The 72,089-nt window shown below is 40.0% G+C and overlaps 1 protein-coding gene across 1 annotated transcript; it reads left to right on the forward strand.

Moving 5' to 3' along the window:
• The first annotated feature begins 383 nt into the window (after window positions 1-383).
• LOC126427915 (60S ribosome subunit biogenesis protein NIP7 homolog) lies at window positions 384-27,211 on the forward strand. The gene is made up of 4 exons (XM_050089810.1): window positions 384-530; window positions 779-1,004; window positions 1,146-1,286; window positions 27,016-27,211. The coding sequence occupies exons 1-4, from the start codon at window positions 475-477 to the stop codon at window positions 27,133-27,135; spliced, it is 543 nt and encodes a 180-aa protein (XP_049945767.1). The 5' UTR covers window positions 384-474; the 3' UTR covers window positions 27,136-27,211.
• The last annotated feature ends 44,878 nt before the right edge of the window (window positions 27,212-72,089 follow it).

The following is a 72,089-nucleotide window of genomic DNA, read 5'->3' on the forward strand; positions in this document are numbered from 1 at the left end:
AGATTTGTTGCTGTCTATAGACTTATTAAAATCGGGAACTGAGGACCCAAATTTTTACTCGTTGGCGCTTCTCACCACCGTGGAAATAGCGGCCCAGTTAACGTTGGCCTCGTAAGGAATGCTGTAACTCGTGTTAGCCATTCTATGAAATTTTCGCTTCTCACCACCGTGGAAATAGCGGCCCAGCTAACGTTGGCCTCGTAAGGAATGCTGTAACTCGTGTTAGCCATTCTATGAAATTTTAAATCTTTGCCTAAAATGAAATAAATACAAATCCTTTCGTAGAAACACGGATGTTTGTTCATTATAAAAACACATACTTTCCGTTATCACCGATCAAGTATCTTGACCTAATGTGATATCTTTAGCGATTTGTGCTTTGGTCCGGCAGTGTTGTTATGCCATGTACACACCACACGAGATAAATGTAAACAGATTCACGTGGTGTGATTTGTTTGTTGTAAACCTGAAGAAATGAAGCATTTAAGTGACGATCGAATGAAACTGGTTTTCGAAAAATTAGCAAAATAGTGAGTATTGGCTAAATAGCACTTCATTTCCTTTAGATGTTAGCTGCCATTTGTTTCGAGCATGTTGAACTACAAATATGTACAGGAACTTAGAGTCTGTGTTTGGATCACGACTAGCAAGCATTTGTTTCTTTTACATACTTAGATTGTGACGTAATACTTCTCCTACAGTTAACGTATCAGTGACAGCTTGACAACCCAGCACTTTTGAAGAATGTGATCTAATAACACTTTTCTTTCCGCCGCAGTATCGGTGCTAATGTGAAACTCCTGATAGACAGGCCAGATGGAACATATGTGTTCAGGGAGCAGAAAGACCGAGTGTACTACGTTTCGGAGAGAGTTTTAAGTTTGGCGTCGAATGTCGCTCCTGACCATCTAATCAGTGTTGGAACGTGTTTCGGTAAATTCACGAAATCTGGGAAGTTTCGTCTCCATATTACAGCACTACAGTACCTCGCACCATACGCACAGGTAACGAATTACTACTACACTACAATTTGAGTTAAAGTTTTCGTTTTAGGCGAATTACTTTATTTTAAAGTGGATGCGGTCCTGGGGATTGAGTGACTTTTTGTGTCATGTGCATATTGAAAAAATTTTTAACTGTTTCAGTACAAGATCTGGGTGAAACCGTCAGGAGAGCAACAGTTTCTGTATGGACATAATGTCCTGAAATCTGGATTGGGGAGAATTACAGAAAATACTCCGAAGTACCAAGGAGTTATTGTACTTTCGATGAACGACATGCCACTTGTGAGTATCTCCAGCTTTTTATTATTATTATTATTATTATTATTGTAATATACATAATATCTTATAAGAAAAACTGTTTCGTACCCAGCTAGTGTGTGGGGGTCTTGATATATTGTTTGATAAAAGTGAGATAATGAGAAACTTTAATTGATGAATCTGCATAACAGTTTTAAGTTGTGGAACACTATTTGCCTGTGTCACACACAGTAGGCTCTGTGAGAAAGCTACTGTGAAAGGAAATGATCTAGGAAGATCATCTGTGGTGCTTCTGAATGCCTCCTGGGTGTTCCCAATACTCGCGTTCTTCTTTGGCCATAGACATTTCTGTTGTCACTCCTTTTTTAAATGATGATTTTAGTCACAGTCTGTTTTGTAGTCTAGACAAAGGTCTAGATTAAATTGGAAGGTCATAGCCTGGCTGTGAGTTCATGAAGCCAGTGAGTGTCTCCTGACATTATTATTAGCCCATTATTATTTTTGTGACATTTTAATATTAAGACCGTACTGAAAACCCATATTTTTCCCACAGTGGTCTTTTATTTTCCAGATTTTAATATGTCTGAAGTTCTTCATGGTAATATCCCTCTCCAAAACTCCCACATTCTCCACTGGAGTCACAATAATTTGGTAGTTAAAATACATGCGATTGTATGACACCATAATTGCCTTTGTGGTTACACAGTAAAGGTGAATGCTTGCATTGTTTATGGCAATACTATTCAGAGCTGACGAGTGGTACTGTAGTCTGTGCTACTTTCATGGCTATAAATTGATCCAGGTGTACCAACAGTAGAGCCATATTTAAACACTAGGTTCAACAAAAACTGCCAAACCACAAAATTCAATTTGGTTTAGGAAAACATTGTATTGGAAATAATTGCTCTGTTGCCCAAAGATATTACGTAGAAACTCAATGGATTCATCTACGATGTATAGTAGTGCCCAGGAGGGAGCCACCAAAACTGATGTGTATCAAGATTGACCAGGTGCTGTAAAGACTACTGGCACTTTCTCATCATTATGGTGGCTATGATGATGCAGTATTGGTTTGGGCATAGAAAAGACATGTGGCTCTGCCCTTGCTCTGTTACTGTTTTCCTGCAACTTGACAGTCTTTTAGTTAGCAATCCAGTGAAATTATTATGTTTAGTAAGAAGAGGTTATAGCATAACTGTCTGATTACCATCAGTTGTTCCACAAGATCCACTGTGGGACAGGGACCTTTGGATGGATTTATGGATGAGGCTGAGAGTTCTTAATTGCACACAACTTTTGCTGAGTGGAAGGCAGTTGGGACTTCTCCAGTAACAAAGAACATTATAGGTGTCCCTCCTCCACACTTTAGCATGTTATTCGACATCAGGTACTCATTTCTTTTTGTGTCACTGCATAAGAAATTTTTGTTGTTATGTCCAATGTACCTAATGGGGGTGGTTGTATTTAAAGTGCAGCTATTCACAGAAGTCAAGTTTGGGCAGTAACTAATGTATGTCAGTGATACTTGGTAGGTGTTCTAGTGTGTCAATGCGGAACCAGTTTATGCTGGAAAGAAATTAGTTCCTATTTGTGTTACCAAGTATAAATATGGCGCTGTGAATGCAAGGAAGATGTATAGAAATGTTTCCATATGTAATAGTTTCGAAACGGGACATGAGCAGAAAAGTCAAACGAGTGAGAAAGGTGTAATGTTCATTTTATTATTAACTGCTGTTTATTGAGCTTTTTCAGTATGAGTACTGGAAGTGTGGACAAGATCCTGCATTTATAAAATGACATGATCAGCAGCTGCTCGCAGCAGTTCTGGTGGAATTTGAGCACTGTGTTTCAGATCAGGTAGATATCCCAAGAGCTAAAAGTTACATGGATTCAGATACAGAGATCTTGCAAGTCATTTATCTAGAGAACCTCTGGAGATATCATGTTTGCAGCAAATTGCATTCAGCATATCTTCCACTGGGTGAGCGATATGAGGTGTTGCCCTACCTTGCATGAAAACATGGTTTCCACGTAGGTGCACTCTTCCAAAACAGGAATCACATGCTGTACAAGGAAATCTCAATAATGTACCCACGTCACGGTACACCTGACAGGCATTCTAGGTGTAATCATTTCAAAGGAGAGCAGACAGAGAATAAAGGTGCTTGTGAATCCACACCATACAGTCACATATAGCATGTGCAGTGGCTCTTCGTGCACAACTCACAGTCGAGCAGCAACCCAAATTCGTCAATTCTGTGTATTCGCCGCACCCTGTAATGTAAAATGTACCTCGCCACTCTGTAGAATACATTTTGATCTGTGCCAGAAATTGAACAGCAAATTCAGAACAGTGCTGTGGATCATGAGATTTCAGTTGCCGCACTGTGTGGATCTTGTACAGGTTCCAATGTGAAATAGACTGCCATACTTTCTGTACAGTTGACCGTGGGATATACAATGGCTGAGATGGCATGCCTTCCTCTTCCAGGTTCTGTACTGAGCTCACTCGTGTTTTTGAATTTCATCATCATCTTCGGTAAGCCATTTAATGACGTCAGGCCTCTCCTCTGACCTTTCAGTCGGCAATACTCTCAGCGCACCACTGTAATTGCTGCTATTCACATAAAATAGTTTTGTTAACAGCACACAGTCTGTCTTCTTAATAGCCATACTCTTCACTCACATTATTGTTTGTCAGATGGTGGTGTGGGTGTCATGCTGACTTACAAACAGTGTACAGTGCCAGATTTGTACCTGGTGACCAAAATTGGACCTTTTCTTTCAGCATAAATCGATCCTAGATTAACGCATTGGCATATCTAATAACTTTCACTGCCATACAATAATTGAAGCCCACACTGGCTCTCTGTGTGTAGGTGCACTTTCATTATACAGGGTGGAGCAGAAGAAACTCGTGTTTTTCACTATTAAATGACTGGGACAGGGTTTGATAAAAATAATAAAAACAAGCATTAACTGATAGATTTTTTAATGCAGTTTTGAAATATGCATACTTTGATTAGGTTCGAAAAATAATGTCTTGGAGATGACGTCCTTCTTGCTGGATACAAATTTGGATCCTCTCCGGAAAGTTACGCATGGCTCTCTCCAACATTTCATTCGGCACAGCTTCAATTTCCTGACAAATGGAATTCTTCAAGTCATTGATTGTGCAAGGCTTGTTCATCTAGACTTTTGATTTTAAATATCCCCACAAAAAGAAGTCCCATATTGACAAATCGGGTGTGCGATGGGGCTGGTAAAAATCACCATATCTCGAAATAACTTGTCGCACCACTTCCATTGATGCTCTCGCCTTGTGAGCTGTGGCACCCTCCTGCTGAAAACATATTTCTCTCATGTTCACTTGACGCCTTTCAAGTTCTGGACGAAGAAAGTTAACATAGCATGCTGATGTCACAGTAACTGCAGCTCCTTCCAAAAAAAAAAAAAAAAAAAAAAAAAAAAAAAAAAAAAAAAAAAAAAGGGGGGGGGGTCCAACAATCTCCATTTTTGAAATGCTTCACCACACTGTTACTTTTAAACTGTAGAGAGTTTGATTCAAGTGGGTTCTCTGGTGCCCAGTACCAATAATTTTGAACATAGACATAACTGTCTACAGGAAAGTGTGCTTCATCACTCGTGAAAACTGTAGCAGCTGCATCTTCCGTAAAAATTTCATCCATTACTTGACAAAACTCTATACCCTGCACAAAATCCCCTTCACTAAGCTGCTGGACGATCATTATCTTGTACGGATGAAACTTAAGATCATGTAAGATGCAGTGCTACAGCCTGTCGTCTAGCCAATCGTTTCAGACTAGCAAGCACTACCATTCTCACTCGGTCTACATTTTCCGGAGTTCGAACTGAATGGGGAATGCCAGGTGGCTTCTTTTCCATCACAGATCCAGTACTTATAAACACTGCAACCCATTGGAGTACAGTATTTCGGTCGGGCACTGCCCCTCGATGTCCGACTCTAAAATTTTGACGGAAAAGATGCTGCACTGTGACTACAGAATCATTGTTTCTAAAGTACTGCTTGACAACGAACACATGATGCTCTACGCTCCAACACTCCATAACGACTTAAACTGCGTTGTATGGACAGTCTGCCGACATTCATTCGAGGTCAGTGCTCCCTCTCATTGCTGCGTACTAGCAGTTCAAAAAACATGCATTTCCTCTGCTCCACCCTGTACAACCCAGTATACAGCGTACTCCTCCAGCTCCTGAAGGGAAGTGGAACCAATATCTCACCCACAACCAGTGACATACAGTATGCTATTAAGACCTTGGAGATCAGAGCAGCTCCTTTGTTGCCTCCAGTTAGACTTAAGCAGATGTCATTCCACCTCTGGAAATCTGACCCCTTTGGTGGTGGTGATACTGCAGGCTTTTTTAGTCTTGAGAAAGCCTACAGGAGCAGTTGGAGGCAATAAGCAGAACATTGTCAGACACTTCCTTCGATGTGGCTTCCAGGGAGATTTTCTCATCTTTATAATATTCTTATCACTTCCCTGTTTCAGATATTGAGTTGGAAAGTACTTACGGACAAGTTAAATATGGGGCACAGTTTCCAATATGAGAGCATCCTAAGGATTTACAGGGTGTTTCAAAAATGACTGGTATATTTGAAACGGCAATAAAAACTAAACGAGCAGCGATAGAAATACACCGTTTGTTGCAATATGCTTGGGACAACAGTACATTTTACGGCAGATAAACTTTCGAAATTACAGTAGTTACAATTTTCAACAACAGATGGCGCTGCGGTCTGGGAAACTCTATAGTACGATATTTTCCACATATCCACCATGCGTAGCAATAATATGGCGTAGTCCCTGAATGAAATTACCCGAAACCTTCGACAACGTGTCTGGCGGAACGGCTTCACATGCAGATGAGATGTACTGCTTCAGCTGTTCAGTTGTTTCTGGATTCTGGCCGTACACCTGGTCTTTCAAGTGTCCCCACAGAAAGAAGTCACAGGGGTTCATGTCTGGCGAATAGGGAGGCCAATCCACGCTGCCTCCTGTATGTTTCGGATAGCCCAAAGCAATCACACGATCATCGAAATATTCATTCAGGAAATTAAAGACGTCGGCCGTGCGATGTGTCCAGGCACCATCTTGCATAAACCACGAGGTGTTCGCAGTGTCGTCTAAGGCAGTTTGTACCGCCACAAATTCACGAAGAATGTCCAGATAGCGTGATGCAGTAATCGTTTCGGATCTGAAAATGGGCCAATGATTCCTTTGGAAGAAATGGCGGCCCAGACCAGTACTTTTTGAGGATGCAGGGACGATGGGACTGCAACATGGGGCTTTTCGGTTCCCCATATGCGCCAGTTCTGTTTATTGACGAAGCCGTCCAGGTAAAAATAAGCTTCGTCAGTAAACCAAATGCTGCCCACATGCATATCGCCGTCATCAATCCTGTGCACTATATCGTTAGCGAATGTCTCTCGTGCAGCAATGGTAGCGGCGCTGAGGGGTTGCCGCATTTGAATTTTGTATGGATAGAGGTATAAACTGTGGCGCATGAGACGATACGTGGACGTTGGCGTCATTTGGACCGCAGCTGCAACACGGCGAATGGAAACCTGAGGCCGCTGTTGGATCACCTGCTGCACCAGCTGCGCGTTGCCCTCTGTGGTTGCCGTACGCGGTCGCCCTACCTTTCCAGCACGTTCATCCGTCACGTTCCCAGTCCGTTGAAATTTTTCAAACAGATCCTTTATTGTATCGCTTTTCGGTCCTTTGGTTACGTTAAACCTCCGTTGAAAACTTCATCTTGTTGCAACAACACTGTGTTCTAGGTGGTGGAATTCCAACACCAGAAAAATCCTCTGTTCTAAGGAATAAACCATGTTGTCTACAGCACACTTGCACGTTGTGAATAGCACACGCTTACAGCAGAAAGACGACGTACAGAATGGCGCACCCACAGACTGCGTTGTCTTCTATATCTTTCACATCACTTGCAGCGCCATCTGTTGTTGAAAATTGTAACTACTGTAATTTTGAAAGTTTGTCCGCCTGAAAATGTACTGTTGTCCCAAGCATATTGCAACAAACGGTGTATTTCTATCGCTGCTCGTTTAGTTTTTATTGCCGTTTCAAATATACTGGTCATTTTTGAAACACCCTGTATATACTTGTTATTACAATGAGTAGTGGTGTTCATCATTCATAAGCATCCCAACTTGTGAATGATTTTGCGGCATTTTGATTCTCTAACAACTTTGCAAATTTAACAAACCAGTTGCAGTAGAACATCGGAAAACTGGAGGAGTCAAGACAACACATGAATTTCAAATTTGGGGTCAACCAGAGGCTGGTATAGTGCCCATCAGCTTTGTCTAGTGAGATAACTGTGTTGTGTGATGTTATTGAGGGATGAAATGTTTGAAATGAATTGCATTTGCAGAAGCATATTGCAATAACTGTTGGCACACTCTGTTGTATGATGTTTATGTTTCTAAATTGTTTCGGAGTGATGTTAGTGCAATAGTGGACTTTTTGCTGTGCATTACTTGGTATTTTGGAGGATTGTTTTTGTTGCCTTGTCAGTGAGTTAAATTTTAATGTCCTCAGTTATTGGCTACTGACATATTTTTGGTTTTGAAGGTGTTAGTTCCTCATATCCGTGAGACACCGCCTTATTAAAGACACCTTCATTGTAGAGAGGCGAGGTTTGTGTACGTCAAAGAAGCTGAGATCCATGCTGGCAGTAGCATAGCTACCACCAGAGCATACTAAGCTGGACAGGTCACGACAGAGGAACCAGGCGAAGTGTCTCCTGCAGCATAGGGCAGGGATGACTCAAAAGGCACGGGGAAGCCAATGTTCCTAGGCGAGTAAACCCTAAATAAGTTCAAGTCCTCCAGGGCAAGGCCAATCGCTCTACACTGAACCGCAAGAGGCTCGGATAATGGATGGCACATATAGAATACACCTTCAACAAAGAAAAGGGGCAAAATTATCTGGAATATACAACGAGAGAAATAGCCAAAGAGGACATGAAGTTTTAGTAAAATACTGTGATACTAGAATAAGTGAGATTGCAAGGACAGATAGATATGCCTCAGTATTATCTGCTGTGCAGTGTACTCTAAAGGAGAACAGGTCAACATGGAACAGGGTTGATAACAACAAAAGAGTTTGTCTCTCTCCCCACCTGTACACTACTATTCCTTCCCTTTCCCCACCCCATCCAGATTGCTGTTTGCGTTGCACATTATGTTGCATTCCGGCACGAGATTCTGTAGTTAACGGTCGTGTGTGCGTGATGTTTGCTTGCTTGCTTGCTGAAACAGAAGCAGGAATAAAAGAACATTTTTATAAGAAGGCAAAAAACACCACTCTGGCCGTAGAAAGTTTTTATTAAACCACTACTGCTTTCACACCAGTTTAGGTGCATCCTCTGGTGATCTACTTGGGGATTAGAAAGGAATTATTGTACTCTTTTTTTTCTTTGTACACTGACTTAGTAAATATTATATGGAGTATAATAGTCCTGTACACTAGATACTTTGGCGCAGTGGTTAGCACACTGGACTCGCATTCGGGAGGACAACGGTTCAATCCCGTCTCCGGCCATCCTGATTTAGGTTTTCCGTGATTTCCCTAAATCGTTTCAGGCAAATGCCGGGATGGTTCCTTTGAAAGGGCACGGCCGATTTCCTTCCCACTCTTTCCCTAAACCGAGCTTGCGCTCCGTCTCTAATGACCTCGTTGTCGACGGGACGTTAAACACTAACCACCACCACCACCACCACTAGATACTTACATAAATTTTGTCTACAGCATTATTTTATGCCTTAATAATATTTTTTGAAGCTTGTAAGCTGCTTCAATTGTTTAGGTGTTCTGCTAATGGTCGGTAATAATATGAGACAATATAGCAGAGAAAGAATACCAGCAGCAAACAAAGTATGTTACGCAAACATACAAGTATTTAAGAATTCTCTAATTACAAGAACAACCAAGTTAAGAGTATGCTATTGCCTTGTTTGACTATTGGTACATATGGGCCAGAAATGAGGACAGCGATAGAAGCAGATTTGAACAGCCTAACAGCATTTGAAAGAAAAACGCTGCAAAAAATTTATGGGCCTGCAAGACAGGCTGTGGGTTGAAGAGTAAGGTAAAACAGTGAAACACATGATCTTATATCAGCGAAAAATATAGTGAAATTTCTTAAATTTCAAAGAATCCACTGATTAGGACATATGGGGAAGGTGTCAGGTGACAGGATGCCACGTGAATAATGAAAGGTAGATTGTATTCCACCAAAAGGAGGGGCCAACCAAGGGCTACACTATGTGATCAAAAGTGTCTGGATACCCCCAAAAACATGCGTTTTTTCATATTAGGCGCATTGTGCTACCACCTACTGCCAGGTACTCAGCATTAATGACCGCAGTAGTCATTAGAGGTCATGATTTGTCAACCTCCCTATTCCCATTATTTAGCACTGAGTGACTTCTGGTTTTTCCAGAAACTGAAAAAGGGTTTGAAAGGAACCATATTTCAGAAGAGGGAAGACATGCAGAATTTGATGGAGCAATTGTGCATCATACCAAAAGAGGCTTTCTGAAAATGCTTCCAGCAGTAGCAGCAGTGTTGAGAGAGATGTGTAGAAGTAAGGTGACTAGTGTCACCAACTGAACGTGAATAAAAATTGCATGGCAGATGGTATATTGTACCACTGCTAGTCATATCATTTTCTGTTTCACCCACAAATAGAGCAAGGTAAAAATGAATATTCAAAAGCCTCCCAATGAGCCCTAACTTCTCACACCTTAGCTTCATGGTCCTTACATGAATTGTACATTGGTGGCAGAAGAACCATTCTGTAGTTGGCGCTAAATGCAGCTTCTCTCAATTTCCACGATAGTGTGTCATGAAAAGAGTGTTGTCTTCCCTCCGAGGATTCGCACTTGAGTTCACAAAGCATCTCCATAATACTTGCATGCTGATTGAACTTACCAGTAACAAATCTAGCAGGATCACTCATGAGTTGCTTTGATAATCAGACCTGGTGGGGATCCCAAACACTTAAGGGGTACTCAGGAATGGGCCGCACAAGTGTTGTATATGCCATCTCCTTTACGGACGAGCTACACTGTCCCAGAATTCTCCCAATGAAATAAAGTCAAGCATTATCCTTCCATACTATAAACCTTATGTGCTTATTACATGTTACTTTGTCTTGTAACATTATCCCTTGATATTTAATTGATGAGACTGTGCCAGGCTGCACCCTAGTAATGCTGTATTCAAATATTATGGGATTGTTATGCTGTGTTGTTCATTGAAGTTCATATTTAGTAGTTTAAAGTGCTGGTATTGTGGAGTGCGTTGCAGCTGTTTTGATATCAATGGGTTTTGGTAATACTTAGTTCTGCTAGTTTCGGTCGCTGTGGGGTTCATTTGAGCTATGTAGGAAATTGGCGGTGCTGGACTTTCAAGTTTTGTGGGGGTTCCTGGTATTGCTGTCTTTGTTTGAGCTATATAGTTCATGTGTAATGAATGATATCCGTGGTGTGTTTCTTGCTTTTTGTATTTGGGTTGATTGTTGATGATTTCTGTATGTCATTTTTGGGTGAATATTTGATTGGAATGGTGTTGTGGTTGTTCTTGTCATGTATTCAGTTTGTCCCCTTCCAAAACCGCGTACTTCCCACAGTTTCATTTTATTGCTAGAGTTAAATACTTCTTGTGTTGTTGACAGTTGTTAGCAGGTGTAATGGGTGACATTGTGGTCACAACATTGACAACGCTAGTTATTAGAGACACACTTATCAAGATGAATGATTCAGTAAAGTTCCTTGACCTCTTGTTTCACAGTAAGTTCTCTTCACAACTACATCTAAGAGATCTGAAGATAAGATCCTGCAAGGTACTTAACTCTTAGTTGTAGGTGTGCTTCCTTAAATGCTATTTTGAGCACTGAGTTGTCATCAATTAACTTTTTATACCTGGGATTCACAGTCATATAGAACTTTATAAAAGACATCATATTTACGCCAGTGACTGTAACACTTTCTTTATTCCACGATTGCAATTTCAGCCTCAGGCCATTATCAAGTGTAGATTTTTGTGGCTTTAAGCCATGCAACTTAAAATGAGCTGACACATTTATATGTCATTGTCATTACTATTAAATACATTCGTGACGCTGTTACATATTGCGAGCACACATAACCATATGTTGTTTTATGTCATATGGATATGTGTGCTCGCAAAATGTAACAGTATCACGAATGTACTTAATAATAATGACGACAACATACTAGGGTCACTCCAAAAGAAATGCACACTGTCTTTTTTTAAATCCATCTTTTATTCTACATGTTTGAAAGTTTTACAGTTTGTAGATACATCCTTTAGGAACAATATTTTCATTTCTCTATGTAATTTCCATCACTCTCAACTGCCTTATGCCATCTTGGAACCAGCGCCTGTATACCTGCACGGTAAAATTCTGGACCAACCTGTTGGAGCCACTGTTGGCAGCGTGCACAAGGGAATCATCATCTTTAAACCTTGTTCCACGTAGACAGTGTTTCAGTTTCCCAAAGAGATGAGTCACATGGAACCAGGTCAGGACTGTAAGGTGGGTATTTCAGTGTTGTCCATCCGAGTTTTGTGATTGCTTCCATGGTTTTTTGACTGACATGTGGCCGTGCATTGTCGTGCAACAGCAAAACATCCTGCTTTTGCCGATGTGGTCGAACACAACTCAGTCGAGCTCGAAGTTTCTTCAGTGTCATCACATATGCATCAGAATTTATGGTGGTTCCACTTGGCATGATGTCCACAAGCAAGAGTCCTTCAGAATCGAAAAACACCGTAGCCATAACTTTTCCAGCAGAAGGCGTGGTTTTGATTTTTTTTCCTTGGGTGAATTTGCATGATGCCACTCCATTGATTGCCTCTTCATCTCTGGTGAAAAATGATGGAGCCATGTTTTATCACCTATCATAATTGTTCCAAGAAATTCATCTCCACCATAATCGTACTGTTCCAAAAGTTCGCTGCATACCGTTTTTCTTGTTTCTTTGTGAGCCACTGTCAACATCCTGGGAACCCACCTGGCACAAACCTTTTTTAACACCATCACTTTCAGTATTTTCAAACACTTCCTTCCCTATCCCAACATAGCGTGACAATTCGTTCACGGTGATGGGTCTGTCAGCAGTCACCAATTCATTAACTCTCTGCACACTGTCTGGAGTGTGTGCAGTACGAGGCCTGCCACTGCGAGGACAATCCTCAATACTGCCGTGCCCGCTTTCATCACGTAACCTGCTTGCCCACCGACTTACTGTACTGCGATTGACAGCAGCATCTCCATGCACTTTTTTCAACCTCTTGTGGATGTTTCCCACTGTCTCGTTTTCACAGCACAGGAATTCTATGACATCACGTTGCTTCTGAAGAAAGTCAAGTGTAGCAGCCATCTCGAAGACATGCTGTGACGACACCACTCACGGGAACAGGTTGAACTAAGTTTGAAAACAAGCGGGAAGGATGTATCTACACACTGTAAAACTTTCACACATGTAGAATGGAAACTGTATTTTTACAAAAATAGTGTGCATTTCTTTTTGAGTGACCCTCGTATAAATGTGTCAGCTCATTTTAAGTTGACATGGCTTAAAGCCACAAAAATCTGCACTTGATAATGGCCTGAGGCCGAAATTGCAATCGTGAAATAAAGAAAGTGCTACAGTCACTGGCGTAAATATGTCTTTTATAGAGTTGTGATCACCTCATCCCACCACTTGTACAGACTGTTGAAGTGTTTAAATAGAGAACTCTTGTGCTGGACTGACAACTTCATGTATGGATCCGTCACTCTGATGCTGTTTGTAATAAAAGTCTCCTTATTCAATCTTGACGGTTGTTTTCATATATTTTCTTAATTCTTTGGTCCTGCTAAGCAGTGTCACTAATTTGACTGCTGAACTTTGTCTGCAGAGGGTCGAGGGCTGTAAGAGAGCTCTTACTTTATGATAACTTACTACAAAATCATGAAACCACGATTTAAAGAACTCTTCTGCATTTAACTATTCACATAATTCTTTACAACATAGAGTGAATAGATCGATTATTACAACATGCTCATGGGTAGTGTCTACATGATACTTTATCACCTGACATATAGATAATATAGACATGTGAGTCCATAGGAAACTCCAAAAGCATTTTTAACAAGCTTGTTTTGTTCTTGTGCAAAACTACGAGGGTAATCCCGAAAGTAAGGTCCCCTATTTTTTTTTATATGAGTACATAGGCCTGTTAATTTCTACAATGGTTTACATCAGTTTACAGCTTGGAAATTTAGCCATTTTTTGACATAATCACACCATTTCTGTCGATGCATTTTTGTAGACGCTGTAGAAGTTTTTGTATGCCCATGTCATACTAGCTCGCCGACATGCTGTTCAAAAAGTTATGAACCTCTTCTTTCACCTCAACATCGGATATGAATCGCTTTCCGGCCAAATGTTCCTTTAACCTAGGGAACAGATGATAGTCAATGGGTGCCAAGTCAGGACTGTAGGGCGGGCGGGTGATTATGTTCCACTGAAACTGTTGCAGGAGAGCAACGGTTTGCCGAACAATGTGTGGGCAAGCATTGTTATGGAGAATGTGTACGCCCTTGCTCAACATTCCTCTTCTCTGGTTCGGAATTGCCCGTTTGAGTTTTTTCAGAGTCTCACAGTACCTGTCAGCGTTAATTGTGGTCCCAGCGATTCAGCTCCAATGACGAGGTGAAAGAAGAGGTTCATAACTTTCTGAACAACATGGCGGTGAGCTGGTATGATGTCGGCGTACAAAAACTGCCACAGCGTCTACAAAAATGCATTGACAGAAATGGTGATTCTGTCAAAAAATAGCTAAATGTTCAAGCTCTAAACTGATGTAAATCACTGTAGAAATAAACAGGTCTATGCACTTTTAAAAAAATAGGAGACATTACTTTTGGGATTACCCTCATGTTATTGTTTGGCCCTCTTCTACTCTGGAGTCCATTGTGTCCTCAAGCCATGATGGTAAAGCGTAAATAGCTTCTCCATTTCAAGAATTAGGTTAGTGCGTAAGTTCATAGCATGTATTTTTCTTTTCATGTCGGTATTCTGGTTGCTATGCCAACAGCCTTGTTGCAGTTGCAACACCGGTTTCTATCGGATCACCGAAGTTAAGTGCTGTCGGGCTGGACTTGCACGTGGATGGGTGGCCACCCGGACTGCTGAGTGCTGTCGGCAAGCGGGGTGTACTCAGCCCTTGTGAGGTTAACTGATGAGCTACTAGAGTGAGAAGGAGCGGCTCCGGTCTCGTAAACTGACATACGGTCTGGAGAGCGGTGTGCTGACCACATAACCCTCCATATCCACATCCGGTGACGCCTGTGGGCTGAGGATGACGCGGCGGCCAGTCAGTATCATTGGGCCTTCATGGCCTCTTTGGGAGGTTTTTTTTTTTTGTTCTGGTTGCTATGGGTTTATTTATTGGTTGTCATTTTTTGTTTCTAGTTCATTGTCACTATTTGAGTTTATGTATTGTCAATTTATCATTTGTAGATACTGAGTAGAGCTGTAGATGCTAGAAAATGGAGTACCAAGTGGGGAACATTTCTGACACATTCTTCTCCTTGAGTTCTAGGAGAGAGGTGACAGCAGTGAAAGCAGCCAGAAACATTTGTGCCATTTTTGGGGATAATGCCATTGGGCAGAGCACAGCAAGAAAATGGTTTTCTCATTTCGAGGAGGATCATTTTGATACTAGTGACTCTCCACTCTAGGAGGATCTTTGGAGTTTGGAGATCATTTACATGCATTAACCACATTGATCCATGACAGTGCACTGGAGAACTGGAAAATGTGATGAACTGTGATCATTCCACCAATGTGAAACATTTGCATGCAATGAGGAAGGTTAGAAAATCAGCCATATGTGCTAGCTTGTCATCAGTTGACTTGTAAACAACATCAACCATTCCTATCTTGTATCATTACTAGTGAGGAGAAATGGTGTCGTTTTCCGCTCTCTACGGAACAACCTTTAAGTAACTTTCTTTTCAGATAAAAATGCATTCCGAACTTGGCTCAACAAGTCTTTGTCTCAAATCCAGATAATTTCTACAGTTGCAGAATCAAAAAGTTGCCACGTCATTAGCAGACTGTTGTAAATAATGAGGGAGAATACATTATTGATGACTAAAGTCTCTCTTATGTATATTTGTTGTGTTTATTAAACATGTGGAAAAGTGCTATGAACTTATGTACCCACTCAATAAAACCATGTGCTCATCAGTGCATCTTGTTAATGCGCTGTATTCACATTTCTCCCTTCATATCTGCACACAAATTGAAAAAAAAATTTGTGCAGAGTATGCATCATGCTACTTAATAGCTACTAAAATATCTTATCAAGCCCCCCCAACCATCTTTTGTCGGTCTAAGAGGGTAATACTGGGACATGTTATTGCAGAATTGTGGAAGTTATGATGCCAGAGTATCTGATTTGTGTAGCTTGTAATGTAACAGTGTTTTTGTTTTGATCTCGGGGAAAAATATTAAGTGCTTAATGTTACAAAACCTTAAAACACTAGGGATACAGTGCAGTCAAATTGTGGTTTTGAGGGAAAACACTTAATTTGGAGAAACCCATACACACAAAACACAGTAAAAATTTAGCATTGAGTGTTCATTTTTCACTTTTTGGCTACTCTGCAGATCAGTGCATCACCACAGCCATCATTTCACTTTGACATTTGTTCACTTCGTCAACTTGCGAACAAAGTTTGTGCATGTGAAATGTGTCTGTTAGTGGGATAAAGACACACCTAGTTACTAGCTGTTCACTAACTACCTCAAATTGTACTCCCATTGGTTGCCTCGAACTTGATACAGAGACACATTGTCAGCACCTGCATTACACTGTAAACAAACACAGTGGGTGGACGGACCTATGTAAAGTTAAGGGATTGTCCGATTGGAGGTGCTATACCATTGGTTTCCTTTGACCTTTCTTACCCAGCCTTTTATCATGGGGCTTACAGTTTAACATGGTCTCCAAAAGCATCTTCACAGTTTCCACTCACACCAATTACACAGAGGTGACAAAATCCTGGAATAATGTATGTACATGTACAGATGGCATTAGTATCACGTACTCAAGGTACAAAAAGGGCAGTGTGGTGTGCGTACTGTAAGACCTTCAGTACACACACCATCAGATTATTTGACTTGTCGCTCTATCTAAGTAGGCGAGTGTCAGCAATATGTCTCGTGGTCTTATCGTGGCGTGCTTATCTTCTGCCGTTAGGTCAGACGATAGAAATGCCACTTGCACGCTTAGAGCAGCAGATTGACGATGACCAACTTTAAACAGAACTTGATTAATTTTCACACACATTTATTAAAATAATAACAACCATAAAAATTACTTAACTTGGTTCTGGATGCTATTTACAGTTGACAATCTGAAGTTCCTTTGGTATTGGTACGTTAATCTTATTCTCACATATATCTCTGATACTTGACAAAAGTGTCTATACATTTATCTTCATGGCTATGTACAGGAATATGGTAATCTTATTAGGCGCAGACTGGAACTTGACTATAGACTGGTACAGACTAATGCAGACTGGTGCAGACAAATGCAGACTGACTAATCGGAGGTCTGTACACTCTTTATAATACCACGCGCGTTCATGTATCACTGTGCGAGTGTGATCCATGAGGAGAAAAGGTTCTACGTTAGCAGCAATCTCATTGGCTGCATTACATATTAATGCGCGGGTCGGGGGAAGCAGAATTTGGTCCGTCTCTAACGCAGCGCCATCTCGTAGTGCGGAGACGGACGAACGCTGCGCCTGCGCTGTTGTGCTTAGCAGGGCGCGCTCTAGTGGGAAAGTTGTGTACGCGCTGACTACGCGGAACTATGTACGCAACAGGCAGTATATTGACAGAGCTGTCATTTGTACTCGGGTAATTCATGTGAATAGGTTTACGATGTGATTGTGGTCACACTACGGGAATTAGCAGACCTTGGATGCAGAATGGTAATCCAGGGTTGCCACTAGTTCTGGAAATCAGGGAATTTCAAACGTGTCAGGGAAATCAGGAAAATATCAGGGAATTTGAAAAAAGACACCGGAAAAATCTTGTTTTTTGCCTAATTAGATGAAATGATTTGTTTGATATGCATTGTTGCTGGCTGGGTGCAGCTGAGTACGTGTGCCACTTCCCTACTTTCTCACTCTTACTGCTTCTCCTCTTCCTACCACTCCCCTCAGCTTGCAGCCAGTGCTGCCACCACTCTTGCCACTAGTGTGGCAGCTGCTGACAAGAGGCAGGGAGACATTAGGAGTGGTTTCTTTGGATTTTATTCTAAGAGATGTTGACGCAGCTGCCAGAAACAGTGTCCATGTGTGCACTGCTATGTCACCAGTCATACGACCACACCGCCGCCTGAGAGATCGATCCGCCGGATGTGATTCTCTCGTTAAACAGAACAGCTGTGTTAGCCAAAGAGTACACAGCCAGTCGCAGTACTTGTGCTCACTGCGAGGCGTCACTAGGCCACTTCACGTGTCGCATGAGTGTAGTGCAGTTGTGCCAGTCTACAGTTCGTAGCCGCGCTCAGTGGTCAGCCAGCGATGTTAGTCATCGCCTGCAGCTCAGTCATTGCAGTCGTCAAGTCTTCGTAGCCCAGTTCAAAGTTGGTCTTCAAATTCACCAGATTCGACATTCAAGATTTCGAGGGATTAATTCGTCACTGCAAGATTTGTGACTTGTAAATTATGTCATTCTACAGATGCTTAGTCCAGTCACGTCTTCTATAATTGGCAACCGACTGATCGTGGACTACAGCAAAGTTAAGTAATAAATACTTTCTTATTTTGTACTCCTGCTAATTAATTGTGTTTTCCTGTTGTAGCTACCAAGCAGTCTTGGCATAGTAAAACCCACGTTTCCACCTCCTTGGCTACCTCATATTTGCCACCTCATATTGATGGACTCGATTATGGTGGAAGATGGAGAGCCATCGTGCACGAGTTGCGCCTGAGTGATTGTGTGTGTGCCCTCATTTTCTGAAGAAAGGCTGTTGCTGAAAATTTAGCTGTGAGAGTGTGATTTTCTTTTCTATGTGCCTGTCTGCTGCTCAACAACCTCTTTACGGTTTCCCAACATGGTGCCTGTGACATGTGAATAGCTGGCCACCAGGTGAACTTCCGTGGACAGGCCAAAACTGCAGGCAATTTCTGCAGGTATCTCTAATGGATCGATCCTGCTGATCGTAAGCCCGTTGTTTCCCACTATTGTGCAAGCCCGCCTCATCAGATCAAGTCTTACCGCTCTGCCCATAGACCGGGTCCGTTTGTGCAAGGCATAACGCAGCAGATTTTCATGGTTTATCTGAGGACCCAGGGCTGTGATGCTCCTCGTCAGACCAGAGGCCACGAGTGTTGACTGCAGGAATTGTGACTCTTTCACTGCAAATACATTGTACAGTGTGGCATTTTATAGACATTTTATTTATTCTTGGTCATTTTGGCACTTCAAAAGTAATTTATGTATTAGAAAATATGGATGATAAGAAGAAGAAAATTTTGGCAGTTGCTGGCAGTTTGTACACTACATACTAGTATATTTCTCAAAAGGAAAATCGCACAATACCTGCAAAATAATAGACATAACATAGTGAGTAATAACTGACAATAACGAACATAGTAGAACCAACATTTTAGTGGTGGTCACCTATAGTCCTTTGGTTTGCACAACTCTTCCCTGCCTTCTACACTTCTTTCAAGAGGCGTTCTTTTTTCTAAGGTTATTTCTGAAATCAGTGAAGTTATTTTAAATCTGTTTGTGACTCCAAGAAAATGCGTATTATTGTTACCAAATGTGTTTTACTATAATAGCAGTGGTCTTAATGAAACACACATACAGGGTGACACACGGGAGACGGACGGTTTTGAACTGCGTAGTACTGAGAGCGCGATGGTGGGAGGTGGTCGTGGTGGGGATAGTTCTGATCCACACAAGACGCCATCTCATTTACTCAGCCACTATGGAGCAGCGGGACTTGCATCGTCGAGTGTTTGTCTATGACAGCTTCGTGAAAAGTGGTGAGCCTATTATTGCTACGCAGCGATTGTTTCGTGCGCGGTTTAATGTCAGTCGACATGAAGCTGTTCCGAGCCGTAACACAATCCTCAGATGGGTGGGAAACTTCAGATTAGCTGGAAACATACTGGATAAGAAGCATCCTGGCCCGAGACGCAGAGTAACGACACCAGAAAATGTTGAAAGGGTAAGGCAAGCGGCAGTCAGAAGCCCAGGACGGTCAGCTAGACGTCATGCTAGTGAGTTACGAATCAATCATGAGTCAGTTAGACGAATTTTGCATAAAGAATTAAAATTCCATCCCTACAAAATGCTCATTGTCCAACAACTTAAGGAAACTGATTTTGCTGTACGAGAAGACTTCGCTTACAGAATGCGAGTGATTTTGGGATCGAATGAAAATGAAATTTTATTGATGAGTGATGAAGCTCATTTTCATTTAAACAGGACCGTTAACAAGCAAAACCTACGTTAATGGGCTCCAGAGCATCCACACCTTATCCACCAGTGTCCTCTACACACAGAAAAAGTAACAGTCTGGTGTGCTCTTGGCTCTGTTGGCATTATTGGACCTTATTTTTTTGAAGAGAACGGGGCCACAGTTACTGTTAATTCAGTTTGTTACATTCATATTCTTGAAACAAGAACTAAGAAGACGACGAATCCCTTTAAAACGCGTTTGGTTCCAGCAGGATGGGGCAACATCGCACACCGCAAACACTTCAATGACAGTTCTTAGACGCATGGCTCCTGGCCGGATTATCTCACGTTTTGGCAATGTTCCTTCGCTTCCCAGGTCTCCTGACCTGTCAGTATTTGAACTTTTTTCTGTGAGGATACCTTAAGAACTGTGTCTATAACCACAAACCATGAAATTTGAACGAGTTGAAGAATGTAATCATTCAAGAAATTGCTGCCATCCCTGCAGAGATTTTAGTCTGTGTGATGGAGGATTTTGAGAAGAGTCCTGCATTCGAAATGATGGACATCACCTTGATGACATTATTTTTCACAAATAATGGCAAATAATGAGCTTTGATTTTGTGTAAATAAACATGCATTAATTAAAGTTGGCTGAGTATTATTTCATTAAAAAACCGTCCGTCTCCCGTGTGGCACCCTGTACCTTTGGGCTTGCTTTCTCCATCTAAAACCCTTTCATTACAGAAGATGTTGATGTTAGCACTTGAGATTTTTGCTTACATGGCTGAGAAATGCAGAAGTCCTTACCTTTTTGTCAACTTATGTTTTTACTTATGCCAAAGATCTCAAAATTTGTCAGGGAAAAATGCTAAAACTTGTCTGGAAATTGGGGAATTTCTCATGGGGAAACTTGTGGCAACCCTGTAATTGGAGCTACATGCATGGGACATTCTGTTTTGGAAATTGTTATGGAATTCAATGTTTCAAGATCCACAGTATCAAGATTGTGCTGAGAATACCAAACTTCAGGCATTACTTCTCACCACGGGCTACGCCGTGGCTGACAGTCTTCGTTTAACGAGCGAGAGCAGAAGTGTTCGTATAGGAATTGTCAGTGGTGACAGACAAGCAACATTGCAAGAAATAACAGCAGAAATCAATGTGGGACATGTGACGAGTATATCTGTTTGGACAGTGTGGCGAAATTTGGCATTAATGAGCTATAGCAGCAGATGACCGACCTGAGTGCTTTTGCCCACAGTACAACATTGCCTGCAATGCCTCTCCTGGGCTTTTGACCACATGAGTTGGTCCCTAGATGACTGGAAAACTGTGGCCTGGTCAGATGAGATCATATTTCAGTTCGTAAGAATTGATGGTAGGGTTTGAGTGTAGCGCAGACCCCATGAAGTCGTGCACTCGAGTTGTCAACAAGGCACTGTGCAAACTGGTGGTGGCTCCATAATGGTGTGGGCTGTGTTTAAATGGGACGGGCTGGGTTGTTCGGGCTGTCTGGAGACCGTTTGTAGCCATTCATGGATTTCATGTCCCCAAACAATGATGGAATTTTTATGGATGACAATTCACCGTATTACTGGGCCACAGTTGTCTGCACTTGGTGTGAAGAACATTCTGGACAGTTGAAGGGAGTGGTTTGGCTACCAAGATCACCTGACACGAATCCTGTTGAACATTTGTGCGGCGTAATCGAGAGTTCAGTTTGTACGTAAAATTCTGCACGGCAACACTTTCACAATTATGGGCAGCTGTAGAGGCAACATGGCTCAGCATTTCTTCAGGGGACTTCCGACAAACTGTTGAGTCCGTGCCACGTCGAGTTGCTGCACTGTGCCTGGCAAAAGGAGGTCTGACGTGATATTAGGGTGTATCCCATGTCTTTTGTCATCTCAGTGCATTGCTAGAAGAAACGGAAGAAAGATCGTAGGCTTGATTGAGGATTAAACTGCAGACATTGAGGTTTTCCTGGACAGCTGTCAACACCAAGTTGTCTTTTTGTCAGAATTATTACTGTAAGTGTTCCACTGTGTTGTCCTTGATGGTGAGTGTTCATCGGAGGTGAGGGTATCATCTGGAGTGCTCCAGGGAAGTGTGGTAGGTCCGCTGTTGTTTTCTATCTAAATAAATGATCTTTTGGATAGGGTGGATAGCAATGTGCGGCTGTTTCCTGATGATGCTGTGGTGTACGTGAAGGTGTCATTGTTGAGTGACTGTAGGAGAATACAAGATGACTTGGACAGGATTTGTGATTGGTGTAAAGAATGGCAGCTAACTCTAAATATAGATAAATGTAAATTAATGCAGATGAACAGGAAAAAGAATACCGTAATGTTTGAATACTCCATTAGTAGTGTAGCACTTGACACAGTCACGTCGGTTAAATATTTGAGCGTCACATTGCAGAGCGATATGAAGTGGGATGAGCATGTAATGGCAGTTGTAGGGAAGGCGGATAGTCGTCTTCGGTTCATTGGTAGAATTTTCGGAAGATGTGGTTTATCTGCAAAGGAGACCGCTTATAAAACACTAATACAACCTATTCCGGAGTACTGCTCGAGCGTTTGAGATTGAGGGAGGACGTAGAAGCAATTCAGAGGCGGGCTGCTAGATTTGTTACTGGTAGGTTTGATCATCACGCGACTGTTACGGAAATGCTTCAGGAACTCGGGTGGGAGTCTCTAGAGGAAAGGAGGCATTCTTTTCGTGAATCGCTATTGAGGATATTTAGAGAACCAGCATTTGAGGCTGAATGCAGTACAATTTTACTGCCGCCAAGTTATATTTCGCAGAAAGACCACAAAGATAAAATAAGAGAGATTAGGGTTCGTACAGAGGCATATAGGCAGTCATTTTTCCCTCGTTCTCTTTGGGAGTGGAACAGGGAGAGAAGATGCTAGTTGTGGTACGAGGTACCCTCCACCATGCACCGTATGATGGATTGCAGAGTATGTATGTAGATGTAGATGTGTGCATAAGTACAAGACAGTATTTCTATAGAGGCAACAAATTAAGGTGTGTGAGTGTTCTTTGTTGATATACAAGTAATTCTATATCAGGAAGGACAGATATTCACATCATTTGATATAGGCTGCAATTTTTTTAAAAATCGGAATTGCATATTACAACACCTAAATCATCCACACTGTGATGTTCTCAGTGAATAAAATACACTGTAAAGAAGATTAAAAATCAGAAACAAAGAATCTGTTGAAAAGCACTATGTATTTTATCATCTTTCGTTTTCTGTAGGGCTGTGCTATTGTATTGTAAATAACTATTAAAGATATTCACTTATGTAATAATCCAGTGCTGCTGCTGTTGAATGTTAATAATTTTTCTTTGTAAGGGTGTCATGTAATGAGTTACAACACATAATGATACCCACATGTTTTTCCTTTGTATCTAATTGTTCACACACTTTATATTTCAACTGACCTGTCTTGGAGTACTTTCTCTGTTAGCTTCTTTGTGTCCTGTTGCATAAGTTCTGCTATTGTAATACTCCATCCTGTTAATGAACAGTGGAGAATGTGAGAAATTAAAATGCACAGCTCAAGAATGTTGAATATGAACCTTCTGCACAATTTTGGTGTTATACACCGAATCAGTAAACATTGGTAAAAGCAGGAATGAGATAGGGTCTTGACATATACCTGATGTTGTTCCATCTGCTGTTAGAACACAAAACTCACTAATAACATAAATGAAATGTAGAATCAAATGCATTGATTATTAACTGCAAAAACAGGCAAACATTAAATTTATTGATCAGAGCACCATGTACTACAAGTGGGAAACAATGGTTTGAATAAACTGCACATGTATTTTGGTGTAGAATCTGAATATGCAATAAAATTGAGGGGTTTCCATTCGAAAATGCAGTGTTGATCCCACTCATGTAGGAGGGCTATAGATTGAGGGATGCTGAATGAAATGCATTTGGCTGTCAAGAGAGCAATGCATGAAGCCTTCAGTGACTACGGTAGCAGAATATTGTCAAATGATGATCCACAAAATCCAAAGAAATTCTGGTCGTATGTAAAAGCTGTTAGTGGCAGCAAAGTTAGTGTCCAGTCCCTAGCAAATGAGACAGGGACTGAAATCCAGGGTAGCAAAGCAAAAGTTAAAATGCTTAATTGTGTTTTCAAATGTTCCTTTACAAAGGAAAACCCAGGAGAATTGCTGCAATTTAATACCCGTACTTCAGAAAAGATAAATGAAATAAGTATTAGTGCCAGTGGTGTTGAGAAACAGCTGAAATCATTAAAAATGAACAAGGTTCCAGACTCGGTGAAATCCCTGTCAGGTTCTATATCAAATTTGTGGCTGAGTTAGCCCCTCTTCTAACCATAAACTATCATAGATCCTGCGATCAATGAACCGTGCCCAGTTCTTGGAAAAAGGCACAGGTCACACCCATCTACAAGAAGGGTAGTAAAGTGATCTACGAAACTACCATCCGATATCCTTGACATCCATTTGTTGGAGAATCCTAGAACGTATTCTGAGCTAAAACATAATGAGGAATTTTGAACAGAATGACCTACTCAGCACCAGTCAGCTTAGATTTCAAAACTTCAGTCATGTGAAACCCAACTTGCGCTTTTCCCACAACATACGGAAAGCTTGGATCAAAGTAACCAGGTAGATACAGTGTTTCTTGACTTCTGAAAACCATTTGACTCAGTACTGCACATATGCTTATTCTCAAAAGTACAATCATACGGAGTATCAAGTGAAATTTGTGATTGGATTGAGAACTTTGTGATAGGGAGGACACGTCATTTGATCTTGGATTGAGAGTCATCGTCATATGTAGAAGTAACTTTGGGTATGCCCCAGAGAATCATGTTGGTACACTTGCTGTTCATTTTGTATATTAATGACCTTTCAGACAATATTAATAGTAACTTCTGACTTTTTGCATATGCTGAAGTTATGTATAATGAAGTACTATCTGAGAGAGAGTGCATAAATGTTCAGTCTCATCTTGATAAGATTTCATCATGGTGCAGAGATTGCTCTTAACGTTCATAAATGTAAAATTTTGCATTTCGCAAAACAAAGAAACATAGCATCCTATGATTATATCAATGAATCACTGTTGGAATCGGCCAACTCTTACAAGTACCTGGGTGTAACACTTTCTATGGGTATGAAATGGAGTGATCACATAGATTCAGTTGTGGGTGAAACAGATGGTACACTTCGGTTTATTGGTAGAATACAGAGAAGTGCAATCAGTCTACAAAAGAGATTGCTTACAAATCACTTGTGTGATCCATCCTAGAATATTGCTCAAATGGGTGGGACCTCTACCAGATAGGACTAAATGGAGATATAAAACATACACAGAGAAGGGCAGCATGAATGGTCGCAGGTTTGTTTAAACTGTGAGAGAGTGTCACAGAGATACTGAAGGAACTGAAATGGTAAACTCTTGAAGACAGATGTAAACTAACCAAAACAAATTGAAATAGGTGTTCCACAGGGCAGCATTCTGGGCCGATTGTTATTTCTAATTTATATCAATGATATACAGGCTCCAGACAGCTCAGCCAAAATTCTACTATTTGCAGATGACACGAGTATCATAATTAGTGATATAAAAGAATCATTGTGTACTACAGCAGAAAAAATGCTCTGATACATACAGTCATGGTTTTATTCAAAGAAGCTGACATTAAATACAAAGAAAACAAACTTTATATTGTATGGAAGCAAGTGTCAAGGGGAAAATATGTGCCTTATGCTGGATAGCAAACAAATAGAAAAAGTGTGCACCACAAAGTTTCTGGGAATGCAAATTGACCAAGATTTAAACTGGAATGAATACAGTGTATATCTTACTCAGAAACTTAGCTCAGCATGTTTTGCCTTAAGAATAATATCCAAGGTATGTAGCAAGGAATGCATTAGAGCGGTGTACTTTAGTTATTTCCAATCAGTTGCAAGCTATGGCATAAGTTTTTGGGAGAAAACCAGGTCAAGACTAAATGACATTTTTATTACGCAAAAAAGAGCTATTCGTATCATGACACACAGCCCACCACAAACTCACTGTAGGGGCTGTTTGTATGTGTTTGTCCATTTATTATGTGTGTGTGTGTTGTTATGTGTTACGTGCAATCAAATGACAAATCCTGTATCACATGTGTGAGCTATTGGATTCTAAATAAATAAATAAATGAATATCCCGAAAAAGTCTGTCAAAAAAGCCTCAAGAACTGGTTTTAAATGATTACTCTATGGATATACTGCAACCCTGTAAGTATTGCTCGCATAGGGATCATGAGGATAAGATTAGAATAATTACTGCATGCACAGAGGCATTCAAACAGTCATTCTTCCCGCACTCTATGCGTGAATGGAACAAGAAGAAACCCTAATAACTGGTACAATGGGACACTTTGTCATGCACCTCATGGTGGTTTGCAAAGTGTAGATATAGATGTAGAGGGGTGGTGAGGAGGTGGTAAGTTGTAGCAGAGACAAATGTCCCCTTTACTAGTATTAACTTTTCACCTAGAACATTTTTGTCATACAACGCGTCATTTTTGAGATATTTAGCTGTCTCAGTTTAAAACAAACACCATGTATATGTTCTGCTCACAGTGTAAAACAAGATGTATTTTAACAAATACTTATAAGCTGTGCAGCACTAAGTCTACAAGATTTTTCACATTTTATTATTAACTTGTAAACACTGCTTTTTTACATTAGTACTAGAGTTCAGGAATTGATTGTGAGCAATTTCACAAGTCCTCTTACAGATGTCCTCAGTACAGAGGTAAGCTTCAACTGTACGCACTCTTTGATTCACAGAATTTGGCATACACTACTCGAGTAATTTGGAGAACTATGAAATGACACTTGCAGAATTTTCAAAGTGAGAAATGAAGCTGTGACAATTAACTGCACCTGTTATGTGATCGAAAGATTGTGTAGGTGAGGAATTGTTAAAATAACAATGTGGCCACTTTATCTTGGACATACTGTAATTTGTTTTGTCCATCCAGATATATTTTTAACTCTGTACCGTCAGAATATGAGATACACATTTTACATATAATTTTATGATGTAACCCTCTGTTCTCCTGCTTTACATACTATCTATAGATAGTAAATGAACATAAATTTGATTGTTCACAGGGTTTTGGAGCAGCGGCAAAGGCTACAGCAGAGTGTAAACATGCAGACCCTATGGCAGTTGTATGCTTCCACCAGGCAGACATTGGAGAGTATATACGTTCAGAGGACACACTTATCTGATGGAATCTAGTGGAACCTTTTTGTACATATTGTTATTTCACTTATATTTTTTTAAAATAAACATACAAAATAATTACTTGTTCTTCTTTCTGTAGAGAGTAGTCTAAGCAGTGCAATGAATGTACCACTTAAAAATATCCTGGATATCAAAAAACAAAACAACATGAATTTCACATATTTAATCACAGGAAGTTGCAATATCTGGAAGACAGTTTAGTTTCAAAACCTATTCTCCAGAATTTCAATATTTATTTATGTTGGATTTGACAAAACAGTTTCAGTATAAAAATATCCGACATGTAATGTCATAGATTATCAACACTATTATTTTTGTTATGTGACAAAACGTACAAAGAAACACTTTTGTTCTCAGATACACATTATCCCTGGGTACAATTAAAACACAAAATAGTTTGTGAAGCATTTATTTTCTGTGTGCAAAAACCGTGCCCCATTGGCATCCCCAAAGAAATGTTATTACAGTCAGACTTTCCAAAATCTTGGTGTGTGCTCATCAGGTTACACTTTAAAACTCATAACTAGTGTTCAGATCGATATGCACTTAATACTCACGAAATATGCTCCAAAACTCTTCGAAATATGCATTTAAGAGATGTTCTTACTGCCAGTATATGCCTTTAAATATGCAGCTAAAATTCTTTAATTATACATTTCTCTTAGATAAATTCTTTAAAATATGCATCTTACTTGGAAAAATTAATGAATAACCATCAAATACTTTCAATAATGGCTATAATTCAATGAAGAAAATGAAGTATAACAAACAGGGTGCGTTCCATAAGTAATGCAAACAATTTTTTTTCTGACGCAACAGTGCACCACAGCATGTTGTAACCAGCTGGACTAAGTGGGGGGGGGGGGGGGGGGGTGTAGCTGCAAAATGCTCTTTGTCTCATTCGGCTGGGAGCTGCCAGAGAGTCAGGATGTGCGTTTCCGTCAACCTCGTTTTGAGTTCATGTCACACAGCACACTGGATCATTCTGTAGAGCAATGGTACGCTATCAGATTTTTCATTAAACTTGATAAATCTGCCACCGAAACGTTTCCATTACTTCAGCATGCCTTTGGGACTGATTGCTCTTCCAAATCACAAGCTTTCCGATGGTACAAGTTGTTCACGGAGGGCCGAGAGGTGATCACCAACGAACCTCGCAGTGGACGGCCATCAACCACACGCGTCGACGAAAATGTGACGCATGTGTGTGATTGTTTGGACTCTGACAGACGGCTGAGCCTTCAATTGATAGCACAAACCCTAAACATGTCAAAACAACCGTTTTCAGCATTTTGACCGAAGATTTGAACATAAGAAAGGTGTGTGTCAAACTCGTCCCAAAAGTGTTGACCGACGAACACAAGCACATGTGAGTGCTTCGGTGCCGAGAAATGTTGGAAATGTGTGAAAATGATTGTCATTTTTTAAACTCAGTTATCACTGGTGATGAGTCATGGATTTCTGAGTACGACCCTGAGACAGAAAGGCAGAGTTCAGAGTGGCACACCCCACCGTCGCCCCGTCCCAAGAAGGCACGCATGAGCAAGTCCAGGATCAAAACCATGCTCATTGTCTTCTTTGATGTCGAAGGCATTGTCCACCACGAATTCGTACCTACCGGGACTACAGTGAACTCAGCTTTCTACTTGGAAGTGCTCAAAATACTGAAAAGGAGGGTCTCGTGCTGCCGAAGCGACATCGAGGACACGTGGAAAGTTCACCATGACAACGTACTGAGTCACAACGCCTTCATTGTCAACGACTTCCTGGCCAGGACTGAGACCGCATTGGTTCCCCAGCCTCCCTACAACCCTGACCTGGCTCACTGACTTTTTTTTGTTTCCTCAGTTAAAAGGAGTCCTGAAAGGAAAACATTGGGACACGATTGAAAGCATCCAGGCGCATGCTACATCAGCTCTAAAGAACATTCCGGAAAAGGCATTCCAGGAAGCCTTCCAGGCCTGTAAACACCGTCTCCAGAACTGTATCAATGCAAGAGGGTGCTATTTTGAACATTTTTTATTATTTGTACGAATGTATTCAGTAAATGATGTTTTATGAATTTGATCGCATTACTTACGGAATGGACCTTGTAGGTACTTACATGATAATTTTGGTAAATTCTAAAAATTAGAATTTGTTTGAACTACCAACATTTTTTCCATATTCTCTACATGAAAATTTTTCCTGTGGTCAGATAGTAACATTTTCAATCTCGAAAATGATCATTCAACATTACATGACACTACAGGTAAAAATTTAAGAGCAGCGACATCAGGTGATGTGAAATCATCTAGATTCTCAGAGCGTTTCTCTCCTTCCAGTAACTGAGTGATCTTCCAAATCTTAGGCCAACCAGGATTTCTATGAAGAACTGCATTTAATTTTCTTCTAAGTGTCTCACCCATCGGACCGGGCCAACTCTTGCGCTGTGTCCTGAGTCCTTCGACGAGAGCCGCTGCCATCGTAACTTCCATGTTACGAGTCTCAAGTTTCTTAATTAGGTCTGGAAGGCCACCCAGGTGCGCTCGGATGAAAGATAGGCTGTGTAACATGCTGGAATTCTTCAGGGCATTCTTGGCTTTTTGTATGGTTAAATTTTCGCTATCTTCAAAGCCCTGTAGGACTTGGAACAAGAAAACTGTAATCTAGTGAATGTTGGTTTCTTGCTGAAAACTGCTCTACAGAGAAATAAGCTTAATATTGGAATTGTATGTTGTGTTCGTTTTCCTTGCTTATTCAGTTTATCCAGAGCTACACACCCATCCATACCTCTTCAACTTTTCTGTGGTTGTCTGCATAATGGTTTGCAGCTGAAATCCACGTTCCCCACCTCATCAAGACTGGTTCAGGTGGCAGAGGACAGTCTGGGTGAGCAGTCTTGAAAGCTCTCACTCGACTTGGTGCCTTGATGAAAACCTTCTTTGCTGAAGATATAAAGCTGTTGACCTCTGGCAATGTGGCTCTTACCTCTTCGGTGACTCGATGAATGCCATGAGCCAGACACGTGAGGTGAATAGTTTTAGGGTAAAACACCCGGAGACACTCTGCAGTCTTCAGCATATATATGGCACTATACGTCACAATGGCCAAAACCTTGTTCTCCCCACGTTTCTGATCTTCACTTCTCCGTAGCACACCTGAAAGAAAATCAAAGGATTTTACTTTTTTTTTTTTTTTTTTTTTTGGCTAGGGACATGATGTGAAAAACTGCACTCGTATATTACCTATAATTTATTTTAAACTATTAAGTATTGGTGAAACTTACGCAGTGCTTCCTGCACTGTGCATGCAATCATGGCGTGTGTCGTTCGTTCTACTTCTTTGCACAGTATGAGGTGTCCTTGTCCAGCCTCGTCAGCAGAGAGCTTTCCAACTGTAACGTGTACCATATACCGACCACAGGAATCAGTGGTTTTGTCAACAGACTGGAGAATCACCAATGTCTTTCCTAATATTCTCCTATGTCTGTAATAGAGAAACTAAATTAAATACACATAAACATGTGGACACTACATAGGAGACATACACATGAAAACCAAACTATATCTGTTTTAGCGCCTACCTATATTATGACTATTTTCTTGTTTATATACATTGACCAAAATAATAGTCGTTCAATTTGAACAAAAAAATTACATTCTTTAAAGATAAATTTACTATTTTTTTGCAGTGAACATTTTGAGACAGATTGTCTCCTTTTCAAGTCCATTCTTCATTTGTCTTTTTCTTTCTTGAAATACTTCACTCGCTTTAAATTTAGTTTCTTTTTTTTATGTTCAAGTAACAATGTTATTTTGCCAAAATAAACATTATTTAAATTAATTTTTTGAGTTTTTTGAAAACTAAACAACTAATATTTTGGCCCATGTATACACCAAATTATATCCATTGACTTTCACATACCTACTTTCATAAAAATTACTGAAAGACCTTACCTTTTCATACAATGGGTCCACAAAGTTCTTTCTGAGCGTTGACTCGTGAGGAATATGTTTTCCTGTGTATTTTCTCAATAAGGTCCTTAATCCTTCATTCTCCAGCTTGTTCAAGGGAATGTTTGCTTTTGTTAAAGCCTCGCAAAAATCTTCACTGAACTCATTTTTGTCATCCATATGCTTCGAAAATGAATCAATGGTAGCTGTGAAGTTTTTAACCGTGTCGTGGTTACATTGTTCTGTTGCTGAGATGTCTTTTTATGCTGATCCAGCTGAAATTTTTTCTCAGCCCTGACCTAAAGCGTTGGAGAAGTGAGTAAATAACTGTAAGTACGTACAACTGTACAAAAATGTAAGAGAACAGTGTGTACTCACGAGATGGTCACTCAAAAAAGTGTATTAATACTACAAATAAGTTTCTAAAAATTGGAACTTCGATCCCCTCACAACATTTTTTTTTTTAATTTGCATGAATGTCGAAGGTAATTCCTAAAGGTATTTTTTTGTTCCTTCCCATCTGTGCATAGAAAACATGCACGCAAATTTACAAATGAACTTAATTGTTTTAATTTCTTGGAAAAATTATCAAACAAAGAAAAAACAAAATTAAACTTACCTCTTTTTCATATAGTTGGCAGAATATTATTTTTCTGTCCGTTGTGAAAGCACAATCGCTCCTGATCCATTTCCGTAAATTATTGGTTTCTGGCCTGGTCATATTCATAATTTGAAGGAGGTTGCAGAGAGTCTATGGGAACAGCACAGAAACACACACAAGAATGATTCATATTCCAAAATGCCAACAATAACTAGTAGAGCATTTTGGCACCCAGCAGAGATCAGGTGAGCGACCTAAACACACATTAACTGTGGGCAACAAATACCGAAGCATGTTTCTACTCCGAAAATCCATCTTGCAACAGTGAACCATCACAAGTCTTTAGCATCCTTATATGAGAGACTACCTAAGTGAAAAAACAAGACTATGTCCCTCCATAAGCTACCCACATTTACCTGAAAGGCTTTTATTCTGATGGCTCACCCCATATTATCTCATTTTGGAAATTTATTGGCCCAATATTCTGGGAGGTTCTTGGGTTGTCAGGGAACAAAATGAACCTCAATATGACCTCTAAATGTCAAAAATATGCATATTTACGGCTATTTCCTCTAAATATGACAATAATATGCTCATATGCCAAAAATATGCATTTTAAAGTTGAATTTAAAGTAGCTTAGTACTTCCAAAATATCATAATTCATAAAGATACAACACCAGGTGCTGTTAAAAAAAATTATATACAAAATCCAAACTCCACTCATAACTGCCTCCATATAATTATAGTAAATGTAAGTGCTACAAAAGTAACTTAAAATGCATGATCACTCGTCTAACTAGGGAGACACTTGAACATGCTTCTCCTGACAGTTGTTTTGTTGTTGAATTCTTTGATTAAAGGTTCCTGGTTCAGTTCCCTTGCACTATTGGAATGGATGTTCAATAATGCTAAATGATTTAACTGGATAATGGAATGTAGTCGAATTAAGTCGTGTGATGCTGAGGGAATTAGATTAGGAAATGAGACACTTAAAGTAGTAAAGGAGTTTTGCTATTTAGGGACCAAAATAACTGATGACGGTCGAAGTAGAGAGGATATAAAATGTAGACTGGTAATGGTAAGAAAAGCGTTTCTGAAGAAGAGACATTTGTTAACATCGAGGATAGATTTAAGTGTCAGGAAGTCATTTCTCAAAGTATTTGTATGGAGTGTAGCCATGTACGGAAGTGAAACACGGACGAAAAATAGTTTAGACAAGAAGAGAATAGAAGCTTTCGAAATGTGGTGCTACAGAAGAATGCTGAAGATTAGATGGGTAGATCACATAACTAATGAGGAGATATTGAATAGGATTGGGGAGAAGAGAAGTTTGTGTCACAACTTGACAAGAAGAAGGGACCAGCTTGTAGGACATGTTCTGAAGCATCAAGGGATCACCAGTTTAGTATTGGAGGGCAGGGTGGAGGGTAAAAATCGTAGAGGCAGACCAAAAGATGAATACACTAAGCAGATTCAGAAGGATGTGGGTTGCAGTAAGTACTGGGAGATGAAGAAGCTTGCACAGGATAGAGTAGCATGGAGAGCTGCATCAAACCAGTCTCTGGACTGAAGACCACAACAACAACAACAGGTTCATGGTGGTTCTGATGTACGTTTTCAGTATTCAAAGTACAGAAAACGAACATTCTGCAGTACACGTGGATACAGGTATCTTTAAAAGAAGTCACAATAATTTTACATATTCTGGTACTATGTTCTTCAGAGCTACACAATTGTCATTCCCCTGCCCTACTCAAGTATTGCACTAGACTTTCAAAGCTATCTAGTGTAACATTATGCTGGTTTACCACATCCAATCAAATATCTATGTGAAGAGTCAGTCTCACACAGTCGAAATCATCACCGTAAAAAGAAGTTAAGAAACTACCATCTTCTTTGCCTAATAAAAACTGTTCTATTTTGACAAGGTATGACGTCGTTTCAGGCAGAAATCTGCTTTTAAAGCTTCTTGCTGTTTGATCCACTGCCTCAAAAAATAAAATTTGCAACTTTTCTTTAATATCTCATGAACTGTGCTTGTCACCACCTCCTAATTTTAATGTCAGTTTTCTAGCACATGAAACAGTGGGGAGACTTAATTGCAGTGCATCACACTTTTCATTAGTAAATTACCAAAGTGATAAAAATGTGTCTTTGTTTCTGGCTTCTCCTATTGAAGATAAAACAGCACCTACAAAATTATGAACAAAGCAGAAATTCAATGAAACTTTATGCATTAAGTTTTTCTGTTCTTTGGAATACAAAAATTTGTAGACAAAAGTTTGAAATTTTTGCAGACTGTTTAGAAATCCTTTAGCTTTTGCACCAGCATCTTTTCTCTCATCTTCCATATCATTAAGAAACTGCAAAAGAATTTCATAATTATTATCTATGCACACTTCTCCATGAACCATGGACCTTGCCATTGATGGGGAGGCTTGCGTGCCTCAGCGATACAGATGGCTGTACCGTAGGTGCAACCACAACGGAGGGGTATGTGTTGAGAGGCCAGACAAACGTGTGGTTCCTGAAGAGGGGCAGCAGCCTTTTCAGTAGTTGCAGGAGCAACAGTCTGGATGATTGACTGACCTGGCCTTGCAACATTAACCAAAACGGCCTTGCTGTGCTGATACTGCGAACGGCTGAAAGCAAGGGGAAACTACGGCTGTAATTTTTCCCAAGGGCATGCAGCTTTACTGTATGGATAAATGATGATGGCGTCCTCTTGGGTAAAATATTCCGGAGGTGAAATAGTCCCCCATTCGTATCTCCAGGCGGGGACTACTCAAGAGGACGTCGTTATCAGGAAAAAGTAAATTGGCGTTCTACGGATCGGAGCGTGGAATGTCAGATCCCTTAACTGGGCAGGTAGATTAGAATATTTAAAAAGGGAAATGGATAGGTTAAAGTTAGATATAGTGGGAATTAGTGAAGTTCGGTGGCAAGAGGAACAAGACTTTTGGTCAGGTGAATACAGGGTTATAAACACAAAATCAAATCGGGGTAATGCAGGAGTAGGTTTAATAATGAATAAAAAAATAGGAGTGCGAGTAAGCTACTGCAAACAGAATAGTGAACGCATTGTTGTGTCCAAGATAGACATGAAGCCCACGCCTACTACAGTAGTACAAGTTTATATGCCAACTAGCTCTGCAGATGATGAAGAAATTGAAGAAATGTATGATGAGGTAAATGAAATTATTCAGGTAGTGAAGGGAGACGAAAATTTAATAGTCATGGGTGACTGGAATTCGAGAGTAGGAAAAGGGAGAGAAGGAAACATAGTAGGTGAATATGGATTGGGGCTAAGAAATGAAACAGGCAGCCACCTGGTAGAGTTTTGCACAGAGCATAACTTAATCATAGCTAACACTTGGTTCAAGAATCATGAAAGAAGGTTGTATACATGGAAGAATCCTGGAGATACTAGAAGGTATCAGATAGATTATATAATGGTAAGACAGAGATTTAGGAACCAGGTTTTAAATTGCAAGACATTTCCAGGGGCAGATGTGGACTCTGACCACAATCTATTGGTTATGAACTGTAGATTAAAACTGAAGAAACTGCAAAAAGGTGGGAATTTAAGGAGATGGGACCTGGATAAACTGAAAGAACCAGAGGTTGTACGGAGTTTCAGGGAGAGCATAAGGGAACAATTGACAGGAATGGGAGAAAGAAGTACAGTAGAAGAAGAATGGATAGCTCTGAGGGATGAAGTTGTGAAGGCAGCAGAGGATCAAGTAGGTAAAAAGACGAGGGCTATTAGAACTCCTTGGGTCACAGAAGAAATATTGAATTTAATTGATGAAAGGAGAAAATGTAAGAATGCAGTAAATGAAGCAGGCAAAAAGGAATACAGACGTCTCAAAAATGAGACCGACAGGAAGTGCAAAATGGCTAAGCAGGGATGGCTAGAGGACAAATGTAAGGATGTAGAGGCTTATATCACTAGGGGTAAGATAGATATTGCCTACAGGAAAATTAAAGACACCTTTGGAGAAAAGAGAGCCACTTGTATGAATATCAAGAGCTCAGATGGAAACCCAGTTCTAAGCAAAGAAGGGAAAGCAGAAAGGTGGAAGGAGTATATAGAGGATCTATACAAGGGCGATGTACTTGAGAACAATATTATTGAAATGGAAGAGGATGTAGATGAAGATGAAATGGGAGATACGATACTGCGTGAAGAGTTTGACAGAGCACTGAAAGACCTGAGTCGAAACAAGGCCCCCGGAGTAGACAACATTCCATTAGAACTACTGACAGCCTTGGGAGAGCCAGTCGTGACAAAACTCTACCATTTGGTGAGCAAGGTGTATGAGGCAGGCGAAATACCCTCAGACTTCAAGAAGAATATAATAATTCCAATCCCAAAGAAAGCAGGTGTTGACAGATGCAAAAATTACCGAACTATCAGTTTAATAAGCCACGGCTGCAAAGTACTAACACGAATTCTTTACAGACGCGTGGAAGAACTGGTAGAAGCCGACCTTGGGGAAGATCAGTTCTGATTCCGTAGAAATGTTGGAACACGTGAGGCAATACTGACCTTACGACTTATCTTAGAAGAAAGATTAAGGAAAGGCAAACCTACGTTTCTAGCATTTGTAGACTTAGAGAAAGCTTTTGACAATGTTGACTGGAATACTCTCTTTCAAATTTAAAGGTGGCAGGGGTAAAATACAGGGAGCGAAAGGCTATTTACAATTTGTACAGAAACCAGATGGCAGTTATAAGAGTCGAGGGGCATGAAAGGGAAGCAGCGGTTGGGAAGGGAGTGAGACAGGGTTGTAGCCAGTCCCCGATGTTATTCAATCTGTATATTGAGCAAGCAGTAAAGGAAACAAAAGAAAAATTCGGAGTAGGTATTAAAATCCATGGAGAAGAAATAAAAACTTTGAGGTTCGCCAATGACATTGTAATTCTGTCAGAGACAGCAAATGACTTGGAATAGCAGTTGAACGGAATGGACAGTGTCTTGAAAGGAGGATATAAGATGAACATCAACAAAAGCAAAACGAGGATAATGGAATGTAGTCGAATTAAGTCGGGTGATGCTGAGGGAATTAGATTAGGAATGAGACACTTAAAGTAGTAAAGGAGTTTTGCTATTTGGGGAGCAAAATAACTGATGATGGTCGAAGTAGAGAGGATATAAAATGTAGACTGGCAATGGCAAGGAAAGCGTTTCTGAAGAAGAGAAATTTGCTAACATCGAGTATAGATTTAAGTGTCATGAAGTTGTTTCTGAAAGTATTGGTATGGAATGTAGCCATGTATGGAAGTGAAACACGGACGATAAATAGTTTGGACAAGAAGGGAATAGAAGCTTTCAAAATGTGGTCCTACAGAAGAATGCTGAAGATTAGATGTGTAAATCACATAACTAATGATGAAGTATTGAATAGAATTGGGGAGAAGAGGAGTATGTGGCACAACTTGACGAAAAGAAGGGACCGGTGAGTAGGACATGTTCTGAGGCATCAAGGGATCACAAATTTAGCATTGGAGGGCAGCGTGGAGGTTAAAAATCGTAGAGGGAGACCAAGAGATGAATACACTAAGCAGATTCAGAAAGATGTGGGTTGCAGTAAGTACTGGGAGATGAAGAAGGTTGCACAGGATAGGGTAGCACGGAGAGCTGCATCAAACCAGTCTCTGGACTGAAGACCACAACAACAACAACACAGCAACAACAACATCTATGCACAACAGAGGCACGACATGCCTACATCATCTCTTTTGATGGAACAGTTGTAAGCCTAGGTCTGCTTCAATGTCATGAGAATGTGAAAGCAATTGTTCTAGATTTCTGATTTTTCCTAGCTTTTTGGATTAACCACAAGTAAATTAAATCAAATGTTTGAGAACTGACAGAATATCTCTTGATGCTGGAATGTTATTAAATGAGTCTTGAACAAGACAGCCAGTAACATTTGCTGCGCCGCCATAGTATTGCCCACAACAGTTGTTTACAGAAATAGAATATCATAACAATATATATCCTTCACAGATTGCAACAGGATATCTAAGTCAGTATACGGGAGCTCATAAAAACAAGAAAGCAACTCATGAGTAGCAACATTTTGGTCAACAGTACAAAAACAGATATCTGCTCTCCAATTGATATATTGGATGTCTCATCCGATATTAATGCGTATAAAACATATTCTTTTATTTGCTGAATCAAAATTCTCTGAAGAGACATGCTTATCAATGTTATTATTCCATTACTTATGTCATGAGACATCCAACTGTAACTAGTCTGATTAAGCCATAGTTTCAGTTCGGGAATATCCTTGGAACATAATTTCAGAAGATTGACAAAATTGGCAGATTCATCAATATGACCACATAAGGCCAATCTTTGGCAAATCCAGAACAGTGTTGAAGTAAAAATTTTTCTTAGACAAACAGTAGCGGCCTGCATTTCTTTTGCTTTATAATGACTAACTGATGATAGAATATTTACTCCTTCTTACATAGAATTATTTGCACTAACTGAAAATATGTACAAATTACTTTTTTCATGAGATTTGAATCATTTTAGAGCAATGGATCAATTCTTAAAACTGTACTTAATGAATCCATTACAGGTATTCTTGTTCACAGTAACAGTTTTTAGAGGCGATCTCTTGTTTTCATACATAGACGTACACAAAAAACAATAAACTCTGCAATCTTTTTCGTCACACTGAAGCCATGATCCATGTATATGTTGTTACCCAATGTTTTTGAAAAGTCCTGCCCCTGTAGCCTCCACTTTCAGTACAGGTATCATTTTTCATGCAATTACCAGAAATAGTAACAGGGTTTCATTGTCACAAGCTGCTGAAGATGGATCACTTTTACTGCTACCCACATTCGATTCAGTATCATCATCACGATTATCAGTCAAAGCCCTTTTGTATTTCGCTATATACTTATCCATTTTATCGATTTTGATGTGCAAGACATGAAGACATAGGATAATTCCAAGCGTAGGTGACACAGGTCAAAAAGAATGCAAACTAACATCTAGCGGTCTATATGTTCTGACTTCTGACTACTTCATTCATTCAACAGTTGAAGTATGGAAATTGAAATTCGGCATAAGTTAACACTACATCAAACGTGATTTTGGAAGGAAAAAATCCCTCACTGGCTGTTACATTTTGTGATTGTTGCAGAGCTGTATATTAAAGCATAAAGAACTTCACCAAGTTGTTACAAGTACTGTACATTTACTGAATGATTTATGTAGGAGGGATTGGTCACTCTTCACACCAGGTTTGTCAGCTGACTGGTACACGTATGTGGTTGTGTCAAAAGGTTATCTTGAAAGAAACCGCTAATTAAAGTCATACTTTGTAGAATAAATTTTTTCATCATGTCGTACTCAACCGGCTTCATTTCTAGTTATTTATTACAATAATAATAATAATAATAATAATTAAAGCTTACCACCCTCAGTTTATATTATTGAATAAACAAGTGGCGTTTGATTAATATTCGGACTTTTTAAAAGCTGTCACTTCACTTACATGTCAATGTGGATTTTAATTCCTACGAATTCAATTAGCCATTTGTTTGAAGATTACATTTTTACAGCGGTGTATTACAAGAGCCAGCCGCCCATCAATGCAATGAGTGAGTCTATTTTAATTACAGTAAAGTTGGGTATAACAAACCCCTCCCCCTACCTCACAATAGTCACGTAAAGAAACAATAATACTACAATTTTCAATGCACTCAAATTTTGGGGCTTCCTTGAGTGACTGAGCATACCTTTAGTCAGCACCTGTGATCACTGTTGCAGTAGAGGATGTCCTTCAAGGCAATACATTTGCTTCTTCCATTGTCTAAACAGTAGTTTAATATGCATTTCAAGTTATATTTACAGTGTGACATACTAAGTTGTTCTGCTTTTTCCCAATTGATCTGCAGGTGAATAATATGCTCAAATACTTATTCTTAAGTGTTTGTTTTTGCAGCTCCTGAGTTGTTAAAATCTGGCTAAGGACTTGTATAATATTGTGACGCTGGGTTCACTAGTTTCTTTCTGAGGAGGGAACACAAATTTGGATCAACATTCCTCTCAAAAGGTGTTTCTCAGTTCTAAATATATAAACCAGATTAGTTTACGAACTTGCATCACTAGCAAACATTACAACCTTATCTATAAGCGAGGACATTTCGTAATTCAATACACTTTTTAAGTCTAAGTGTCAAATGAGGTATTCCTCACATTGATGCAATGTTACAGCAGGTGAAATCTGCAGCCGCATCAGAGAAGTGGTGACACCATTTCATAAGGCATCCTACACTGCAGCAAAATTTGCTTTGGCAGTTTGTGATGTAATCGAGCTTAATACCTATTATTAAATCTACAGTACCAGCAGCTATCAATCTTTAACATAAATTTGAATAATATCTTTGTTTCTTGTAGTGGACATTTTTGTACAAAATCATCAGTGTTTATAGCTTCTTGTGAACTACCATTTCATTAAACACATATTTTAACATTTGTGTAATTAAATTAATTAAAACATAAAAAATATAGTAATCTTGTAAAGTCATTTACATAAATATTAAAAGAACAGTTTATTTAAAAAAGAATTTCAAACATTTTCGTTGAATGTCTGAGATGGTAACTAAGTTCTTTGACTTTCATGTCAAATAGAATCTTTGTCCTGCTTTCTTGCCTTGCACTTGATGGCAAGAGTTATATGAAGGAGGGTTAAAAAACTGTTGTAAGGAGTAATCAATTGTAGTTGTTGAAAGCAGAGTCTTGTCGATTCTTTTTTGGGACATGTTTTGGGACCCAATTATCTACAATTTTATGAATACAGTAGATTTAATAAAGAAATTATGTCATTTAGTAGCCTGTAAACCACCAACTTAACAAACCTGGAAATTATATCTTTCTCTGTACAGCCAGATCTGGAGACCATCAAAGCCCTGAAAAGAAGACAAGAGGTCATCTTCATGTTAATGACCTAAGCAAAAATTTGTATTTTAGTAAAGTGGATATGTGTTTCAATTACACTTCATGGAAATTCTTTTAGGGGACCGATCATTTATTGTTGTTGAAGAACTGTGTTACAGTTTGAAGAGTTCTGAACACCACAATGAAATATCAGTTGCAGTCGGTTGTAATCTGACAAGATCCAGACTCATAGAGTGGTCAAAAGCACTTTCGTTACCAAGAATACGAGTTTTTAGCGCCGTTGTGGATCCTGTATTCAGACACAAAATAAGTTTCTGCTTACGGGGCTCAGTTGTATATCGAAATCCGTGGAGACACTTGGATTATTCTGATTGTACTTAATTCAATAAACCTGCATATCGATGGTAGGAAAAGAAAACGTGGTAACTCTATGTGCCTGTGAAAACTTGTGATTCCAGTAACCATCAGCTCCATAACCAAAGACAGATTTAAAAGTGCATGGATTTCTCTCTGTGTTGATATCTAGGATTCATTTACACTGCTACTTTCTGTATCACTTTATTTTATTTTTAAGCAACTGTTTTTGCTTCACATGCAAAGTTTAACAAAACTTAAGTTTTTGTTGCGTATCACCATTATGTAACTGTTGAAAATGATCATGTTATTTTCAAGAAATTTTCAGACATGCCCTTTAAATTGAAAATCCATGTTATCATGTATGAACCCCTCCCTGTTACTTCTAAAAACCATCAGTTATTCATGTGCACTTTTTGTAAATAGAGTAACAGTAGGTCAGTGGAGTCTTTTAAGTGAGAAGGAAGTTAGAGCTCCTGTTCGATAATCTGGCTCATTGAAAACAATAATGTCTGTGGGGTATGGTTAGGTTCAGGGCTGTTTTTCTGGGGGAACTCTGGGGGATGCGCACCCCTAAACTTTTTCGTTGACAAAGTTACTTTTTTACAATGTTGAGAACTTGGAGGAGTGCCAAAGATTTATTTCACGGACGTAAATTTTTTATTTCATTTTTTCCTGTTGGTAATTGCAATACGAACAATGCCAGTGCAGTTTTTGGTGGGAAAAGCGATGCCATTGACTGTTTCAAGCATTTCGAAGCTGCGGCAACTGTTCTCGACAACTGAATCGCTGGCAGCCAGTTCGACAAGCGGGTAGTGCCCTCGCCCGCTAATAGTGGACAATGGTAGCGCCAAACGGATATGTGTACGCTCAAACGCTGAGCTACCGATAGATGTCTCTACGGTCCCGCTGCCATGATCCTTTGCTATTCATTGCTATCTTTGTTTTGTTGTTCTTTATTCGTATGCACTTGCTGTTCCGTTCTTGTCAGTTGTGTGAAGTTTTACAGTGTGTCCTGTCTTTTGTTGCAACTTGTAAGTTAAGTTGGAGGTGAGAGATGAGCAGAAAACTAGCAAACTGTGCTTCATTTGAGGTGATGTAAACTGAAGTGTTCGATACCACATTCTCCTGTATGTTTGGGTGTTTCTCGGTATCGCCTGCTTCATTTGAGCTAAGTCGACTGAAGAGTCCGATACCATTTTTTTTTGTAGTTTGACATGTTGATGACGTCATGGCTAAAAGCAGACAGGTGGTATACCAAGCTTCAGTTATAAGTAATTTTCGCTGCATTATATCCAATATTGGAGCACTGGTTAGGTTATTTTAACAGGGTTGCCACAGGTTTCGGAAATCGAGGAATTTCAAACGGGTCAGGGAAATATCAGGGAAATTTGATACAAACTCTGGAAAACCCTCGTTTTTATCTCAGTAGATGAAATACTTTGATTACTGAGACCGAGCGGGATGGCGCAATGGTTAGACACTGGACTCGCATTCGGGAGGACGACGGTTCAATCCCGCGTCCGGCCATCCTGATTTAGGTTTTCCGTGATTTCCCTAAATCACTCCAGGCAAATGCCGGGATGGTTCCTCTGAAAGGGCACGGCCGACTTCCTTCCCAATCCTTCCCTAATCCGATGAGACCGATGACCACACTGTCTGGTCTCCTTCCCCAAAACCAACCAACCTTACTGAGATGTCATGCATCGTCACTGGTTGAGTGCAGCTGAGTACATGCGTCGCTTCTGTACTCCGTCATTACTACTGCTTCTCCTCTTCCTACCACTCCCCCCAGCTTGCAGTTGGTGCTGCCAGCACTTGTTGCCACTAGCCTGGCAGCTGCAGAAGAGAGGCAGGGAGGCATGAAGAGTGTGTTGTTCGGATCTGATTCTCAGAGGCTGTAGATGCAGCAGCCGGAGATGGCGGTCCTGTGTGCACGAGTCTTATTTGAATGATTGTGTGAACGTGTGTGTGTGCTCTCGTTTTCTGACAAAGGCTGTGGCTGAGAATTTAGTTGTGAGAGTCTGATTATCTTTTCTACGTGCCTGTGGCTCAGAGATCATCTTCTTGGTGAATTGCTAATTATTCTCATTATTATTGATTCTCAGAGTATTTGTACAAGTTATCTGTTGCACGGATTGATCACTACGGTCCCATTTCATCAATATGCTGCCTGTGGCTTCTAAATAGCTGGCCACACTAGCTGACTTTTGCGACAGGTCAAAACCGCGTGCCATTTCTGTGGGTATCTCTAATGGATTGGGACTGCTGATCCAAAACCCTTCGTTTCCCGCTAATGTTCGAGTCTACAGAGGCTGTAGATGCAGCAGCCGGAGATGGCGGTCCTGTGTGCACGAGTCTTATTTGAGTGATTGTGTGAACGTGTGTGTGTGCTCTCGTTTTCTGACAAAGACTATGGCTGAGAATTTAGTTGTGAGATTCTGATTACCTTTTCTACGTGCCTGTGGCTCAGAGATCATCTTTATGGTGAGTTGCTAATAATCCTCATTGTCATTGATTCTCAGAGTATTTGCACAAGTTATCTGTTGTACGGATTAATTGCTACGGTCCCATTTCATCAATATGCTGCCTGTGACTTCTGAATAGCTGGCCACACTAGTGGATATTTATGACGTGCCAAAACCGTGGGCCGTTTCTGTGGGTATCTCTAAGGGATCGGGCATGCTGATCTGAAACACTTTGAAACTTCCTGGTAGATTAAAACTGTGTGCCCGACCGAGACTCGAACTCGGGACTCCCGAGTTCGAGTCTCGGTCGGGCACACAGTTTTAATCTGCCAGGAAGTTTCATATCAGCGCACACTCCGCTGCAGAGTGAAAATCTCATTCTGGAAACATCCCCCAGGCTGTGGCTAAGCCATGTCTCCGCAATATCCTTTCTTTCAGGAGTGCTAGTTCTGCAAGGTTAGCAGGAGAGCTTCTGTAAAGTTTGGAAGGTAGGAGATGAGGTACTGGCAGAAGTAAAGCTGTGAGTACCGGGCGTGAGTCGTGCTTCGGTAGCTCAGATGGTAGAGCACTTGCCCGCGAAAGGCAAAGGTCCCGAGTTCGAGTCTCGGTTCGGCACACAGTTTTAATCTGCCAGGAAGTTTCATATCAGCGCACACTCCGCTGCAGAGTGAAAATCTCATTCTGGAAACATCCCCCAGGCTGTGGCTAAGCCATGTCTCCACAATATCCTTTCTTTCAGGAGTACTAGTTCTGCAAGTTTCGCAGGAGAGCGTCTGTAAAGTTTGGAAGGTAGGAGACGAGGTACTGGCGGAAGTAAGGCTGTGAGTACCGGGCATGAGTCGTGCTTCGGTAGCTCAGTTGGTAGAGCACTTGCCCGCGAAAGGCATAGGTCCCGAGTTCGAGTCTCGGTCAGGCACGCAGTTTTAATCTGCCAGGAAGTTTCATATCAGCGCACACTCCGCTGCAGAGTGAAAATCTCATTCTGGAACACTTTGTTTCCCGCTAATGTTTGGGTCCTGCCCATCAGATCTAATCCCACCGACCTGCCTGCTGGTGATGTCTCTTTGTATGTGGCGTAATGCAGCGGATTTTCTTGATTTATCTGTGAACCCAGGACTGCAGTGTTCCTCGGCCGGCCAGAGGCCACGGGCGATGTATTTCAGAAATTGCTACTGTCTCACCACAAGTATGTTGCAAGGTATGGTGTTTAGAGACATTTATTTATTCTAGTACACTGTATCATTTTGTAAGTATTTTATATATTAGAAAGTTTGGAAAATAAGAAGAAGAAAATTGTGGCAGTCGCTGGCGGTTTGTACGCTATGTACACAAATAATTCTCGAAAGAACAATCACATAATACGTGTAAAATAATAGGTGTAACACAGTGGGTAATAATTGACAATAATGAATGTGTTAGAAGCAACATTTTATCGGCAGTCACCTATATTGTTGGCTTACACAACTCTTGCTTGCCTTATACACTCCTTTCAAGAGGCCTACTTTTTTCTGAGATTGTTTCTGAAATCAGTGAATGGAAAAACTGATAGAAGCTAACCTTGGGGAAGATCAGTTTTGATTCCGTTGAAATGTTGGAACATGAGATGCAATGCTGACCCTACGACTTATCTTAGAAGAAAGATCAAGGAAAAGCAAACCTACATTTCTAGCATTTGTAGACTTAGAGAAAGCTTTTGACAATGTTGATTGGAATACTCTCTTTCATTTCTGAAGGTTGCAGAAGTAAAATACAAGGAGCGAAAGGCTATTTACAATTTGTACAGAAAGCAGATAGCAGTTATAAGAGTCGAGGGGCATGAAAGGGAAGCAGTGGTTGGGAAGCGAGTGAGACAGGGTTGTAGCCTATCCCCGATGTTATTCAGTCTGTATATTGAGCAAGCAGTAAAGGATATGATAGAAAAATTCGGAGTAGGTATTGAAATCCATGGAGAAGAAATAAAAACTTTGAGGTTCGCCGATGACATTGTAATTGTGTCAGGGACAGCGAAGGACTTGGAAGAGCAGTTGAAGGGAATGGACAGTCTTGAAAGGAGGATATAAGATGAACATCAACAAAAGCAAAACGAGGATAATGGAATGTAGTCTAATTCAGTCAGGTGATGCTGAGGGAATTAGATTAGGAAATGAGACACTTAAAGTAGTAAAGGAGTTTTGCTATTTGGGGAGCAAAATAACTGATGATGGTCAAAGTAGAGAGGATATAAAATGTAGACTGGCAATGGCAAGGAAAGCGTTTCTGAAGAAGAGAAATTTGTTAACATCGAGTATAGATTTAAATGTCAGGAATTCGTTTCTGAAAGTTTTTGAACGGAGTGTAGCCATGTATGGAAGAGAAACGCGGACGATAAATAGTTTTGACAAGAAGAGAATGGAAGCTTTCGAAATGTGGTGCTACAGAAGAATGCTGAAGATTAGATGGGTTAGATCACATAACTAATGAGGAGGTATTGAATAGAATTGGGGAGAAGAGAAATTTGTGGCACAACTTGACTAGAAGAAGGGATCGGTTGGTAGGACATATTCTGAGACATCGAGGGATCACCAATTTAGTATTGGAGGGTAAAAATCATAGAGGAAGACCAAGAGATGAATACACTAAGCAGATTCAGAAGGATGTAGGCTGCAGTAGGCACTGGGAGATGAAGAAGCTTGCATAGGATAGAGTAGCATGGAGAGCTGCATCAAACCAATCTCAGGACTGAAGACCACAACAACAACAACTTGTGACTCCAAGGAAATGCATATTTTTGTCACCAAATGTGTTTTGTTTTATTGAAATAAAATAACATCAATGGTCTTAATGATCACTGATGGTCTCCATCTAAAAACAGTTCATTACAAAAGATGTTGGTGTTAGTACTTAAGATTTTTGCTCATGTCAGAAAACGCCGTCTGCTTGCAAGTTTTATTTAGATATTTCCTCATTTGGCACTATCATTTCTTGTACCATAGCTGCAAAGCCGGAATGTTAACTTTCATTTTTACTTACCCTTTAGATCTCAAAATTTGTCAGGGAAAAATGCTGAAACTTGTCTGGAAATTAGGGAAACATCAGGGAATTTCACTTGGGTATACTTGTGGAAACCTGTTTCAGTGTAACAATTTGGACACTGGATTATTAAATTTCACCATCATTTCTTTTATTGTCTTCATCTCATATTTTACTGTAATCTCACAAATCAGTTTCCATTCTGTACAATCTATTCATTTGAACATAACTTTGTATCAGCTTCTCAATAATTGCTACTCACACCAACTCTGTAACAACAACTACATGTACATCTACATGCATCTCCACAAACGACTGTACGGTGCATGGCAGAGCGCAACATGTAACACTTCGTCATTTCCTTACCTGTTTCACTCGCAAATAAAGCAGTATCCAAGAATGGGCTACACTAGTGTTCTAGACGCTGCCTCCTTTGTAGTTGTCTCATGGTCGCATTCTCGCTTCCCGAGAACGGGGTCCCGGGTTCATTTCCCGGCAGGATCGGGGATTTTCACCTGCCTCGAGATGACTGGGTCTTTGTGTTGTCCTCACCATTTCATCATCATTCATGAAAGTGGTGAGATTGGACTGAGCAAAGGTTGGAAATTTGTACGGGTGCTGATAACAGCGCAGTTGAGCACCCCACAAAGCAAACATCATCGTCGTCATCATCATCATCAACAACAACAACAACAACATCCTTTGTAGTTGAGCTACACTTTCCCAATACTCTCCCAATAAAACAAAAGTCAAGTATTCACCTTTCCTAGTACCAATCTGATATTCTCATTCGATTTCATTGTGCTTTTCAACATTATGCCAAGATATTTAATACATGTAACTGTGTCAAACAGCACATTGCTAATTCTGTATTCAAATGTTACAGGACTGTTTTTCATGCTTATCTTCAATAACTTACATTTTTCTATATTTAGAGAAAGATGCCATTCATCACACCCACTAGAAATTCTGTGTAAGTTGTCATGTTTCCTTTCACAGCCATTCAGCAAAGAGCCATAAATTGCTGTTCACCCTGTCCAGCAGACCATTTACGTGTATAGAGAATAAGATTGGCTCCATCACACTTCTCTGATGCACTCCTGATGATGTACTGGACTCTATTACTTAAAAACTCTTTGAGCCTCTCACATATCTGGGAACCTAATCTGTATCCTTGGACCATTGTCAACAGTCTGAAGTGGGGTGCCATGTCAAATGCTTCCCAGAAGTCCAGGAATATACACTATGTGATCAAAAGTATCAAGACACATGGCTGAAAATTACTTACAAGTTCCTGCCACTCTCCATCGCTAAATCTGGAATTCAGTATGGTGTTGGCCCACCGTTAGCCTTGATAACAGCTTCCACTCTCGCAGTCATGCATTCAGTCAGGTGCTGGAAGGTTTCTTGGGGAATGGCAGCCCATTTTTCGCGGAGTGCTGCGCTGAGGAGAGGTAGCGATATCAATCGGTGGGGCCTGGCACGATGTCAGCATTCCAAAACGTCCCAAAGGTGTCCTGTAGGATTCAGGTCAGGACTCTGTGCAGGTCAGACCGTTACAAGGATGTTATTGTCATGTAACCACTTCGCCACAGGCCATGCATTATGGACGGGTGCTCGATCATGTTGAAAGATTCAGTCACCATCCCTGAATTGCTCTTCAACAGTGGGAAGGAAGAAGGTGCAATGTTGGCCTGTACTGTGATAGTGCCATGCAAAACAACAAGGGGTGCAAGTCTCCTCCATAAAAAACACGACCACACCATAACACCACCACCTCCGAATTTTACTGTTGGCACTACACATGCTGGCATATGACATTCACTAGGCATTCGCCATACCCACACCCTGCCATCAGATCATCACATTGTGTACCTCGATTCGTCACTCGACACATTTGACCACTGCTCGGTTGTCCAATGTTTATGCTCGCTACACCAACCGAGGAGTCGTTTGGCATTTACCGACGTGATGTGTGGCTTATGAGCAGCCACTTTACCATGAAATCCAAGTTTTCTCACCTCCCGCCTAAACATCGGAAACAGTGGACCAAGGGATGTTTAGGAGTGTGAAAATCCTGCATACAGATATATAACGCAAGTGACACCCAAACACCTGACCACGTTTGAAGTCTGTGAATTCCACGGAACGCCCCATTCTGCTCTCTCACGATATCTAATGACAAGTGAGGTCGCTGATATGGAGTACATAGCAGTAGGTGGCAGCACAATGCACCTAATATGAAAAACGTATGTTTTTGGGAGTGTCCTGATACTTTTGATCTCATAGTGTAGAATCTGACTGTCGCCCTCCATTCACGATTTGTAGGATATCGTGTGACAAAAGAACAAACTGAGTTTTAGATGAGTGATGCCGTCTAAATCTGTGTTCATTAGTATCCGGAAGCTTTTCTGTCTCAAGGAAATTTATTGTATTAGACTTCAGAATGTGTTCAAGAATTCTGCTGTGAACTGGTGGTAAGGATATTGGTCTGTAATTGTGCAGGTCTGTTCTTTTACCTTTTTTGTATACAGGAGTCACCTGCACTTTATTCCAGTCACACGGTACATTCCACTGATTGAGAGATTTGCGATAAATGCAAGCTAAGTAAAGGGCCATTGCTGCAGAGTACTCTATGTAAAACAGAAATGGAATTCCAACTGAACCTGGTGCCAAATCTGTTTTCACCTCTCTCAGTTGCTTCTCTACACCAGGCGTATGTGTTTCTATGTCCTCTGTGTGGTAGTCTTTGCAACAGTTGAATGACGTATTTGTATGATCCTCCGGCATGAATGATTTCTTAAAAGTGAAATTTGAAACTTCAGCTTTCCTTTGCTGTCTTCTGTTGCCAGTCCAGTCTGGTTGATGAGTTGCCGGATAAAAGCCTTCAACACTTTTAGTGATTTTACGTATGACAAAAATTTTTTCAGTTTCTAGACAAGATTTTTCACCAATGTATGAGGGTGGATGTTGTTATACGCTTCGTGCACTGATCTCCTCACAAACGAATTTCTACTAACTTATGCCTTTTCATGTTTGCGTGCTCATTTTTAAACCGAGAGTACAACATTATCTGTTTTATCAGTATTTTCTGAATTTGATTACCGTATTTACTCGAATCTAAGCCGACTCGAATCTAAGCCGCACCTGAAAAATGAGACTCGAAATCAAGGAAAAAAAATTTTCCCGAATCTAAGCCACACCTGAAGTTTGAGACTCGAAATTCAAGAGGAGAGAAAAGTTTTAGGCCACACCTCCAAATCGAAACAAAGTTGGTCCATTGTAATATGAGACACAATTTAGGTCGAATAAATGACGATACAGCTACAGTAGTTTGGTTCGAGTCGTAAGCTTAGCAGTTAAGCTGTACCAGGTAGCCATTGCTATGCGTCAGTCGCTCCGTCCATATTTATACGGGTACCCTTCCTTTTTCACGTGCTTCGTCTGGTTTGAATCGATTGCTTATTCTTCTTTGATCTGATAAGTGCCGTTCTCTTTGTTATAGGTGTTTACATCACTCTAAGCTGAAAATGCATTACTGTACTGTCATACATTGTTTATCGCATTCTGATAATGAGTTTACGGCCTGTCGCCGCTCGCAGCATGGCTTGCTTTTGTGCGCGCTGCCGCCGCTTACAATTTTAAAAAGAGAGGAATCGTCTCATTATGGAAACAATGGCAAGAGACTGCTATTTGTTGTTACTACGCTGCTGCTTTCTTTGATAATGATCAACAAGAACCAAATAATAGACTGCGTATGATAGAAGATGTTCTGAACGAGAGTTTAGCGAAAATTTTTCTCCGTTTGAAAATCTTTGCAGACGCCTCTTTAGTACATTATATTCTGCACAGAAATTACTCATCTTAGATTTAAAAATCTAGTCAATTGCCGTGCTTCAATTCTGACTATATCACTATTAGGCATAAGAATACGAATATAAACATGGCATGATATGTATATTCTTCCGCGTTTGTTGTTGTCTCACTCTAGTTTCGTAGTTTATTAGGCAGACAGGATTTAAATGAGATAGCAGCAAATACGAAAGAATGCATGGTAAAATGTTTATATTCGTATTATTCTTATGATGAAGGGAATACTACGTGTGATTCACAATTCATAGAAGTTCCTATTAGCAACCATCTATTCTCACAGGTAGGAAAAAATTCAGAACGTAGAGTTGGCCATATTGAGAAACATCCCAGTCTTGCCAGTCGGATTTTCGTAGTACATTGAAATGCTGTTACATTCGAAGATGAACAATACGGAATTTGTATTTGCTTCGTTGGATAATGTATGAAAATGAAGTTGTTGAAACTCGGGGTGGAGAAAAAAGCTTGTCTTCCACCTTTTTTTAAAATTTTTTTTACTGACGCAGAGGTTTTGGCGCCAGTATTTATCTTTGTGCCTGCAAAGCATGCCTGTGCAGCGCTACACATATTCGAAGGCAGAAGTTAGTTGTGGCAGCACCTACCAACATTTTTCAGAGCTTCCGCTTACTTTGCACTAGATTCTAACCCGCAGGCAGTTTTTTGGATTACAAAAACCGGAAAAAAAGTGTGGCTTAGATTCGAGTAAATACGGTATTAAACCACTCAGGGTCTTTTCCATCCTTAATCCACTTACTTGGCACAAAAGTCTCCAGAGCATGATTTTGTCAGTGAGTTTAAACTTTGGCCATAATTCCTCTATGTTTGGTGTATTGGAACCAAACAGTGTCCAGTCATTGTGTAAGAGGGGTGGTAACAACTGTTTACCTGCTTTTTCTAGCATAAATGCTTTCCTAGTCTTCTTGATGGGTTTATGAACTTTAGTAACCATCATCGCTTTTACAGCACCGGATCACTAATCCCTCTCTCTATATTGACACTACAGATAAGGTCAGGCCTGTTTGTAACTACAAGGTCTAAAATATTTACATTGTACGCTGGTTGTCTAACTAGTCGCTCAAAGCAGTATTGTAAATGTTGAAAAGTACTTTACAACACCGATTGACTGTATCACCTGCAGTGAATCCGTGCATGTCCCCGACTATACTTGTGCCATAACAGACCAACTACTAATTGTGGACAGCTATTTAACAACTGATAACCTCAAGAAGAATAGAGGTAATACAAACAGTCTCAGCACAGAGATTTTATATTGATCTTATGCATACAGAATTTTATACACAATTAGTTCTTTTACCAAATATTTTCAAACTATTATTCAAAATATCAAACAATGGGAAATCCAGGATGGAATGTAACAATACCAGAGAGGGAAAGTTGCCACTCACCATATAGCAGAGATGCTGAGTCGTGATAGGCACAATAAAAAGATTCACACAATCATAGCTTTCGGCCATTAAGGCCTTTGTCAGCAGTAGACACACATACATACACACACGCACACACTCACTCACACAAACACAACTTGCACACACATCTGCAGTCTCAGAGAGCTGAAGTGTAAGCATAGGAAAGATTCTCATATGGTTAACAGAAGATTAAAGAGCAAAAGTAAAACCAGAAACTTCTTGCAAACCCCAATTCATTAGGCACAATATTCTCACAGTTTATGCCATGTATATACTAGAAACTATAATGCTAGTGAAATAAGATCACAACAAGAAACGCTGATATTCACAAGTATGAAAAAGGCATAGAAAAGATTTTCATATGGTTAACAGAAGATTAACATTAACAGCGAAAAGCCCCTACGTCAAAGGAGCTGTTTTTAATAACTTATTACCAAATAAAGTTAAGATATTGACAGGAGATACTGTTGTGTTGAAATCTTGTAATTGAATAGAGAGTCACCTGTTTGGTGAGGATGTTGATGATGAAAATAATCAATTTACTGGTGACATTGATGCAGGTCATGAGTACATGCTGGGAAATACTTCACATACTGAAAATACTGGAAGTGTGGCTCATCATAATATTGCCACCAGTCAATCAAATGGCTTAGGCCCAACATTTATTAAAATTCTGATACTCTCATTAACGCTTTACCTGCCAGTGATCTAGTTTTAGACTATATTGCTTTTCTTTATTACTAATTAAGGGTTAACTTATACTGAATTCCAATATTTTTTTTATTTGTTAACGTACAAACAGTGGGAATTTCCTTTTATTTTAAAACAATGCCACAACTGTTGTAAATGCAGCATGTTTCTTTTTATGTACTTCCTATGCCTATCTTTTACTTCTTAATGTCTGTTCACTCTGGTTTTGCAGGAAATGGTTCATACAATAATGCTTCAAGTAAATAAAATGTAAAGACAAACGATCTATTTTTAGATCACTTGGAGGAAACCGTATCGCCAGCTGACACAGCTATAATATAAGCAATATGAAAACAGCATTCAGCTCTATTAGTGGAGTTGATGAGTGAAGTTTACATTACTGAGTGTACCGCAATAAAATATAGAAAATGCAAGCAAACTATAATGTAGTGTATAAAGGCATTACAGTGGATGAAGTTTCAGACATTATAAATAATGATAATTTTGAAGGACTGATTGATGAAGGCAATGAACATGTTGACATCGTTGTTGTTTCTTCAGATATTGATGGCTTTGACAGATCAATAGGAGGAAGGTGATGGCGCAACAGATACTGTGAATGTTCCTGGGTTGGTGATGGGTCATTTTCACTGTACTGAAAATACGTATTTGGGGACTGTGGATAATGAAGCAATGGGTGCTGAAGATAGAGTATACTCAAGAAAACAGAAAAAACTTTGTAGCTAACTGCCAACTTACAATAAAATGAAGCTAGTATATGCTGCAACTCGTGAAAGTGACATTTCAGCTGATGCAGCTCTAGAAGGAATGAAAAACAAAATAAAGGATCTCATGCATTTGAAGTTTGAGAAAATATCTTGAATTTCAATAATGCATTTGATTATATTGTAAGAGAATCAGTGCTATATGCAAGTTGCTTTAAAAATGTATAGGACTTCTCTTTTGATGCTGAAAACCTTTTGTCAGGGTATCACAGATTTCCACCAGAAACACATTATTGGTCTGAAGATGATGACTTAGGACTGGAAATCATTAAGAAAGCAATGTTGCAAAATAGATATAAGAAGACAAAATCTCTAATTCACTTCAGTGATAATGATCAAGCTTAAGATAGCAAACATGATAGATGGTTCAAGGTTAGGCCACTAATTACAAAGATGAATGAGTCCTTCCAGCAGTTTGGTATATTTCCGGAAAACTTGAAAATCAATGAAGTGATTGTAATTCAATTCAATTCATTGCTCGTAACATGTAATTTCATCATCAACATCCTCACCAAACAGGTGACTCTCTATTCAATTACAAGATTTCAACACAACTGCCAGCTTTATTCTGGGGGTGATAATGTTTTCATCCTTTGGATGATAAGAACAAAACTGCAATATGACAAAACAGTGCATATAGTCCCCGGCATTTTCTAGCTGTATGAATGGAACTATGTGTCGTCAGCACTTAGTGCTATTGAAACCACAAAATGTAGCATGATCAGACTAATTATATGCAATGTTTTATTATTTATGACTAAAAACTGTGGTGGTAAGTACTGCCCTTTTGCGAGCTGTTTCAAGTTGCCATTACACATAAAAAATAACAATTTTTGTGCTTTTATTTTACTTCCCGTAATATCAAATACAATCCTAGAAACTTTGTTTATCACACAATAAGGAAATGATCTGATACACAAGTAATAATAGTGTATATTATAGAAACTAAGCAACGTGTTCCGACTTCACAGGTGACGAAAGTAGTGATCTTATGACTCATAGCACCTGATTATTGTTGCAGCTTTTATACACCTGGTACAGCATACAACAACATGTCAGGCACATCCAGTGGTCTTTAGAGAACCTATAATGGTGATAAAACATATTCCCATGAGCTTAGTGAAACAATGAAGTTGGTGGTAAGTATGATCCTGCAGTCCACAAAACGAAATATTAATTCTGTGATAAGTATACCACACATGCCTTGTGAAGAAATTGCTTTTGTGGTAACCATGCTTCCCACTGGCCTTTAAAATGATTTTATTTGGTTGTCTTTATACTTCCCATGATGCCTGAAAGGTACACAAAACATTTCACAACAGTTAAAAGCTATATTTTGCAACAAAGAAAAACTTCTTCTGAAGCACAGGAAACTAGTTTTAGATGCCAGGTGTGTAGAGAGATGGTAAGACATACTTCCATAAGCATACAAAAGAAACACATTTGTATATTTGCTGCAATAGTGATAGGGCTCAGTCTGTACATGGGCTGAGACCAATTATGTTATGTGCGTTTTGTGCAATATTCTTTACGTGACAATACTGTTTCAGTCAGCAACCCTAAGGTTGGCCTGATGTCACATGCCAATTATCCTCCTCACTCAACTGCTGCATCCTGTATTATCAGCTATATGCCTGATATACTCACCCCCCCCCCCTCCCCTGAAATTCACTCTCTCCATCATCCTTCAACTATGGTTTACAGCACCTGTCCAATCTCCCCCCCCCCCCCCCCCGCCCCCTCCCCCCCCTCCCTCGCCCTCCTCCTCTCATCAAGTCATCACATTCTTTATTGGGCTTTTTTTTTTCTTGTCAGTTTGCAGCAGGAAATTTTCATTTGTTGCTTCACAAGTATCCTGTAACATACTTCATTTCTGTCTTTCATATATCTCATGTTTCACTCCCATGCACAACTTTGTTCCGAGCAGAGCTTGTACCTCCCCTTCTGTTCTTTGTTTCTTTGCACATAAAGACCTTTTCCATGTATCAGTATCAGGCAAATGTAAAATCCAATTTTAAGTGACAAAAATAACAAAAGAAGTAAACTCACATTTATTATAAGGGGCAGGCAAATGAAAATGAGAGATGGAAAAAAGTAAGTAAGCTGTTTATTATTTCAAAAGTAATTGCCGTAACTATTCATACATTTTTGTCTGTGTGAGGCAAGACGGTCAATGCTTTCATAGAAAATTGCTTGCGGTTCCCTACAGAGTCATGACTGTACCTAAACAGGCGCCTCTTTGTCTGAAGCAAATCAGCCTCTATGAATGTCTTTCTTCAGGGCCCTTAAACTATGGATATTGCATGGAGAGAGGTCTGTATGGTATGCAGGATGTGAAACTTCTGCAGTATACTGGAAACAACCTTGGTAATGTGGGTGCAATCACATGTTTCCAAGGTGGTTTTGAGTACACCGCAGAAGCCCTTACACAACCTCCTTACACACACACACACACACACACACACACACACACACACACACACACACACACACACACAGGGTGTACATTAAGTTTGAGCACACTTTCAATTATTTAATGCACAAGAAATAAACATTGTGCAGATGTCATACATATCACATTTTGAAGAGAAACTCTGAAAGTTTTTTTTACAAACATTCGATATGCAAACCATGAGTGACCTGGCAGACTTCAATACGGTAATCAAATTCTTGCCATACCAAACCCAACATCATGGCATTGTCGACTGTGGCAGTCGCTTCTCTTATTCTCTCCCGGAGCTCTGCTACATCACGTGGTAGAGGCGGTACATACACAGATATTTAATGTGTCCCCACATAAAAAAGTTACACGGAGTGAGATCCGGTGATTGGGGAGGCCATTTCATGAAACAGCTTGCTCTGCACCTGAACTTGCATGTTTGCGACTAGCGCTGACTATCGACAAATTACCAAACTATGCTGTGGCGGTAAACAGGAAAAGAAACTTTCAGGGTTTCTCTTCAAAATGACATATGTATGGTTTCTGTACAGTGTTTGGTTCTTGTGTAATAAATAAATGAAAGTGTTACCAGACTTTATGTACACCGTGTGTGTGTGTGTGTGTGTGTGTATGTGTGTGTGTGTGTGTGTGTGTGTGTGTGTGTTTCTGTGCTCAGAAGTATGACTGCTGTTGCCTGTTACATGTTTCTGAGCTCCACACATCAATCCACTATAGGTGAGTTGGGTTGCCTTTCCCTTATTTTATGTGTTGCCCCATCCAAGACTTTCAGTTATTGTTAAACAGTTTACTTATGGTTTTTCCATCTCTCATTTTCATTTGACTGCCCATTATAATAAATGAGACTACAATTTGTCCACATCTGCTTTAGCCCTTCAGTAAGAGCTGCAGATGAAAAGATATATTACTTTCATTTCACATAAGACTTTTGCTTGGTTCATTAAATTTGGAAGAAATGGTGTGTGCCAGGCAGTCTGGCATGATTATGTAATTTTTGTAATGTATAAAGCTTTTCTTTCTTTTTTAAGAACTGGTAGATAAGATGAGGGATATTGGTAGGGGTCTTTGGCAGTTGTTTAATAGTGACTACCCACATATAATACTGTAAAAGTCTAGAAAAATGCCTCCATGTTGAAACATTAAGAAACAGTCTTCAATAATTCTTTTGTCATGAACAGAAAAACAGCACTTGTTAGCCACTACATAAGTACTTACAACTGTTAAATTTTCCCCACATCTTCTTGACACTGTAAATGCATTTCAAAGATACAGTAAAATTATTGCCTTCAGTCCAAACCAGCAAGTTAACATTCAGTCCAGCATTCTACTACAAAGAGTTGCATGGTTCATTTGTTAACATGACACTGAAGATGTCTATCAGTCCATTGACAGTTTTATCCAAGAAGGGGGAAATCAAACATATGCAGAGACTTGCAAAATGGTAATCCTGCATTGTATCATTGAGTGCTCAGTATGTATCAAACGTCAAGAATTATTTCCACCTCAAGGATCTGTTCTTGGACCTTTCATTTTCATTATTTATATAAATGATTTACCTGCAGTTGTATCATGTGGTGCATTGTATCATGTGGTGCAGTGCTATATGCTGATGATGCAACACTCATCACATGTGATACCAGTCTTGAAAATGTTCAACACAGCATGGCAGTGGCAATGGAGAGGTGCACTACTTGGTTTGAGGCAAATATATTGCAGAAGAATGATAAAACTGAAGCTATTCTATTCAATCTGAATGCTCCTAGTCACAATAACAAAATAGTAAAATTATTAGGATTTGATTTGGATCAAAAGCTCAGCTGGGATACCCACACAGGGAAGATATGTGGCAAATTGCCACAGGTCATATATCAACTGTACAAGCTGAGGAGCAATGTCAGTAAAGAACTTCTGTTATATGCATAATTTGCATTCTTCCATTCACAACTGAGTTATGGAATACTTTTGTGGGACAATTCCGTAGGGTCAAAATTAGTGTTTAAATGACAAAGTCATAAGGTGCATAGCAGGACCTAGCCCATATGAATCAATGACAAGGTGTGGCCTGTATATTTACAACTGTGTTGTCTTCATAAAAGAGAATCTGAGTAATTCTGACTTAAGGAGAACAGTTCATGACCATAACATAAGAAGTGGACATATAATTAATATGCCATATGCTAGGCTTGCAAAGACACATAACAGTTACAAATATCTTGGCCCTGTCTACTTCAACAAATTACCTGAAAATGCCTACACAGTGCCAGTAAATAAATTTAAAACTAGTCTTTTGAGGTGAATGAAAAGTAAAGTAATTTACTCTGCTCTAAAGTTCCTTCAGTATGTGACAAATGACTCACTTTCCATATGGGAATGAACTATAAATTAACTGCAAACTATAGATATGCCACACTGTGCAACTACTTTATTACTGTTTCATGTACTTATTGTTAATTATCTGTTTGATTATTTATTTGTTATTTACTGAACTATGTAGTTCATTTATCCAGTAATTGATCTGTTAGGAAACTTCATGTTGTTATTGACATTTGCACAAATGTGTATTATATTGTATAGTTAACATTTGTCATCTGAAAGTTTATATTATTATTATTTCTTTTCTTTCTCAGACGTAATGTCTGGTTAAAAATGGAAAGTGACGCGGATCTTGATCAAGTGTGACTTCCTTTTAATTGTGCGGTATATGTTACATTGCATTTAGGAACTTTCGGGTAATTGAACAAGTATCAATAATTACAGATTTCTGTAGTTGTATATATAAGTTTGGATGTAGCTTATTGCGTTGATGTACTGGTGGATATTGTGTGATATGACTCCTGTAGTTGATAGTATAATTGGTATCATGTCAACTTTATCCTGATGCCACATGTCCTTGACTTCCTCAGCCAGTTGGATGTGTTTTTCAATTTTTTCTCCAGTTTTCTTCTATATATTTGTTGTATTGGGTATGGATATTTCGATTAGTTGTGTTAATTTCTTCCTTTTATTGGTGAGTATGATGTCAGGTTTGTTATGTGGTGTTGTTTTATCTGTTATAATGGTTCTGTTCCACTATAATTTGTATTCATCATTCTCCAGTACATTTTGTGGAGCATACTTGTATGTGGGAACGTGTTGTTTTATTAGTTTATGTTGTATGGCAAGTTTTTGATGTATTATTTTTGCTACATTGTCATGTCTTCTGGGGTATTCTGTATTTGCTAGTATTGTACATCCGCTTGTGATGTGATCTACTGTTTCTGTTTGTTGTTTGCAAAGTCTGCATTTATCTGTTGTGGTATTGGGATCTTTAATAATATGCTTGCTGTAATATCTGGTGTTTATTGTTTGATCCTGTATTGCAATCATGAATCCTTCCATCTCACTGTATATATTGCATTTTCTTAGCCATGTGTTGGATGCGTCTTGATCTATGTGTGGCTGTGTTAGATGATACAGGTGCTTGCCATGTAGTGTTTTCTTTTTCCAATTTACTTTCTTCGTATCTGTTGATGTTATATGATCTAAAGGGTTGTAGAGGTGGTTATGAAATTGTAGTGGTGTAGCCGATGTATTTATATGAGTGATTGCTTTGTGTATTTTGCTAGTTTCTGCTCATTCTATAAAGAATTTTCTTAAATTGTCTACCTGTCCATAATGTAGGTTTTTTATGCCGATAAATCCCCTTCCTCCTTCCTTTCTGCTTAATGTGAATCTTTCTGTTGCTGAATGTATGTGATGTATTCTATATTTGTGGCATTGTGATCGTGTAAGTGTATTGAGTGCTTCTAGGTCTGTGTTACTCCATTTCACTACTCCAAATGAGTAGGTCAATATTGGTATAGCATAAGTATTTATAGCTGTTGTCTTGTTTCTTGCTGTCAATTCTGTTTTCAGTATTTTTGTTAGTCTTTGTCTATATTTTTCTTTTTGTTCTTCTTTAATATTTGTATTATCTATTCCTATTTTTTGTCTGTATCCTAGATATTTATAGAAGTCTGTTTTTTCCATCGCTTCTATGCAGTCGCTGTGGTTATGCAATATGTAATCTTCTTGTTTAGTGTGTTTTCCCTTGACTATGCTATTTTTCTTACATTTGTCTGTTCCAAAAGCCATATTTATATCATTGCTGAATACTTCTGTTATCTTTAGTAATTGGTTGAGTTGCTGATTTGTTGCTGCCAGTAGTTTTAGATCATCCATGTATAGCAAATGTGTGATTTTATGTGGGTATGTTCCAGTAATATTGTATCCATAATTAGCATGTTGGATAGTGGGTTCAGAGCAAGGCAGAACCAGAAAGGACTTAATGAGTCTCCTTGGTATATTCCACGCTTAATCTGTATTGGCTGTGATGTGATATTATTTGAATTTGTTTGGATATTAAGTGTGGTTTTCCAATTTTTCATTAATATGTTAAGGAACTGTATCAGTTTAGGATCTACTTTGTATATTTCCAATATCTGTAGTAACCATGAGTGGGGTACACTATCAAAAGCTTTTTTGTAATCAATGTATGCGTAGTGTAGCGACCTTTGTTTAGTTTTAGCTTGGTATGTCACCTCTGCATCTATTATCAGTTGCTCTTTATATCCTCGTGCGTCTTTGCAACAGACTTTTTGTTCTTCATTTATAATTTTGTTCTGTGTTGTATGTGTCATTAATTTCTGTGTAATGACTGAAGGTAATATTTTGTATATTGTTGGTAGGCATGTTATGGGGCGATATTTAGCTGGGTTTGCTGTGTCTGCTTGATCTTTAGGTTTCAGATAAGTTATTCCATGTGTAAGTGTATCAGGGAATGTGTATGGGTCTGCAATGTAACTGTTAAATAATTTAGTTAGATGTGAATGTGTTGAGGTTAACTTCTTTAGCCAGAAATTTGCTATTTTATCTTTTCCAGCGGCTCTCCAATTGTGAGTAGAATTAGTTGCTCGGGTGACTTCATGTTGCAAAATTATCACTTCAGGCATTTGTGGTATCATCTTGTATGTGTCTGTTTCTGCTTGTATCCACCGTGCATGCCTGTTATGTTGTACCGGGTTTGACCATATGTTGCTCCAGAAGTGTTCCATGTCTGTTATGTTTGGTGGATTGTCTATTTTAATGTGTGTGTTCCCTATTGGCTGGTAAAATTTCTTTTGGTTTGTGTTGAATGTTTTTTTTTTTTTTTTGTCGTTTGGCCAATGCTTGTAATTTCTGCTTCTTTTCATCTAACTGCTCTATCGCTTCTTGTTCTGAGATTTTACCTAACCTTTTTGTTTTTTGTCTGATATTTCATTTCTTATAAATTGTTTTAGCTGTCCGATGTCTTTTCTCAATTTTTCTATTCTGATCTGTAGCCTGAGTTGCCATGCTGGTTTTGTGGGTTTCTTCTGTGTCTTGGTTGGTTCTGATCTCTGCCTAGTGTGTATATTTAGTGTAGTGAGTGCTCCTATATATATATCAGTAGTTGTAACTCTTCCATAGTTGTATTATCATTTACTTTGTTGTGTATGATTGTGTTGATAGTTGTTATTGTTGTTTCGACTTGTGGGTTATTTGGTGCTCTATGCAAGAATGGTCTAATATCTGTATTTGTGTCTTTGTGTTCTATATATGTCAGCTGAAATTTTTCTTCTATATCTAACATGTGTGTCACTTCATGTTCTATTTGTGCTTGTTCTGGTGGCTCTCTTAAGATTTAATTTTCCTCTGATTGTTTAATTGATACATGTTGTTCTTTGTTTGTTTGCTGTGAGATGTTTGAGTCCATTATTGTATTTTCTTCTTCTTCTGATTGCACATTATTTTGTTCTAGTATTTGTTGTACTTGTTGTTTGATGTTTTCTAATTCTGACTGAGGTATCCTGTAATTTTTGATTATTACATGGATCTGATCAGCTAGTCATTGTTCTGTTAAAAATTTTAATTCTGGGTATCTGGTAATAAATATTGTGTATACTTGTGATCTGTATCCAGTTGTGTTTGTTCCTAAGTTTGTTGCTTGGTAATAACAGAACATGAGGTGTCGGTTAACTTCATCTGACCATCTCATCCTCTGTATTTGTTTTCCTTCTAGAGTGGTTGCAGGAAGCATATCCTGCAAAACACCTCTATTTGGATTTAAATCATTTTCCGTGTGGCAAGCAGTGTCGAACCATTGTGAACGGGCATAGGGTTCAAGCGTCGTCCCCGACCATGACAGTGCTTGTCCGAGGCTTCATTAGTTCTGTCCTGAACCAACTAATGACACTAAAAGAGGGGTTAGCCCTTTTAGTGGTTTGTTCTTTTCGTCGCCTTTTACGACTGGCAGAACATACCGGAGGCCTATTCTTTTCTCGGGCCTCCACAGGTTTTATTATTATTATTATTATTGTGTTAACAATGATAACACAAATTGCATGTAAATATGTTAAATGGTGGAATAAAACATTTGTATTTGTAATTTAATTAAGTATGCATGTTATGTGGCAGTCTACGTAAACAGTAACATTAGGAAAATTAGGAACACAAAAGTTTGAAGACAAATCTGACATCATTTTATTTAAAGTATTTCAAACAGTACAAGCTTTCTTCAGACACCACAAGAATTTAGAACAAGTAAGTTCACCAGCTACATCCACATCTTGGCAGATAACACTTACACATAGGTGACAAAGATTACTCCTCACAGCCACATCAGTATTGACAATACTGATGTCAAAAATGGAAAGCAAAGTAAAACGCTCTTATGGAAAACATCTTTCACTCACACAAACTGAAACTGAAAGGACGCTATTGTTCATCACTCTAGCCATAGTGAAACATGAACCATTATGAATTTTATGACAGTCCAATCTATAGTTAATTTGGTGCTTCTGTCCTTTCTGGCTTACATAAGTGGAGGAGGAAACAAAATTGTAATCACCTCTGTAGAAGTTAATAAATCAGCAGTAATTTTCACCATGGTCAAGCTCCCCCAAGTGTTAAAAACAACCACATAAAATTCAAAAATGAAATTTAAATTTGCAGAAGTGCTGTATCCCACAACTATGCCACAAACTGATGACATAATTGGCAGTTTACAATACAAAATGGAAGAAACCTGAGAAAGGGACTTTTAAAAGTAACAATGTAACATAACAAAGATGCCTCATTTTCGAAGAATAGACTGGATAAATATGATTTGAATATTTATTAACATGACAGTTCACAGTTAATTTGTGCTTTTGTATTTGTAACTGTAAATGTTTACAGAACATTTGCATCTGTTAAATGAGTAAGTGGTACCAAAAGCTAAAGGATATGTAATAAAACACGTTAAGAATAAATACATATGTCTCGAAAGAAGTATGTTTTATTCTACGCTTTACAGCATGAAGTCATACTTAACAATAAAAGAATCTCTTCACACACTTGTATCTATATTATTTCTCTGCAGCAGTCCAAAATAGCTTTGACACAGCCACATGTTCAAGTACTGCAGGACAACATGCTATGACATTTTAGTAACTCAACCCTACAACAAAGAAGAGACAAAATGGTATCTTGATCTGATAAAACAACCCAGATTGACAACTGTGTCTTATTTCAGACAAAAATGATAAGGCAAATTTGTTACAAGATATGTTTGCATGGTAACTGGTTAACTAATGTGGTTTGTTAGGAATGTGTGTGCACTTTTCACATCGCTCAGTCTTCACTAAATCAGCACTGTCCCCATTGAAAAAAAAGTATTTATAGCAAAGCTGCATAAATTCACACACACATGAAATATAGTTAAATACCATTGAAAGTAGTCTAAATTATTGGTACAGTATCACAAAGTGCTGATCAGACTTACAACTTCCACCATTTGACAAATTCATTGTGCAGTGGCTAGCACACTGAACTCGCGTTCGGGAGGACGATGGTTCAATTGCACATCTGGCCATCCTGATTTAAGTTTTCCGTGATTTCTCCAAATCACTTCAGGCAAATGCCTGGATGGTTCCTTTGAAAGGGCACAGCTGACTTCCTTCCCCATCCTTCCCTAATCCGATGAGACCGACGACCTCGCTGTCTGGTCTCCTTCCCCAAACAGCCAAATCCAACAAATTCATTGCACATCAATAACACAAAAAAATGCAAAACAAGGAGAAATGTAACAATTTAGTAATTTTTATTAAAATTTTTTGAAATACTGAATAAGAGGTTCATGCCACACACCTACACAGATATCTGTTTAATGGTTTTTGTTCTCTTGGTCACAGTTATCCTCACTCCGTAATCTTTTTGGCAGTGAAATGAAAGAAAACAGAAATGGTCAAAGTGAAGTACCATCTGCTACCCAGATTATTAGTCAACAAAGTGAGATAGACATTTATAAAAACAGTTCTCTATCTTTACATGCCATCACTACAAAGTGTTTGCAAACAGACACCCAAAAATGTAATCTTTTGCAATGTTGGGCTGTGTTAAGAACATAAATCAACCCAAAGATCAGGAATATCTGGATAATAGTTCCTTCAAATGATGAGGAAGGTAGCATATTTCTCTAGTGTTTTTTATCCTTCTGAAATCTGAGAAGGATGTCGTGGAGGAAAACATATAGGAACAATTCATGGAACCTCTAACTCAAGATGAAGCAAAATCCACATGACATGGCTACTGCAACCATCTTCTTGCTATTACTTAGTTACAGGTTATCATTACTAAATATCGAATGATATGCTATACTAGCTCATAACTGTAATTATGTTGAAAGTGTTTGTATAAAATTCTGTTTTCAAGGCACAGAACCCCTTTCTCACTCTCTTTCGAAATCCCAAATTATAGTGCATTTTACTAATACCATTATATCATCTAAGTGCCTGACTTCTTGCTGATCACCTCCCAATTCTTTCTTTTTGATAATTATTATTTGTCACAATGGAAAAATTATTTCAATGGAAGGGTTCCTTTCCTCCATAAGAATTGGATGTCTACATATACTGCTGCTAGCATGTACTACATAAGCAACTTAATTCTGCACACAACCATAACATATTGCACAAACATGTGCATTTTTTTTTGCATGAGCCAAAGAAGAGGGGTCAATGGATATAAAAAAAATGAAATATGACTTGTTCCATTCTGTTTATCTGATATGACACTGCACTATTCTAGTTCAATCAAAATTAAAACATGCTAAGCTTACACAGCATAAAAATCATGTTACAGAAATTAATGTAGTATGTGAAGTCATATATTATGTTGGGAGAACTTCACTGGACTTCAACAGGCTTTTCTGATTAAGTGCCTGTGGAGATCTGTTTTGTACTGTCAGTGACTGGTGGATATACTTTATGAAACAAACACTGTGGTAATTCACTTATGCTTACATCTTCCTGAAAACTGTGTATGGGGCAGAAAACAAAAAGCACAGAAGGCAAAAGTTATCTTGTAGATGTACTCCAAAATGTTGGTAAATCTAGTCTTTGAAAAGAAGTTCAAACCGTGGATAAGGCAAAATGAGCATACAAGAGTCCAGCTATGAAATTGTCATTAAGTGATTCTGTTAAATCTTCAAATTTAACACATATATTTCGGACAACACAACAACACATATAAGTCACTGAGTAAGTGGACCTGTGAACAAGTCGGCATTCGATTAAACACTGAGTCTCAGTCTAGCGGCCGCTGCTCGGCTGGCCGCTTAGGTGGCGCAGCTGCTGCACAGCTGGCAGACAGCGCCGCACGTAGAGGACGTGCGTAATTGCGCGGCGGCACTTCGAATAATCGGCGAGTCACAACACTTTTCCCCCCTTTGAAATGGTTGCACTGGTCTTGATGGAGGTGTCCTGGAGATGGCTAACGTCCATAGGCGTTGTTTGACTCGCCGTAAAGTCTCGAGGAGGAGGCTTCCTGTACGGTCCCCGATGATAACAGGTCGAGATGACAGGAGACGTAGGGGTCGAATCTGCTGGGGCCCCATGCACCAATCTGCCCGTTGCGGCAAGTCCAGTTGATATGACAGGAGACATGGGTGATGTGTCGGCGTCTGTTGGAGGAGGAGGCGAGTAGATTTGCTCTGACAGAGGATGGTCATCTGGTTCCTGCATGGGCACGTCTCCTGGTGGCGTCCGTTCTGGTGCTGGCATCGCGATGATGGTGAGAGGGCTGCGTTGTGAGTATTGAGAGATGCCAAGATCCCGAGCATCAGGTAGAGCCAAAGGTGGTGTGGCGGCATTCGGGACAGGCGTTGCTGGCACCCGAGGCCGAAGCTGATCCGAATGACGCACTGCAACACCCATGTCCGTCTGGATTTCATACAGGCATCTGCCACGGTGTCGTAAGATGCAGCCCGGGCTCCATTTTGGCCGCCTGCCATATCCCCGTACCCAGACGAGGTCGTCGGCGGTGAACCGGCCGAGTGAAGGCACCCGCGGCCGTGAGGTGGGAGGCTGCAGAAGATGAAGTAGCATGCGGGGCTGTCGGCCATGTAAGAGCTCAGCCGGGCTGTGATCGCCCATGGGGGTGAAACGGTAAGACACCAGGAACTGGAGAAGCGCATCATCAGCAGCAGAAGAAGTCAGAAGTTTCCGCATCTGAGCCTTAAATGTGCGGACCAGTCGTTCAGCCTCACCGTTAGATTGTGGATGGAACGGCAGGGCCGTGACATGCGTAACGCCGTGACGAGCACAAAAATCAGCAAAGTCGGAAGAGGCAAATTGCGGACCATTATCAGTAACAAGAGTAGAGGGGAGGCCTTCCACAGAAAAAATGCGGGCGAGAGCACTGGTGGTTGCCGCGGTGATAGGTGACGTGCAACGGACAATGAAAGGAAAGTTAGAGTAACCGTCAATTACGAGGAGACAATAAGTACCTAAAAATGGTCCCGCAAAGTCAGCATGAATGCGCTCCCAGGGCTTCTCAGGTGAAGGCCACGGTGACAAAGATGACTTCGGGGCAGCGGCCTGTGACGCACAAGGGCCGCAGGCAGCGACCATGTGTGCGATTTCAGAGTCGATGCCAGGCCAGTACACATGATGGCGCGCCAGAGATTTTGTGCGAGACACACCCAGTGCCCCTGGTGAAGGAGGCGCAAGACCGAAGCACGCAAAGACTCAGGTACCACAACACGCGGCGAAGCATTGTGAGGATAACACCATCCCTAGCCGTGAGGCGGTAGCGCAAAGTGTAGTAGTTCCGCAACAGATCAGAAGTCTTAGCGGACGGGCGATCTGGCCAACCCTTCTGAATACATCGTAAAACCCGGGAGAGGGTAGGGTCAGAACCCGTAGCAGCCGCCAGCCTGTCCCCAGTGATGGGGAACCCGTCCACAACCCGCTGCTCGGCAACATCCAGGTGGAAACTCAAAAGTTCGTCCCTATCGAATGCCTGATCAGGAGCCATGGGAAGGCGAGACAAAGCATCAGCATTCGCATGTTGAGCCATTGGCCGGAAATGAATCTCATAATTGAAATGGGACAAGGAAAGAGCCCAACGCTGTAGGCGGTGTGCAGCCTTGTCGGGAAGTGACGTTGATGGATGAAACAAGGAAACAAGTGGTTTGTGATCCGTAACAAGATGAAATTTTGAGCCATAGAGAAAAACACCAAACTTATGAAGAGCATAAATGATGGCCAAAGCTTCTTTCTCAATTTGAGAATACTTTTGTTGGGCATCCGTGAGCGTTTTGGAGGCATAAGCGATGGGTTGTACCGAACCGTCAGAAAAACGGTGCGCAAGGACTGCACCGACCCCTTATTGAGAGGCGTCTGTGGCAAGAACAAGATGTTGGCCAGGTCGATAAGTAGCCAGGCACGGGGCCTGTTTCAGCATAGTCTTTAATTTCCGGAAAGCAGCGTCACATGACGCGGACCAGTGAAAAGGCACGTTTTTATGCAACAAGCGATGCAACGGCTGAGCCACCGACGCCGCAGATGGTAAAAACTTGTGATAGTATGCTATTTTCCCCAAGAAGGCCTGCAGTTCCTTAACAGATGTAGGGCGAGGAAGGGTATCAATCGCAGCAACAGTGTGTTGAAGCGGACGAATACCATCCCGAGAGAGTTGAAACCCCAAGTACGTGATAGATGCCTGAAAAAATTGTGATTTCTGAAGATTACACTTAAGACCGGCAGTCTGTAAGACATTAAAAAGTGTGTGGAGATTTTGAAGATGTTCTTCAGTGGTGGAGCCAGTGACAACTATGTCATCCATGTAATTGATACACCCCAGGACAGGGAGCAATAATTGTTCCAAGAATTGCTGAAAAAGAGCAGGGGCGCTAGCAACCCTGAACGGCAAGCGTTGGTATTGATAGAGGCCGAAAGGCGTGTTAAGGACCAGAAACTGCCTGGAAGCAGCGTCGAGAGGAAGTTGATGATAAGCTTCCGACAGGTCAATTTTAGAAAAATACGGTCCTCCAGCGAGTTTAGTGAACAGTTCTTCGGACGGGGCATGGGGTAAGTGTCGATGAGGCTTTGAAATCAACACAGAGACGAATATCACCATTGGGCTTAGCAACTACAACGACGGGAGAGGACCACTCACTGGAAGTGACAGGAAGCAAGACCCCTGAAGCAGTGAGACGATCCAACTCCCGTTTTACCCGATCACGAAGGGCCACAGGAATGGGCCGAGCCCGAAAAAACTTAGGCCGAGCAGTAGGTTTGAGCGTGATATGAGCTTCAAAGTCGTTTGCACGGCCTAACCCAGGAGAAAAAAGGGACGAAAATGTTGTCGACAAGGAATCCAGTTGAGCATAAGGAATAGCGTCAGAGACAATATTGACAGAGTCATCTGTCGAGAACCCAAAAACGCGAAAGGCATCAAAACAAAAAAGATTTTCTGCGTTGCTCTGGTCGACCACAAATATGGGAACAGTGCGAACGACGGATTTGTAAGATACCTCAGCATTAAACTGTCCCAAGAGAGAAATCTTCTGTTTATTGTACGTCCGTAATTGCCGAGTGACAGGGGACAGGAGTGGAGAACCCAGCTGAAGATACGTCTGAGAATTAATTATAGTGGCAGCAGAACTGGTACCCACTTGCATACGAACATCTCGACCAAGGATTTGGACAGTGAGGAATAACTTCCCTGAAAGGGAAGAAGTGCAATTGACAGACAACACAGAATCAGAATCAGCGTCATGTTCATGAACATCGTGTATGCGGTCGGATTTACAAACGGAAGACACATGACCTTTCTTTTTGCAATTGTGACACACAGCCCAACGTTGGGGACAATCCTCACGTGAATGTTTCGTAAAACACCGCGGACATGAAGGAAGTTGCCGGGGATTTTGCTGCAGTTTCTTAGTGGGTTGTTTACGGCTAGGCCGAGGCTGCGCGTGGGAGCGTACTGTGGCCACGTCGGCCAGCGGGGGCGTGCCGCACGCGTCGTCAACAGCGCACAGAGGTTGTATTTCCCCGACATCACCCCACGCTTCTATTTGCGCCCCAGCGGCGCGAGAAATTTCAAAAGACTGCGCAATGGAGAGAACTTCATCTAGAGTCGGATTCGCCAACTGAAGGGCACGTTGCCGAACTTCTTTGTCGGGCGCCGACCGGATAATAGCATCCCGTACCATGGAATCGGCATAGGATTCTGTGTGAACGTCAGTAACAAATTGACACTTTCAACTGAGACCGTGAAGTTCAGCAGCCCAAGCGCGATAGGACTGATTTGGTTGTTGTTGACAACAATAAAAGGCAACACGAGAGGCTACCACATGCATTTGCTTTTGAAAATAGACAGACAGAAGGGAGCACATTTCAGCAAAGGACAAAGACACAGGATCCTTCAAAGGAGCCAATTGCGACAACAACCGATACATTTGAGGTGAAATCCAGGAAAGGAACATAGACTTACATGGTTTTTCGTCCGTGACATGAAATGCCAAGAAGTGCTGTCGGAGACGTTTTTCATAATCAGACCAGTCTTCCACCGTCTCGTCGTAAGGTGGAAAAGGACGTACAGCCAACGATGAGAAACGCCGCGCATTTGACGCCACAACGAAATCGCGAATCGCCGCTGTTAGAAGCGTTTGCTGTTCAAGGAGATTTTGCAAGAGCTGCTCGACAGTAGCCATGGAACCCTGTGAGTCAACGGTGAAAAGGAAAAATCCACTACCTCGTCACCAATTGTTAAATCTTCAAATTTAACACATATATTTCGGACAACACATGTAAGTCACTGAGTAAGTGGACCTGTGAACAAGTCAGCATTTGATTAAACACTCAGTCTAGCGGCCGCTGCTCGGTTGGCCGCTTTGGTGGCGCAGCTGCTGCATGGCTGGCAGACAGCGCCGCACGTAGAGGACGTGCGTAATTGCGCGGCGGCACTTTGAATAATCGGCGAGTCACAACAGATTCCTTATTTGTATAGCTACACAAAGATTAAATGTATTGTGGAAAATAAGGTGTCATAAAACTTCTTCAATTGCCAGAAGTAGAAGTAATCCCAATCACAAGATCTGCATCCAAAACACATCAACATTCCTTTACCACCTTTCTGCACAGAATCTTGCAAACATATAAGCACAATATCATATCTCATAAAAAGATTTCTCTTGCTTTATGCAACAGTTTATCCCATAATTTAATTTTTGTGAATTAGTGGTTCAATATCAGAGTACTTATTGGCCAATTTTTGCAAATATCCAATACCTTTTTTCATTTAAACAAAACCCTCCATGCTTATAAAATCATGCTCTACAGTTTTAAGAGACAATATCACTATCATCTAAGTTGTTTGCCAATGGAAAAATCCTAAAAACTGAATTTCGCAGACTATACATCAAAATTAAGATGCACTGAACTCCAGATTTCTTTCTCTCTTTAAATTGCAGTTCAGAACAAAATTTTAGTTGCAGTTTAACTATCTTAAAATTCCCAGTCCTGTACAATACTACTTGCCTGTGATGTAATCATGGGAGCTGTTTTAAACAAATACAATGGTTATGGAAAGTTGATAACTTTCAATATGATTAAAATAGTACAGATCATAATTTCAGTATGTGCTGTATCATGGAAAGGCACCCAAAATTACAGACCCCCAAATAGTGAAATAAGTTACAGAGTTACTGTTACTGCATGCATGTTTTGCCAGGCATTCACACACTCTGATAGACATAAAGTACAAATCCACATCATGAAATCAGTGCATCCCTCAAAACAAAACAACCATGTCTATTGTACACTATACACTATGATAGTCATAAGTTAACATATTGCTATGCAGTTTTCCATTCTTTATTTCTTTTTGTCTCTTTTTTTTCTTACCCAACTACTAATCACACCAGGCTTAGTAGCAACAAATTCCTAAGAACAAGATGGTTAACTTTGATTTAATCTCTGTGCCAGTCCTGTCCTAACATTATGAAATGGTGGGCACATAACAGCCTTTCAAAAGCCAAGCTCAAGTAAACAAAGCATATTCTTTCCAGTTGCTTAACAGATGCCACAACTGTCCTGTATGGCCATTACTTGTGATTAAGTGACATCTGAGATATTTTCTTCTCTGTGAAGAAGTTCTTCAGGATAAACACTTGGTCAACAGTAACACCCAGTACAGCACTTGTTTCCAAAATTGACCACCACATGACACATTTATTCAGATCCTCTGCTTGCTTGCGGCATTGAGCTTCGTGCAAATGGTTGTGAATTTGGTAGTCTTATAATTTTGTTCAGTGCTCTGTAAATTTCTGCAGAGGAAGACGCCACCTAGGAACAAACATCAAGCAACAGTTGATTATTATGCAGAACAATTGTACTATCTATCTATCTTCTGAGCGATCACAGGCCCTGTAGACCACGCGCTGCATCAACAATCTGCTTCCACCGCCTTCTATCTCTCGCAGCCTCTCTCCACCCTGCAGAAATTCCTAATGCTGCGATGTCCTTCTCTATGTCATATTTCCACCTTGTATGAGATCGGCCCAATGGTCTTGTTGCCTGGAGAGTTCCTTCAAATGCCTTCTTGGTGATGCTGTTGTTTTCCATTCTGGCCACATGTCCAGCCTATTGCAGTCTTCTACTTTTTAATTTCTGAATGATAGTGGGTTGCTTCATTAACTGATAAATTTCTTTGTTCTTTCAAATTCTCCATGCACCACTCTCCAACACAGGTCCCCAGATTTTTCTCATTACTTTTCTTTCAAAAACATTCAGTTTTTCTCTTTCATTCTTTGTAAGTGTCCAGATTTCTGAGCCGTACAGTACTATGGGGCAGATAATAGTGTTGTATATCTTCATTTTTGTGGTGACTGACAAAGCTTTACTTTTGATTGGGTTGCTTAGTGAGTACAGACACCTTGACCCTGAGGCTATTCTTTCATTTATATCCATTGTTATGATATTTTTACTGTTGAAACGTGACCCAAGGTATTTAAACTGGAGAACTTTTCTGAATTTAGAATGTTGGTCAATTTCAAATTAAGGATTTGGGATTATGACTCGACCTATTTCCATATATTTGG

This window comes from Schistocerca serialis, chromosome 12 (genome assembly GCF_023864345.2).
Source record: "Schistocerca serialis cubense isolate TAMUIC-IGC-003099 chromosome 12, iqSchSeri2.2, whole genome shotgun sequence".
NCBI classification, from domain to species: Eukaryota; Metazoa; Arthropoda; class Insecta; order Orthoptera; family Acrididae; genus Schistocerca; species Schistocerca serialis.

Excerpts from the sequence above, each read along its gene's own strand:
- LOC126427915 (XM_050089810.1), top strand. The coding sequence starts at position 475 with ATGAAGCATTTAAGTGACGATCGAATGAAACTGGTTTTCGAAAAATTA. Across the intron at positions 531-778 it reads TTCGAAAAATTAGCAAAATA|TATCGGTGCTAATGTGAAAC; the intron begins GTGAGTATTGGC and ends TTTCCGCCGCAG. Across the intron at positions 1,005-1,145 it reads ACCTCGCACCATACGCACAG|TACAAGATCTGGGTGAAACC; the intron begins GTAACGAATTAC and ends TAACTGTTTCAG.